Below are 72,089 nucleotides of genomic sequence, written 5' to 3'. Positions count from 1 at the left end.
GCCCCGGGCCCCCAAAATCTCAGAACCGTCCCTGGTTTCGGTCTTGTATACTTGTACTCCTAGATTTTAGGATCTCTAGCAACACCCAAGTCATGCGTGCTTGACTTCTCGGGTCGTTCGCATCCATCCTCTCTCGAGTACATATGTGTATCTGTTGTAACAATTCAGTTAAGAAAGGAATTGACATCTCCAACTTAAGTAGCCAGTCATGAAGACTATTGTACAAGCAATTTTAGTAGGGTCACCGCATTAGTGGTCTTCATATGTAGTAGCACGCAGAAGACACGCCACACCCATGTAGAAGCTCATGTCTATATCTATGTTGTTTTCTATTCTGAGAAGATAAGAGATGGTGATGGGTTTGAGGGCGAGCTAGTCGTGTGTTTGAGGGTTTTCGGGCTGGGTTGGTGTGGCTGAGTGTGTGGATATGGCCGTCGGCGAGGTTTTAGACATTTCAATATGGACTATTGTACAAGCAATATATATATATATATATATATATATATATATATATATATATATATATAGGTGACTATTCGTCACCCTGGGTGAGGAATAGTTATTCTTCATTCCCTTTATTTTCCCACCAATGCACTATAATTTTACGTTCCGTAAGTTTTATCTTATTTCTAACATAAAAAGAAACCGCAAGAAACAAATAATCGCCGTAAAAAAATTTTATGTTATGTAAAATTACAAACGTAAAAACATAGTGTAAAATATACATAAACTTCAAATTTTCTTGTCTTATGACCTATATTTTTATTTTCTTATACGAAATTTTATGTAGTGAATCAATAGAAATGTAACTATTTGAATTCCAAATATAATTTAATTATGAAGTGATCATAAGATTACCTCGGGTGAAGAATAACTTATTCTGCACCCTGGGTGATGAATAGCATATATATATATATATATATATATATATATATATATATATATATATATATATATATATATATATATATATATATATATATATATAAGGATAGAGCTATTCGCCTCTATAAAGGCCCGATCACAACTCCGAATCGGTACGCCAGATTAAGCCCACCGAACTATGATAGCCCGAAACAAAAAGACCCCCGCCCCACCCTACAGCCATCTTCCCAAAAAAATACTCCACACACTCCACCCCTGCCTTCTTCTGCCCCCAGACGCGCCACCGCCCTACCCCTGATGCGCCGCCGCCCCTTCCCCCGACGCGCCGCCCCTTGCCCCCCGACGCGCCGCCGCCCCTGCCCCCGGAGGCGCAGCCGCCCCTGCCCCCAGAGGCGCCGCCGCCCCTACCTCCCGGCGTGCCGCACCCTTCCGCCGCCGCCCCTGCCAATCCAGCGTGCTGCACGCTCCCCCCCGACGCTCCCCCTTCCCCTCTGCTTTCAAGCGCCGTTAGGCCCCTTCACCGGAGTAGAAAGGCCACCACCTCCTGCCTTCGCCTTGCGGGCCAAGACGACCACGTCCACGAGCAGGGCTCCTCCCGGCGCCTTCTGCTCGTCTGCGAGCGGGGATCGCCCGGAGCTCATCATCGGCGCCCATGAGCGGGGCTCCCGTGGATGGCTGGATCCCATCGTCGGCGTCGATAGCGTCCACGAGCGCCAACACCTCACATCCGGGGTGAGCAGCTCCTGAAACTATTTCTTAGCATTGCTACAATTCTACACTTATGGTTCAGTCCTACTAGTACTGATGAAATATAGACTTAAGTGGAAAATTTAGTTGATTCATTTTGTGAACACGTATCCGTTTCAGTGTTAAAAACAGGAACACAATAAGTTAACTTTGCAAGTGCATCAGTTCGCCTTGAATGAAATACATAAGTGCACCATCAAGTTTTCCATCAGTTCGCTTATTAAAAAAACAGAAGTTTGGTTGTGTAAAGAAAGCTGGAGAACCAATGTCAGCCTAGAAGTTTAGGTCGTGGAGCAAGCCTGCGCAAACAAAGGACTCCTGTAGCGCTTCTCCAGCTTATCCGTTGCGTCAATGGCACTCTCTCGCAGCAATCTCTCTCCTTCTCTGCTTCTGCTATTAAAATGCATACAAGTGTTGTTATGCTAATTGATTAGCTTTTCTTGCTCTTTAGGTGTTTGCCACTATTCTTGTGAGCACCATTTTAATATGCTTATTTTGTGCTCCCATGAATGTTTTTGGAGCAGTACAAATACATCATCATAGTGAGTAAAGATGTGGCACCTTGGGAAGTACTACCATTAATGTTTAGATCAAGTTCAGAACAGAAAACCTAGAAAAAATGTGTGCAAAAAGAAACATCTTCTCGGATGCTCTATAAGTACATGATAATTGGCTTTTGGTTGGTACTTTCCTTGAAATGCAGTTGCTTGGTAGCTCACTGGACATCCCCCCTCATTATTAGCTGATGATGTGGATGATTCTGATTGTTTACTTAACAGGACGGGGACATTTTCCTCTTTGATTCTTGATGTGCCGCTGCCGCTGTTTGTCTACCATGCCTCAAGAAACTAAAATGCTTTTCAGTTCATCTACTCTGCGATTGTTTTTGTGCTGCTACAAATGTGTGTGTGCTGCTACTCATCAGATAGCTTAACTAATTTTTGTTCAGTTCAATTTCCAATTTTAGTTCAGTTCAATTCTTATTTTTAGTTTAGTTAAGTCAACTCTTATTTTTTACTTCAGCTATCTGATGTATTCCCCTTGTTATTTGAGTAACCGAATAGTGCTTCATTTTCATGCTTCTAAGATACTACTCCTCCGTATCTAACTGAGCTTCAGCGTGCTTCTTTATGTCTTAGTACTAATTTTCTTTGCCATCATATATCATAAAGATAGTACTGTTTGTATCTTGCTAATAGTTTCTAGGAACTTGATGAGTTAATAAATGAATAATTTCTTGTTGCAAGTCTGGTCTCATTGTCCATGCTATCTTGTTATGCTTATTAAGATTGTCCATGCCATCTTACTATAGTTGGTAAATGAGTGAGGAACTTTTTGTTATTCTGAGTAAGAAAATTTTGATCACATAGCTAGTAGTAACTAAAGAGAGTTCAGTTTGTTATCTTAGTTAAGTTCAATTTCTAAATTTTAGTTAACTTAAATTAAGCTCAATTTTTATTTTTGGTTCAGTTCAATAAAACAGAAATTGGAGGTTCAGATATGGCACCGAGATAGGTTCAAAAAAATGGGGGCAACAACAACGGCAGTAACAACATCGAAGAGCTGGAGATGAGCAAGTTAGGTACTCACAATGATACGCCGTCCCACGCTGGCGTGTGGGTAGAGCGTCGGTGTGGTGGGGTGAGGAGAGAAGTTGGTGGTGGCAGAGGTGAGGGGAACCAGCGGCGTAGTGGTAGCAGCGGGAAGGGGGCGGTGGTGGAGGGACGGAGTGTCGCTCTGCATGTTGGAGAGTAAACTGTAGTAGGACACCTCTGCCCCGCCGCCAACGCGCATCCCCACCACTGTCGCCAACCTCACGCGCCGGCCTGCATCCCCTCCCCACTCATGGACGTCAAGTTCAGGTATGTAGTGTACGATAAGTTCAGGTACTTTGCCGTGGACGGCCAAGTTCAGGGACGCCTCTGTGCCTGAGGCAAGTAGTGGAGCTATATCCAGTTATTTAGACCTTTCAATCATACTGCTCTGCTTTTCTTTACTCAAATTATTCTGAAAAAGTTCAATTTATAAAAGCAGATAAGTCCAGGGTTCACCGGTGGAAGTTTGAGGAAAAAATATAAAAGAAAAGGAGAGTTATTAGTGGAACAAAAGTAAAAGGAGACGCTTTATTTTGCTGGCAGATAATACTTGTTCCATAATTTCCGTCTGCCCTAACCGGCAGTACTCCTAGTACCGCACCTCCAGTCGGCGACCTCGCTCTGAAAACTGACATTGTTTAGCACGTACTGATCCATTCAACTTTTGGTGTGTTCAAAAACAATTGTTCATTATTTGCTAAAAACAGGGAGTTCATAGTCGAGAAGGCAGGGAGTTCAGAAAAGAATGTGAACATGAAAAACCATAAAAAATAACCTAAAACTTGTGTTAGGGGAGTTCTTCAAGAAGTTCGTAGCTAGTCGACCGTGTTGTGTATCCTTATTAGTTCATAGTTGAGAAGACATGTATTCTTAGCAGTTTGTGCATCTAGCCGTTCGTGTTGTGTATTCTGGTCAGTTCGTGTGTGTATGTGTTTCCCTCGTGGTGTATGAGAGGTGCCCCGCAGAGCCGAGGAAGTCATCGATCTGGTCGAGGCATCCTCCGATTCTCTATTTTTGGTAGCACAAACATTTAAAAGTTCAAACACTAGACCCCGGTAAGTTCACCTTGAGAAAACCCCATCTCTCATCTGTTTCCATTTTTACAGGTTGCAGCAAAAACAAGATGCACAAGTTCATCTTTTGTATGCTTTTCAGTTCATCTACTTCCGATGGTGAGTCCGATTTCCTTTGTGTTTCCATGTTCATATAACAGAAGCAAGTGCTTGTGGTTATGCTTCAGAATGAGCACCGTACTTTCACTTGGATAACATGAAAATAGGATGCACCGTGGATGTGCTCAGCATAAAACCGGATGAAGTTCATGTTGCATACGCCTTTCCCTCTCCGTTGTTTCACTCTTAAAAACACGTGTATGTGTGGCTTCTTATTGCTTCTTGCTGCCACTATTTTTTGTAAATGATTTTGCGTGTGCACTCCAGGAGTGTTTTTGTTTCTGTAGGTCAGCTGCTCAACATTCTTGTACCGCTCAGTACATGTATTACTACTAGGAAGGTTCAAAAATCAGAACTAAACAAGTTCAACATGGTGTATGCCCCCACATGAGACCATCGAGAGGGTGCACCGCGGCGTCATGGACTACATCAAGAACGCGCTCACCCTCTTCACCGACTTTTCCGCCGTCCTCATCATCATGGTAAACACCCTAGCCACCTTGCTCGTCTACTCATCCTCCACCCACTATGGTTGCTAAAATTCGATTCGTTTTTATATGATGTGATCCATTGTGATTGCTGATGGTGTTGTGTTCCATTGCAACTCAAGAACGCAGGAGACAATTCCGAGGACAAGAAGAAGAGGAGGAGGAGGTCCTGAGAGTGTCATATGTGCATCTATTTTTTTGTTTCAAAAGTAGAAGCGGAAGATGTAGAGGGTGGACTACTCAGGGCGATTGCTGCTGATGTTGTGTTGTGTTAGGTCAGCAAGTAGTGCTAAAATTATTTTGCAGGAAGAGAAGGCAGCGAGAAGATGTTCCAGGTGACACGCCCTTCCATCAAAACAAAACGTTCAAACATAGCAAGAAGTAGGCAGAAAAAGATGTGAACATAGTATGATGTCTTGTTTTTGTTATTGTTACTCGATGTCTCCATTTCCTTTTTTCTCTTAAGTTTTCTTATAGGGAAGGTTCTTGTAATTACTAGTTGTTTGATTGTGTGATGCAGCCGCTTACTTGATGTCATTGTCATTGTTCTTGTAGTTGCATATACGAAAGTGTGTGCTTGGTTTGGTTCCATTTATCTCTCTCTCTCATGCCTTCCCTTTTGATCTTATAGGAACTGAGGCTATTCCAAGGAACAAGACCGGTAACAGCTAGCACAAAGGAGACTATGTCGAGAGGTGGCGCTGCTAGACTTGTTGATGTGTAGTAATTATGACATAAAAAGCTGAAAATTATTGTATATTGTATAATTCCATAAGCTGTACGTAGCAAATCTGTCCATGTGGATCAGTACAACTTATGTACATCCTTAAATTCACAAATCTTATAGTCATCTTTGTAGTACTCTTCGTGACACTTTGTAAAGCAAGAGTGGCCCATTTTCTGTAAGCAACAATTCAAACGTATCTATTGTATCAGTTCTTAAGATTATAGAAGAAAGTTCACTAGCGAAAAGGCCTAGAGAATTCCACCTTATAATTTGCAAACCTTAAAAATAATGGTCAGTTTGAATTAAAAATCAGTTTGCATTAAAAAGAGTGATCAGATCAAATTAAAAACAATGATCAGTTTGAATTAAAAATGACTAAATTAAAAAAATGAACATTTTGAATGTAAAATAAACGATCTGTTCGAACTAGAAACAACGATTAGTTTGAATTAAAAAAAAGAAAGAAAAAAACCATTTCCAACAAATAGAAATGTGGAAGTGTGAAGTGCAAACAATGACGTGTCCGAGGTTCCAAAAGGGATTGAATGCAAAAAATCGAGGAAGTTCAATAAACCCATGAAAATCCAAATGTTAAAAGTTCTAGTCGTAGAATGAAAGAAGTCCAAAACATCATTGCAAAAATATCAATTCAATTTAGAAAATATCATTCAGTTCAACGATATAAACCATGCAATTCGGGGACTATGGTACCATAAAATTACAAGAACCATATAAAAAAATAAACTTTAGTACAAATACACACATATATCAGTACGAGTATTCTGTTTTTCAGACGGGAAAACACACTCAGTACAAAACCATATGGACATCAGTTCAAGTATTCTTTTCTTGGAATCTTTCAAAATTACTCTCCGAAGAATACATCAGTACAAACGCACACGTAGATCAGTACAAGTACCCTGTTTTTATGATGGAAAAACAGCACGATGGGTCTCACCGTAATCCAAATTACTCTTCAACGGTTGCGAATTTGAGAAAATGTTCAATATGACTAAGTTTCGTATTTTTGATATCTTTCTAATAGTATATTATTTGCCTCATTTCGACCAACTTATTTAAAAAAAATCGTGTTCGAAATCAAATTTGACCGTATTCGAATTCTTTTTTAAACCGTAAGGAATTGGAAAAACATTTCAATACGAAAAAGTTGCGATTTTTCGGTAGCTTTCCAACGCCGTATTATTTGTGTCAATCCGACAAACCGTTTGCAAAAAATCGCGAAAATACGTTTCACCCAGAATTTTACCTTTTTCAAATTACTTTTAAATCGTATAGTATTAGAAAAAATAATAGATATATGGAAGATGCGGATTTTCACAAGCTTTCCAACGCCATCTCATTTGCTCAATTCCGACAAACCGTTTGAAAATTAAGTCCAAAATACGATTCGCGTTTTCGGTTTTGAAAAAAACGGTTTTTTCAAAACTGCTCTTAAATTATAATTTTTTTGCAAAAACAAATTATAAGATTGTAATGTGGATGTCAAGAGCTTTCCGACAATATATTACACGCCCCATTTCGACAAAAAAAATTGCAAAAGAATTTGAACTAAAAAAACGATTTTTAACAGCAACACAAAGTATCAGTTCAACCGCTCGAATTTCATCAGTTCAACCGCTTAAATTCATCAGTTCAAGTAGGGTAACAGAATAACAGAATAGCGCAGATGTATGTATGTATATATATATAGTCTAGATTCACTCATTTTGGTCCGTATGTAGTACATATTGAAATCTTTAAAAGGGCTTATATTTTTAGAAACGAAGAGAGTACTACTAGATTTTGATCACATAGTCCACACAACACTACTGGACAAAACTGATCAATCAATAATATTACCATATGTTTTTTTGCCTTTCTTAAATTATAGTATAGTGAGAAGAGGTATTGAATTGTAAAAAAGAAAGTAAAGAAGTGAGGGTTACCTACCTCTTTTGTGCACAACAGGAAGAAATCAGTTTAAGAAATTCTGCTTGCGAATGCAAACATATGTCAAACGCGTCTAGAACTATTGTTGGTCTGACAAATTAAATAGCACATGAATGTCATTGTTCACCCTATTATGAATTTTAGAATGACTAATGCATAATTTGTTGTTTTCGCTGTTTCTTAGGAACATGAAAATTGAATCCTCAAAACAATGGATTTTCCATGTTCTTTCTCCTGCGTAGTAATGTCTACTATGCAACTTTATTCTTGTAGACACGTATTGGGTCTCCAAGCGTAGAGTTTTATAGGACAGTAGCAATTTTCCCTCAAGTGGGTGACATAAGGTTTATCAATCCGTGAGAGGTGTAGGATGAAGATGGTCTCTCTCAAACAACCCTGCAACCAAATACAAGAAATCTCTTGTGTCCCCAACACACCCAATACAATGGCAAATTGTAAAGGTGCACTTGTTCGGCGAAGAGATGGTGATAAAAGTGTAATATGGATGGTAGAAATGTATTTTTATAATCTGAATAAATAAAAACAGCAAGGTAGCAAATAGTAAACGGGCACAAAAATGGTATTGCAATGCTTGAAAATGAGGCCTAGGGTCCGTACTTTCACCAGTGCAACCTCTCAACAATGCTAATATAATTGGATCATATGACCATCTCTCAACGTGCAATGAAGAATCACTACAAAGTTCATATCTAGCGGAGAACATAAGACGGAATTATTTGTAGGGTACGAAACCACCTCAAAGCTATTCTTTTCGATCAATCTATCCTAGAGATCGTACTAAAATAACACGAAGCTATTCTTTCCGATCGATCTAACCAAGAGTTCGTACTAAAATAACACCAAAGTAGATTTAGATTCATAATATTCAATCCAACACAAAGAACTTCAAAGAGTACTCCAAGATTTCTACCAGAGAAACAAAGACAAGAACATGCATCAACCCCTATGCATAAATTACCCCAATGTCACGTCGGGAATCCGCGAGTTGAGTGCCAAAACATATATCAAGTGAATCAATACGATACCCCATTGTCACCACGAGTATTCAATTGTAAGACATATATCAAGTGTTCTCAAATCCATAAAAATATTCAGTCCGCTAACAACGAAATCTCAAAGGGAAAAATTCAATTCATCACAACAACATAGAGAGGGGAAAACACCATATGATCCGACTATATTAACAAAGCCAGCGATACATCAAGACCGTGACATCTCAAGAACACGAGAGAGAGAGAGAGAGAGAGAGAGAGAGAGATTAAACACATAGCTACTGGTACAAACTCTCAGCCCCGAGGGTGGACTACTCCCTCCTCATCGTGGTGGCCGCCGAGATGATGAAGATGGCCACCGGAGATGATTCCCCCCTCCGACAGGGTGCCGGAAAGGGTCTAGATTGGTTTTAGGTAGCTACAGAGCCTTGCGGCGGCGGAACTTCTGATCTAGGTTAACCCCGAGGGTTTTCATAATATTTGTGAATTTATAGGGTAAAGAGGGGGTGCGAGAGGCCACCGAGGTGGGCACAACCCACCTGGGCGCGCCTAGGGGCCCAGGCGCGCCCTGGTGGGTTGTGCCCCCTCGGGGCACCCCCTAGGTGCTGCTCTGGCCCATCCTGGGTGTTCTAGTCCAAAAAAAATTCTCTAAAAAGTTTCGTGGTGTTTGGACACCGTTTGATATTGATTTTCTGCGATGTAAAAACAAGCAAAAAACAGCAACTGGCACTCGGCACTGGGTCAATAGGTTAGCCCCAAAAAATGATATAAAGTTGCTATAAAATGATTGTAAAGCATCCAAAAATGATAATATATGGACGCCGATAACACCCACATGTGTGGGCGTTAAGGGGTCTGCCCACACGTTTTGTGTGGTGTCTAAGAGAATCAGCCCACATGCCTGCGCGTGGGCAAAACAAGTAATGCCCGCACGCCTCTTTTTTTCCTCCCGATCCCTCTCACACGCCTACATGTGAGAAAAATAGATAACGCCCACACGCCCGTACGTCAGTCCTCCTACCTCATGGTCCCGCACGCCCCGCGTGATGATACGTCTCCAACGTATCTATAATTTTTGATTGTTCCATGCTATATTATATCTTGTTTTGGACATTATTGGGCTTTATTATAAACTTTTATATTATTTTTAGGACTAACCTATTAACCGGAGGCCCAGCCCAGAATTGCTATTTTTTTGCCTATTTCAGAATTTCGCAGAAAAAGAATATCAAACGGAGTCCAAACGGAATGAAACCTTCGGGAACGTGATTTTCGAAACGAACATGATCCAGAGGACTTGGACCCTACGTCAAGAAAGCAACTAGGAGGGCATGAGGTAGGGGGCGCGCCTACCCCCCCAGGCGCGCCCTCCACACTCATGGGGCCCACGTTGCTCCACCGACATACTTCTTCCTCCTATATATACCTACGTACCCCCAAACTACCAGATACGGAGCCAAAACCCTCTTGTCATCTTGCTTAAAGCATTACTCTATTCTTTTGAACTTAATACGCTAGATGCATGCTGGATAGCGGTCGATGTGTGGAGTAATGGTAGTAGATGCAGGCAGGAGTCGGTCTACTTGTCTCGGACGTGATACCTATATACATGATCATACCTAGATATTCTCATAACTATGCTTAATTCTGTCAATTGCTCAACAGTAATTTGTTTACCCACTGTAATACTTATGCTCTCGAGAGAAGCCACTAGTGAAACCTATGGCCCCCGGGTCTATTTTCCATCATATTAATCTTCCGTCAACAAGTTATTTCCTTTTCCGTTTATTTTGCTTTATTTACTTTGCATCTTTATCATAAAAATACCCAAAATATTATCTTATCATATCTATCAGATCTCACTTTCGTAAGTGACCGTGAAGGGATTGACAACCCCTTTATCTCGTTGGTTGCGAGGATTTTATTTGTTTGTGTAGGTGCGAGGGACTCGTGCATGGCCTCCTATTGGATTGATACCTTGGTTCTCAAAAACTGAGGGAAATACTTACGTTACTTTTCTGCATCACCCTTTCCTCTTCAAGGGAAAACCAACACAGTGCTCAAGAGGTAGCAAGAAGGATTTCTGGCGCTGTTGCCGGGGAGTCTACGCAAAAGTCAACATACCAAGTACCCATCACAAACCCTTATCTCCCGCATTACATTATTTGCCATTTGCCTCTCGTTTTCCTCTCCCCCACTTCACCCTTGACGTTTTATTCGCCCCCTCTCTCCGTCCTCCTTCTCTTTCTCTATTTGCCTCTTTTTGCACATCTCTTGTTTGCTTGTGTGTTGGATTGCTTGCTTGTCACGATGGCTCAAGATAATTCCAAATTGTGTGACTTTACTAATACCAACAACAATGATTTTATTAGCACTCCGATTGCTCCTCTTACCGATGCTGAATCTTGTGAAATTAATGCTGCTTTGTTGAATCTTGTCATGAAAGATCCGTTTTCCGGCCTTCCTAGTGAAGATGCCGCTACCCATCTGAACAACTTTGTTGATTTGTGTGATATGAAAAATAAGAAAGATGTGGACATTGATATTGTTAAATTGAAGCTATTTCCTTCTTCGCTTAGAGAACGTGCTAAAGCTTGGTTTTCGTCTTTGCCTAAAAATAGTATTGATTCGTGGAATAAGTGCAAAGATGATTTTATCTCTAAGTATTTTCCTCCTGCTAAGATCATCTCCCTTAGAAACGATATCATGAATTTTAAGAAACTTGATCATGAACATGTTGCACAAGCTTGGGAGAGGATGAAATTAATGACACGTAATTGCCCTACACATGGTTTGAATTTATGGATGATTATACAAAAATTTTATGCCGGATTGAATTTTGCTTCTAGAAATCTTTTAGATTCGGCCGCGGGAGGCACTTTTATGGAAATCACTTTAGGAGAAGCTACTAAACTCCTAGATAATATTATGGTTAATTATTCTCAATGGCGCACTGAAAGATCTACTAATAAGAAAGTGCATGCGATAGAAGAAATTAATCTTTTGAGTGGAAAGATGGATGAACTTATGAAATTATTTGCTAATAAAAGTGTTTCTTCTGATCCTAATGATATGCCTTTGTCTACTTTAATTGAGAATAATAATGAATCTATGGATGTGAATTTTGTTGGTAGGAATAATTTTGGTAACAACGCGTATAGAGGAAACTTTAATCCTAGGTCGTATCCTAGTAATTCCTCTAATAATTATGGTAATTCCTACAACAATTCTTATGGAAATTTTAATGAGATACCCTCTGATTTTGAATCTAATATTAAATAATTTATTACTTCGCAAAAGAATTTCAATGCTTTGATTGAAGAAAATTTGCTTAAGATTGATGAGTTGGCTAGGAACATTGATATAATTTCCCTTGATATTGATTCTTTGAAACTTAGATCTATTCCACCTAAGCATGATATCAATGAGTCTCTCAAAGCCATGAGAATTTCCATTGATGAGTGCAAAGAAAGAACCACTAGGATGCGTGCTAAGAAAGATTGCTTTATAAAAGCGTGTTCTTCTAGTTTCCATGATAATAAAGATGAAGATCTAAAAGTTATTGATGTGTCCCCTATTAAATCTTTTGTTTTGCAATATGAATCTTGGTAATGATGGGACTAAATATGATCCACCTTTACCTAGAAGACGTTCCAAAAATTCGGTGTCTTTAGATCTGGATGCTAAAATTGTTAAAAGTGGGATTGAAGAAGTCAAAACTTTAAATATCAATGAACCCACTATTTTGGATCTCAAGGAATTTAATTATGATAATTGCTCTTTGATAGATTATATTTCCTTGTTGCAATCCGTGCTAAATTCTCCTCATGCTTATAGTCAAAATAAAGTCATTACCAAACATATCGTTGATGCTTTGATGCAATCTTATGAAGAAAAATTTGAGTTGGAAGTTTCTATCCCTAGAAAACTTTATGATGAGTGGGAACATACTATTAAAATTAAAATTAAAGATCATGAATGCTATGCTTTGTGTGATTTGGGTGCTAGTGTTTCCCCGATTCCAAAGACTTCGTGTGATTTGCTAGGTTTCCGTGATTTTGATGATTGCTCTTTAAACTTGCACCTTGCGGATTCCACTATTAAGAAACCTATGGGAAGAATTAACGATGTTCTTATTGTTGCAAATAGGAATTATGTGCCCATAGATTTTATTGTTCTTGACATAGATTGCAATACTTCATGTCCTATTATTCTTGGTAGACCTTTCCTTAGAACGATTGGTGCAATTATTGATATGAAGGAAGGGAATATTAGATTCCAATTTCCGTGAAGGAAAGGCATGGAACACTTCCCTAGAAAGAAAATTAAATTACCATATGAATCTATTATGAGAGCCACTTATGGATTGCCTACCAAAGATGGCAATACCTAGATCTATCCTTCCTTTTATGCCTAGCTAGGGGCGTTAAACGATAGCGCTTGTTGGGAGCCAACCCAATTTTATTTTTGTTCCTTGCTTTTTGCTCCTGTTTAGTAATAAACTAGTAGACTGCCCGTGCGTTGCCACGGGCATGTCAACTTTAACATGGATTTAAAAAATAGCTAATAACAAAAAATAATTATTAAAATCCACTTCGCTTGCAATATATTTTGATAAAAAAATTGAAACATTGAACTCTTTATTGTGGACTTCATTACAAATGATAATAACACTTGAATGCCTTTATTATTTATGCTTAAGATTCGATCATCTCATGAAAGCATGTGTATTGTTATTAGCCATTAATTAAAGACAAACACATGGAGTACTGTGTTCCCTTTAAACAAATCTACAAACCCCCAAACCTAGAACATAAGTGGGGACGTGTCCTGACAGCACATCATGCCAGACCAGAACTTTCAACTCTCATTGTGTGGCAATATAAAATGTCCGGAAAAAATACAGCTCTCTGAAATACTGCAAAGCAGCCCCAAGATATCGAGGTTCTAAATTGCTAGGAGCTTAAATGCTTAATAATACAATCATATTTCTCCACTTTGAGCCAGTCCAACGTGGACCTACTCCCTCTGTAAACTAATATAAGAGCGTTTAGATCACTACTTTAGTATTCTAAACGCTCTTATATTAGTTTACGGAGGGAGTACCTACCACCATTCCAGATAACCTGCAAAACCAGAGGTAAAAGACTATACAAATAAAAATTTCAGTTGAGTTGAAAGGCTGAAACTAAAAGCCAACAAATATATGCAGGGTCATTTCATACTCCTATTTTATTCAGCACCAATAACCTCCTTGTCAGCATCATAATATATCATCCAAAATCATATTACCAGTTTTGGGGCAACTTTATACTACTTACAAATATAAAGAATAATATTAACTAAAAAAACCTTGGATTGTAATAGATGTGAAAAATACTTCTATGTTTCAAGGAATCATATGGTGTGAGTATTGTCTGAAAGCTTTTAGGAGAAATAAGGATAGAGAGCTGGTTTGTTCAACGAAACAGATTGGCTCTCCTTACACAAGTCTAAGTTCATCATCATTCATCATTGTTACATGTATAAATCGGGATAACACGCAATGAATAAGAGGAATAAGGATAGAAAGTTGTTAACTTCATCACAATGTTCATTTGCTTATACTTGAAGAAATAACACAACATCTCCTGTGAAAAATTTATTTTTATTGACAAACGAATTCCCTCCATTTGTTAAAAAGATGCCTATTTGGTTCACCTGGAAGGCAAAGGAGAATTTCATAACATGTCTATGGTACCTTGCTAGAAGGAAAAAGATAACGGGTATACTTGGCTCAAAATCAGAATGGATGATAGAATTACATAGAGTTGTTTGTCCTTTTCGAAGATACAACCTTTGTAAGGAACTGTGTCAACTAATTCGCACAGAAAATATATCATCAGAGCACACTAAATCGTATTTATGAACGCGTAGGAATCTGGACCCTTTAGAAGAAATAGACAGAGCAAATGAGCATGGTCCAATGCAGGTTGTACAGCTTCTATTGTACACATGTTTTTATACAAAATTTATTAGAAACACAGGAACAAAATATGTTTGAGTAGGTAACAAAATTTGTTTTAGAAGATGACGACTTCCTAATATTGAAGCAAGTAACTGAACTCTACTGGTTTGTGGGAGTTGAAACGGAGGTACAAGACAAGAATGAAGAAATAGGTTTTATTTCTGTTACTCACAAACTACATGTACAACATTGAGAAGCTCCTTGTGAATCAAGCTTACAACAGTGAGCATTGAAAAATCATACTCTCTTCTTGCTAGCCAGTGGTGAGAACACCTTTGCAGCAATTAGTATTGAAATGTTCTCGTTGATAGGTTCATGAAGAATGCCAGCAATGAAAATCTCATCCAGTATATAGACCTGAATATTTCACCATTGGTACCCATGGGGTTAGTCAGTACTAAAAAGAATGGTAGCTCTTGCAAGAAATTTCATATAACTCGATTGCTGGTTCTTCGGTGTCAAAATTTCAGCATATATGTGTATATTAAATCGACCTCACATACCACGGTTATTAGGAAAAACACTCATCATGCATTTTATAATCAATAGAGGCTATCTTTACCAAAGCTGTATTATCATCGTTGTAATATCCCATATTTTCATTTGAATGTTCAAACTATTACTACAATAAAGATGACACAGAAAACCAATAGCCAAATACTTTTTAAAATATGTTTTATGACACAAAATAAACAATAAAAAAACACAATTTTAACAGTAGCATAAACATATTGCGCCATGAAGCAAATGTAATCAGTGCATGCACATCACTTTGTTTTCTCTAGCCAAAAACTACGGGTTTTTTTCTGGCAAAAACAACCATACCTCAATTTATTTTGTGGCGCTTTTCCTTCTTATTTTTATGCCTTCTTTACAGTTTCCCCTCAACTTTAATGAATTGGCAGAGCTCTTGCCTTACCCGTAAAAAAATGGGCACCATATGGAGAGCTAAACTGCACAACACTAATATATGTGAGTCCCTCGAAGATATCAAGTACAAGCAAAAGTATCAAAAGCTTTCAAGTTTGCTAGAAAACTGATAGCATTATCTGGAAGTTCACCTAGATGGCTAGATCCATGTTAACTTTTGAATTGTTAATATTGAATGTAAAAGGTCCAAGAATATACACAGTTGGGCACTGTCACACATTGTCATTAGCTAAAAGACCAAAAAGATAAACATCGTAGGAAGAAACATTGATGCAATCCTCGAAAAATTGGTTAACACCAAATTTCAGCGAATGCATGCTTGACAAGGAGACACCTCCATTTGAATATGTTGGCAATTATAAAACAAAACTGCATAGTGGGAAGAATTGATCAGGCTAAGGCAGAAGGATGCAGATGCTGCTCAGGGATAAGTGATTCGGAAAAAACAATCCTCATCGAGGATCTTGCATAATCTTGCATACATAACTGGAACACCTCTACTATTAAAGGCGATAATTTTTTTTGTATGACAACAAATTCAAATCTAGCCTGAGAGGACAGAGCACACACGAGTGAAAACAAAGATTAAGAACACAAATACTCAAATAAAATAAACCAAAGCACGAATAGGTTGGTGATGGCCTGCTCGTCTTGGCCCATCTATTCACGCAAGAAACTATTAACATAGTTAGACCCAGAAAGTAAATTTGTTATAGTTCCGCAGATCTTAAGCACCTAATTTTACGACAACCACCTCCTATAAAATTCTGTGCTGTACGTTCACAATGGCATGGCCCAACTAAAGCTCCTTGTTGTTCTTGTTCTATTTCTTATATAGCAAACTACCTCATGTCTCCCAAATACTGACTAACATCTACAAACATATGCATAACAAATTATCACCACATCACACGGGCAGAAGAAAACACATACCTTAGTCCTAGTCGGTGAAGATGTTAGATCTTTGCACGAGTGCCCACGTACCTTGGTGTAGAGCGGACATTGTCATACTTGGAAGTGTTGCTTGGACGGTGTGCTCCCATCAGCCCACATAGCAGGGGCCACTGCTTGCGCCGCGCTCTCAGACACTGCTCTGCCACTGCCGCAACCACCAGCCACAAGCCCCGCCGCGAGCAGCCAACCAAGATGCTGAATCTTTCCATTAGTGCTGCATTCAGGTGTGCAGTTCATCTAGTAAATTAAAGACATGGTATAAATTATCATTGAGAAATGCGTGGGCAAAAAACATCAGTTCGTGTACTTGCAATGAAGATACGGAATTTACAAACTATCTTGCTACTTCACACTCACGACTGGCTTATCTTATTCTTATCACTCATTACTCCTGAATAATATATTGGCAGAAAACAATGAAATAGAAAGTCATTTGATCAGTAGATAGAAGCAGGTGCACATATGTAAAAACACCTCTAAAGCATGTTCGTTTGAAATAAGGAACAACCTTAATACAAACGATGCAAACCTTAAGGCACGTTTTCTTACAATATTGTCTCGATCTGAGGACCCCAAATTATACAAAGTGCACCAATGCAATTTTCCTAGCTATTTCACGACATAAAGGGTTCCAGAACAACAACAGCAAAGCTACTGAACTCTTGCCCCAGTTTTGATCCATAGGTTCCAGTCTGCCCGAGATCTCTTATACGTAAAAATTGTCCTAATGGCCCCTCCTCGCGTTTCTGTCAAACAAATTCTCATTAAAATTTCTCAAACTCTAGAAGGAATCCATAAATCTGCAAATAAGTGTTCAGACCACACCCCAAGGCATAAACATGGAAGAAAACAATGAACATTCTAGTAATTCAGTTAATGGGCAGTGTGCATAGGGCATCATATTGACTATATGATGTTGTGTCAGATGATGTACAAAAAAGCTTGGCAATACGATCAATGGCAGCATACTGATGCCGATGCCGCATTTTCATAAAGTTGTCTAGTCTAAACGAACAAGCATACCATGTGAAATTTCTAGTGACACGATGATGTGAAACTGAATTGAAAACATAATTCTAGTACTAAACATAAATTTTAAAATATGTCTACTGAAAGATGAGCAACATCAGATCAATTATCTAAATTGTGATCAAACACTGAAGAGATATATGATATATGATATGATAACAACACTAAGAATGTGAATGTTGTGATGAACTTCAATGTGATTATGCAGTACCTACTGAAGAGCACCTTTGTGACATGGAAGTAACTACCATATATATGTGGCCATCCTTTTTCTTTGAGCAGATCCAAATCAAGCAAAGATATCTGAAAACCACTTGTGTATCTGTAGACATATTTGTAATCGACATATTTATTGTAACTTGATTCTTCACTTTTGATTCTCTTGAATCCATCAGAATGGTCTTCTTGGTGCGGACTTCGTCCTTCATCAACTAAAAACCTGACCAAAAAGATGAATCAGCTTGTACACAAATGTTACATCACTGACAAATTTCCAAGATGAATATATACTCCCGTTGTGAAGAGTTAGAACATATCTAGTTAATCCTAACTGAGAAGAGTTAGAACATATCCAAACTTCCTAGAGAGACATGTATTTCTAGGAAGCTTAGCCCGGGTTACAATTATGTACATATGTAATGTCTCAGGAAAATCGAATGAAAATTAACCGCAAGGGAGCTAGCAACCCCACCCTTTGGCTCAACTGTTGCACATTGTTGATGCCCGGGGAGGAACATGCTGCCCAGAAATGAAACCTATGTTTTCATAGAAAAAAAACTTGTTCGTAAGCGTGACTGAAAGTATTACCATGGGTGCGGAATGTGCCAACGCGCTCGGCTCTAGCAACAGCTGGCGAGGTGGTTGCGTGGCTTGGGGGCTATAGCGAGGACGTTGGCCAGGATGGCAGGCAAGCGTGTCGAGATCGAGGATGTGGGGCTTCTGCAGTGGCAAGAGGATGGACGTGTGGATTCTCTCTTAGCAGGCGTCACTGTCGACCTGCTAATCAACTTTTTTCTCTTGCTCTAGTTCTACTATTATTCCAACATGTCGTGCTTAGTTTAATTTCCATATCATTATTTGACTATGAATGATCAATTGACACCAGTCCTTTCTATGATCTACTACTTCGTAGTTATTTGTCTTGTTTCTCTGCATCGCTTGCTGCAAAAATTAAAACTTTCAGGTGTAGGTTCACGAGAATGTTAGTAAAATATTCAAAAAATAATTCTCTTGAGCAGTGGTCATACAAAATGTGACATTGTAGGCTGGATTGCTACCTCAAGGTGCTCCAGAGATCTAAAAAAATAAAAATGTCCAAGGATCTTTTACCCATGTGCACACAATTGGGCACACAATCAAAACTTATGACCTTTTATAGTCTGCTGGATAATGGACACGCTCAGATGCTGCAATTCTAACCTTTAGCTACTTCTCCCAATCATGAATCTGTTGGTAAAGTAATTATGAGCTGCATAAGCTACTGGATACACAGAAGTATAATGCACTTGTTCTTGGAGTAACCTGCAACCAAAACAGCCATTCATGCCCATCTTCTTTGAAGTTTGAGGCAGCGGTTGCTCTACTTCAAGTACTGCGACAGTAGAAGGATTGAGATTCTCTATTCTTTTTGTCTAAAACCAGAAAGGAATAAGAAAAATAATATTTGTTCAAGGTTGTTGCAATTCCTCTAACAAATTTCTTGAAGTCCTGCTAGCTGATATAAAATGCAAACTTACTATATTATCACAGCCAACCTCTAATACAAATTCTTAACCATGATTCCCTTGAAAAGAATACTTTTCCACATGAAGTTATTGATAAAAAAGGGACAACTTCAATGTTTATAAAGTTAAAAGTACACAATAATAAATAGCTAATTCTCATGCACACCTTTAGCTAAATAACTACACTGACGCAAAGTGGAACCATGTAGCACTGGTCTTACAAACAACTCAATTATAAACTTACCTGGGTCTGGAACTCTTGCTCTATTAATCTACCAACTTCAGCCTCCTCCTCTGCTACCATATTCAATATTTTAATCTCTCTCCAGCAGTTGTGTTAAGTCCATTATCAGACCCTCAACCTGAAGAATGCATCAAACACAGTTATGTCTTCCTCGTTTACCCTAACCTTCTTAAGAGAAGCAGTATACTGAATTAATCAAGCACATGTTATGTTTAGTGTTTTCACAGCAAGCCATACACAAAGAGGAAGCATGGGATCATAGTAGGCATGCTTGAACACTTAATAATTTAGCAAGAACATGATTTATTAATCGTAAATAATTTTCTTTAGCCATGTAATCTACAGTTTGTCTTGAACTGCAGTGCAAAAAGCCTCTCCACATATCCTGAAACAAAGCATCATCAATAAACATTAGTAAAATCCTACCCATCCAAATTTATCCGTTGACAATATCTAGCGCTTAGTTGTTAAATAGGTAAAAAAACAACTTGGCTAAGCCCCCAGTGGTGCTGGTCTGCATACCAAGAAGATGGTGTAGCACTTGAGGCCGCCGTCCATGTCGGCGTTCAAAGTCGGACATTGGTTCGCGCATTGTAGCCACATCAAGGATAAGCAGGCCGGCCACAAAGTCCGTGGCAGTGGTCGTGGGCATAATAAGTTCTGAAAAAATTAAATGGATAGATCAAAAAATATACATGCCAACAGAGCTCTTTGCATGTTTCATGAGAACAACAATACTGAATTTGTTTCTTTTAGCAAGCCCAGCAGTAGTAGCAAGAAGTTCCACATATATATAATCCACATCTAATTCCTAGTGAAGTCACTTCTACCTAATCACTTAAAATGTAAGATAGTAAGAAAAGATGAAGCAAAAGAAAAGCACAGAAAAATTAAACATGCAGATTGATTACCTAAAGGATGCAATGTATCTAAAAGTTTGTTGCCTATGCAACTTCTCCATTCTAATTTAGAGGCTTGCTTGAGTTTGGGGAGAAATAGCTTAAAACATGGACTTTTTGGGTTGGATAAAGACCTAAAGTATTGACTTCTCATGATTTAGCCGTGTCAGTAAGTTATTCTTGCTCAACCCCTAGTAGGTGTTTCTCTTTCTTATTTGCTTATGATTTGATAAATCGTGTCTCTTCTGAAGGTTGTAGGAACTCCCAGTTACATGTGCCCTGAACTTATTGCTGATATTCCGTATGGCTCCGAGTCTGACATATGTTTGCTAGGCAAGCATTCCTATCTAACATTCAGTTGCATGTCTTGCTCGCTTGCTCTCTTGGCTAAAAATCTGCAATTTTCAGGCTGCTTCATCTATGAGATGACTTCGCTGAAGCATGCATTCAAAGTATTTGGAAGTAGCTATGTTGACATGCTCTTTAAGTTAGAGCTCCTTCTTTCCAGCAAAAATATAAAAGAAAAAAAAAATATAGCTCCTTTCATCAAAAGTTGCATCTTAGATGATGTTTTTTCCTAACAGAATATATAGACACTGGTAAACAAGATAAACGAGTCTGTTGCCGCTCCTCACGCCACCCACCGGCCACCACCTCATCATGATGCCAGGTGAGGACATCGACAAAGTGCAGGGGCGGAGCCAGACAAGATAGCTCAATGTGTTGGGGTTTAGCAAGGTGCGGACATTAACTAATTAAAAAAAGATTGTAATAAACTCTGATCCTACTGTCAAAACTACTTTCACTGAAAGAGATATACCGTGGGGCAAAACATTAAACTGGAATTAATTACCTTCGGATGGTTGCATAATTTCTTAAGAGCAGTAATATATGCCAAAACTTTAGTACTCTTTGCTTCTTCAGATATCAAGCGCTTAACCTGACAGGGTCAACCACAGACTCCTGTAAATATAACTCCGACTACCTTACATGTGCCTACTAAATATTGCTTGAAACTCAGAACGGTACAGAATTTCCTTACATTTTTGGAGTGTGTGAAGTGGTTGTACAGTGTCATCTGTAAGGGAGTCAGCTTGCAGCACACTACTTCAACAATCTATACATAAGCAGGGTTAAGTAATGTAGATGAGGCACAATTATATAATGTAAAAAGAAGGAGGTATCACTATAAAAGACAAAATGGATAGCAGGTACACAATTCTTTTTGTGTTTTCTGAATGTGCGATGAACATATCTGGCCAAATATACACCAGATAGGACATACCTTTGGTGGCAAGTGATTGGACAGCAGGGCATTCGTTCGTCTCAATATAACTGAATATCATTGAGAAGCCATCAGAAGAATTCAGAAGGTAATTAAGCCATCAGAAGAATTCAGAAGGTAAACAAAAACATCTTGGTCGCCATATAGAAAAACATCTTGGTTGCCTCCTCTCTATCTCGTCCCATCTTGTTGCCAGGCATGGAAGAGAGGAGGGAGAGCCGAGGAGCGTGGTGGCCTCTGGCTGTTGCCCGGGAAAAGGTAAAGGTCGCGGCACGATCGCCCGTCGCAATGCCGCTGCTGCTTGTGTGCTTGTTTCCCTCCCTACACCCCCACGTCCAACTTGATCTTCGGCTGCCGCAACCCCGTAGTTGACCAAGTCTAGCGCCCGCACCCACCGCCCTCTTGTGAATGGCCAACTGATGGCCGAAGGTGGGGAAGGCTTCGATAGTATGATAGTATGATGTGTGTTAGCTGATTGTCAAGAAAAAGATGTGAGTTAGTTGAGACGGCATTATTCTTGGTTATTTTAGCTCCGTGAGTAGCATCTTAATTTTTTTCCAAAAGCCCGTGGCAATGCACGGGCATTTCTCTATCTACCTTTCATGCTGAGCGACCTGCATCTGTGGTCACGACCAGCGCAGCCCCATGCGCGACCACCGCCGTGTGTGCCCGCTGCCGCGACCACTGCACCCACACGGGACGCCGCGACCCCCAGCCACCGCACCGCTATACCGCGGCCACGAAATCGCTGCCGGCCCACAAGAACATGACAGACTGAATGATATGACATCAATTTGTAATTATTTCGAGCCCCATAATTCAACAGTTCATGAGCAAAGCACAATTTCATGAATAAATTGGAACAAATCCATGGCAGTGGATGGATTATAAATCGAAAAGGAGGTGGATGGGATCCATCTATCAAACTCACACAATGCTATTTGCTTGCAGGCCTATTTTCCAAATCAAATCACGCAACAAGAGGAGTTCGCACTGGCGGATGGATTCATTTTTATGTATAGACGAAAACACAGAAATTCAAGACTCGGTCGTGTAGTCAAGCGTATGAGATTTTTGTTCAATCAGGAGGTATGACGCCGTCGGCCACGCTGCTCTGCTCCGCTCACATCAGGCGTGGCCAAATCCAACTCGCTACCTCCGCTCGTTGTGGTTGACAAGCAGCTGGCCGCCATGGATCCCCCGGACATCGCGACGGCAGCAACGCAGGAGCACGAAGCACATGGGAGCGGCGCCGCCGGCGAGCCTGATTTTGACGATTAGGACAGAGGCGGGGCACAACGGGTTGCTGCGTGGAGGCATCCAACTGCCATTCACCGGCAAGGAGTCACAAAAACTCAGCGAGGAAGGGGTTTGCGTGGTATGTCACCTTAGTGAGGCTGCTGCTGCAGACGAGAAAAATACGCACCCATGCTATTCCTCCTCCAGCGCGGGTCCTCGCCCTCCTCCGCCGCGGTGGAGACCATCGTTCCCCTTGTCTCTCGTTCGCCGCGTCGCCAGCGGAGGAGGCGCCGGCGGTGGCGGTGTGGGATCTGGGATCTCGAGGGGATGGAGAGACAATGGCGGCGCAGCGATCTCGAGGGCATCGAGAGACGACGGCGGCGGCGTTTAATCGAGGAGAACGGGAGCCAACGGCGGTGCCGCTTACTCGAGGGGCCGAGAGGACGGTGGCGGCGATGGGAGGGGATCGAGAGGACGACGGCGGCGACGAGAGGGGATCGAGAGAAACGGCGTTCCTCCTGCGGGGTGGTTTTCTTGGGGTGCGTGCGTGGGGTGGGGTGAAGTGGGGTGGGGAGGTGACGAAAAAAAATCTACCAAGGTTAACCTACGAAAAAACCCGCACGAAAGTGGTGGGACGAAAATTGATCGGCGGAGACTACCAACTGCTCCATTAGGAGTAGAGATAATTTATCTAGCCTCTGTTTTGGTTGTGTTTCCATTTTTATTGGAGAAGTGCTATTTAGTTAATTCTTTTTGCAGATGATTAATACATAAATTCCTCACGTCCAGCAATTTATTTTAGAATTTTTGGGATTCAAGAACTTGCATTAGCTACAGATTACTACAAACTGTTCTGTTTTTGACAGATTCTATTTTTCGTGTGTTGTTTGCTTATTTGATGAATCTATGGCTAGTAAAATAGTTTATAAACCATAGAGAAGTTGGAATACAGTAGGTTTAACACCAATATAAATAAAGAATTAGTTCATTACAGTACCTTGAAGTGGTGTTTTGTTTTCTTTCGCTAACGGAGCTCACGAGATTTTCTACTTTAAGTTTTGTGTTGTGAAGTTTTCAAGTTTTGGGTGAAAGATTTGATGGATTATGGAACAAGGAGTGGCAAGAGCCTAAGCTTGGGGATGCCCATGGCACCTGATACGTCTCCAACGTATATATAATTTTTGATTGCTTCATGCTATATTATCTACTGTTTTGGACATTATTGGGCTTTATTATCCACTTTTATATTATTTTTAGGACTAACCTATTAATCGGAGGCCCAGCCCAGAATTGCTGTTTTTTGCCTATTTTAGGGTTTCGAAGAAAAGGAATATCAAACGGAGTCCAAACGGAATGAAACCTTCGGGAACGTGATTTTCTCATCGAATACAACTCAGGAGACTTGGACCCTACGTCAAGAAACGTAACAGGAGCCCATGAGGTAGGGGGGCGCCTACCCCCCCCCCCCCCAGGCGCGCCCTCCACCCTTGTGGGCCTCTTGTTGCTCCATCGACGTAATTCTTCCTCCTATATATACCCACGTACCCCCAAACGATCAGATACGGAGACAAAACCTTAATTCCACAGCCGTAACTTTCTGTATCCACGAGATCCCACCTTGGGGCCTATTCCGGAGCTCCGCCGGAGGGGGCATTGATCACGGAGGGCTTCTTCATCAACACCATAGCCCCTTCGATGAAGTGTGAGTAGTTTACCTCAGACCTACGGGTCCATAGTTAGTAGCTAGATGGCTTCTTCTCTCTTTTTGGATCTCAATACAATGTTCTCCCCCTCTCTTGTCGAGATCTATTTGATGTAATCTTATTTTTGTGATGTGTTTGTTGAGGCCGATGAATTGTGGGTTTATGATCAAGTATATTTATGAATAATATTTGAATCTTCTCTGAATTCTTTTATGTATGATTGGTTATCTTTGCAAGTCTCTTCGAATTATCAGTTTGGTTTGGCCTACTAGATTGATCTTTCTTGTAATGGGAGAAGTGCTTAGCTTTGGGTTCAATCTTGCGGTGTCCTTTCCCGGTGACAGTAAGGGCAGCAAGGCACGTATTGTATTGTTGCCATCGAGGATAACAAGATGGGGTTTTCTTCATATTGCATGAGTCTATCCCTCTACATCATGTCATCTTGCTTAAGGCGTTACTCTGTTTTTAACTTAATACTCTAGATGCATGCTGGATAGCGGTCGATGAGTGGAGTAATAGTAGTAGATGCAGGCAGGAGTCAGTCTACTTGTCTCGGACGTGATGCCTATATACATGATCATACCTAGATATTCTCATAACTATGCTCAATTCTGTCAATTGCTCAACAGTAATTTGTTCACCCACCGTAGAATACTTATGCTCTCGAGAGAAGCCACTAGTGAAACCTATGGCCCCTGGGTCTATCTTCATCATATTAATCTCCTACTACTTAGTCATTTACTTTGCCATTTGCTTTGCCTTTATTTTACTTTGCATCTTTATCAAAAAATACCAAAAATATTATCTTATCATATATATCTGATCTCACTCTCATAAGTGGCCCTATAGGGATTGACAACCCCTATTTGCGTTGCGAGGATTTATTTGTTTTGTGCAGGTGCGAGGGACTCGCGCGTAACCTCCTACTGGATTGATAACTTGGTTCTCAAAAACTGAGGGAAATACTTACGCTACTTTGCTGCATCATCCCTTCCTCTTCGGGGAAAACCAACGTAGTGCTAAAATAGGTAGCAAGAAGGATTTCTAGCGCCGTTGCCGGGGAGGTCTACGCAAAAGTCAACATACCAAGTACCCATCACATACTCTTATCTCCCGCATTACATTATTTGCCATTTGCCTCTCGTTTTCCTCTCCCCCCACTTCACCCTTGCCGTTTTATTTGCCCTCTCTCTCTATCCTCCCTCTCCTTCTCTATTTGCCTCTTTTTGCCCGCTTGCTTTTTGTTTGCTTGTGTGTTAGTTTGCTTGCTTGTCACGATGGCTCAAGATAATACTAAATTGTGTGACTTCACCAATACCAACAACAATAATTTTATTAGCACTCCGATTGCTCCTCTTACCGATGCTGAATCTTGTGAAATTAATGCTTCTTTGCTGAATCTTGTTATAAAAGATCCGTTCTCCGGCCTTCCTAGTGAAGATGCCGCTACCCATCTAAATAGCTTCGTTGATTTGTGTGATTTGTTAGGTTTCCGTGATTTTGATGATTGCTCTCTAAACTTGCACCTTGCAGATTCCACTATTAAGAAACCTATGTGAAGAATGAATGATGTTCTTATTGTTGCAAATAGGAATTATGTGCCCATAGATTTTATTGTTTTTGACATATATTGCAATCCTTCATTTCCTATTATTCTTGGTAGACCATTCCTTAGAACGATTGGTGCAATTATTGATATGAAGGAAGGAAATATTAGATTCCAATTTCCATTAAGGAAAGGCATGGAACACTTTCCTAGAAAGAAAATTAAATTACCTTATAAATCTATTATGAGAGCCACTTATGTATTGCCTACCAAAGATGGCAATACCTAGATCTATTCTTGCTTGTTATGCCTAGCTAGGGGCGTTAAATGATAGAGCTTGTTGGGAGGCAACCCAATTTTATGTTTATTCCTTGCTTTTTGCTCCTGTTTAGTAATAAATAAATTATCTAGCCTCTGTTTTGGTTGTGTTTTTTGCGTTTAATTAGTGTTTGTGCCAAGTAGAACCGTTGGGAAGACTTGGGGGAAGTCTTGTTGAACTTGCTGTAAAAAACAGAAACTTTAGCGCTCACGAGAACTGCTGTCATTTTTATTTGGAAAGTGCTATTTAGTTAATTCTTTTTTCAGATGATAAATAGATTAATTCCTCACGTCCAGCAATTTATTTTGGAACTTTTGGGGTTCCAGATCTTTCGCGAGCTACAGATTACTACATACTGTTCTGTTTTTTGACAGATTCTGTTTTTCGTGTGTTGTTTGCTTATTTTGATGAATCTATGACTAGTAAAATAGTTTATAAACCATAAAGAAGTTGGAATAAAGTAGGTATAACACCCATATAAATAAATAATGAGTTCATTATAGTACCTTGAAGTGGTCTTTTGTTTTCTTTCGCTAACAGAGCTCACGAGATTTTCTATTTAAGTTTTGTGTTGTGAAGTTTTCAAGTTTTGGGTAAAGATTTGATGGATTATGGAACAAGGAGTGGCAAGAGCCTAAGCTTGGGGATGTCCATGGCACCCCCAAGATAATCTAAGGACACCTAAAAGCCAAAGCTTGTGGATGCCCCGGAAGGCATCCCCTCTTTCGTCTACTTCTATCGGTAACTTGGAGCTATATTTTTATTTACCACATGATATGTGTTTTGCTTGGAGCGTCTTGTATGATTTGAGTCTTTCCTTGTTAGTTTACCACAATCATCCTTACTATACACATGTTTTGAGAGAGCCATACATGATTTGGAATTTGTTAGAATACTCTATGTGCTTCGCTTATATCTTTTGAGTTATATAATTTTGCTCTAGTGCTTCACTTATAGAGCACGGTGGTGGATTTGTTTTATAGAAACTATTGATATCTCATGCTTAACTTAGATTATTTTGAGAGTCTTAATAGCATGGTAATTTGCTTAAAATCCTAATATGCTTGGTATGCAAGATTAATAATAATACTCTCTTATGAGTGTGTTGAATACTATGAGAAGTTTCATACTTGATAATTGTTTTGAGATATGGAGATGGTGATATTAAAGTCATGCTAGTTGAGTAGTTGTGCATTTGAGAAATACTTGTGTTGAAGCTTGTAATTCCCGTAGCATGCACGTATGGTTAACCGTTATGTGATGAAGTCGGAGCATGATTTATTTATTGAATGTCTTCCTTATGAGCGGCGGTCGGGGACGAGCGATGGTCTTTTCCTACCAATCTATCCCCCTAGGAGCATGCGCGTAATACTTTGCTTCGATAACTTGTAGATTTTTGCAATAAGTATATGAGTTCTTTACGACTAATGTTGAGTCCATGGATTATACGCACTCTCACCCTTCCACCTTTGCTAGCCTCTCTAATACCGCGCACCTTTTGCCGGTATCATACACCCACCATATACCTTTCGCAAAACAGCCACCATACCTACCTATTATGGCATTTACATAGCCATTCCGAGATATATTGCCATGCAACTTTCCACCGTTCCGTTTATGACACACTCCATCATTGTCATATTGCTTAGCATGATCATGTAGTTGAAATCGTATTTGTGGCAAAGCCACCATTCATAATTCTTTCATACTTGTCACTCATGCATCATTGCATATCCCGGTACACCGCTGGAGGCATTCATATAGAGTCATATTTTGTTCTAAGTATCGAGTTGTAATTGTTGAGTTGTAAGAAAAATAAAAGTGTGATGATCATCATTATTAGAGCATTGTCCCAGTGAGGAAAGGATGATGGAGACTATGATTCCCCCACAAGTCGGGATGAGACTCCGGACGAAAAATAAATAAAAGAGGCCAAAGAAGCCCAAATAAAAAAAGAGAAAGAAAAGAGGCCATAAAAAAGAAAAAGGCCCAAATAAAAAATAAAAAAATAAGAGAAAAAGAGAGAAGGGACAATGTTACTATCCTTTTACCACACTTGTGCTTCAAAGTAGCACCATGATCTTCATAGTAGAGAGTCTCTCATGTTATCACTTTCATATACTAGTGGGAATCTTTCATTATAGAACTTGGCTTGTATATTCCAATGATGGGCTTCCTCAAATTGCCCTAGGTCTTCATGAGCAAGCAAGTTGGATGCACACCCACTTAGTTTCTTTTTGAGCTTTCATATACTTATAGCTCTAGTGCATCCGTTGCATGGCAATCCCTACTCACTCACATTGATATCTATTGATGGGCATCTCCATAGCCCGTAGATATGCCTAGTTGATGTGAGACTATCTTCTCCTTTTTGTCTTCTCCACAACACCACTCTATTCCACCTATAGTGCTATATCCATGGCTCACGCTCATGTATTGCGTGAAGATTGAAAAAGTTTTGAGAATGTCAAAAGTATGAAACAATTGCTTGGCTTGTCATCGGGGTTGTGCATGATTTAAATATTTTGTGTGGTGAAGATAGAGCATAGCCAGACTACATGATTTTGTAGGGATAACTTTATTTAGCCATGTTATTTTGAGAAGACATAATTGCTTTGTTAGTATGCTTGAAGTATTATCATTTTTATGTCAATATGAACTTTTGTCTTGAATCTTTCGGATCTGAATATTCATACCACAATTAAGAAGAATTACATTAAAATTATGCCAAGTAGCACTCCGCATCAAAAATTCTGTTTTTATCATTTACCTACTCGAGGATGAGCACGAATTAAGCTTGGGGATGCTTGATATGTCTCCAACGTATCTATAATTTTTGATTGCTCCATGCTATATTATCTACTGTTTTGGACATTATTGGGCTTTATTATCCACTTTTATATTATTTTTGGGACTAACCTATTAACCGGAGGCCCAGCCCGGAATTGCTGTTTTTTGCCTGTTTTAGGGTTTCGAAGAAAAGGAATATCAAACGGAGTCCAAACGGAATGAAACCTTCGGGAACGTGATTTTCTCATCGAATACAACTCAGGAGACTTGGACCCTATGTCAAGAAACGTAACATGAGGCCACGAGGTAGGGGGCGCGCCTACCCCCCTAGGCGCGCCCTCCACCCTCGTGGGCCCCCTGTTGCTCCACCGACGTACTTCTTCCTCCTATATATACCCACGTACCCCCAAACGATCAGATACGGAGCCAAAACCCTAATTCCACCGCCGTAAATTTCTGTATCCACGAGATCCCATCTTGGGGCCTCTTCCGGAGCTCCGCCGGAGGGGGCATCGATCACCGAGGGCTTCTTCATCAATACCATAGCCCCTCCAATGAAGTGTGAGTAGTTTACCTCAGACCTACGGGTCCATAGTTAGTAGCTAGATGGATTTTTCTCTCTTTTTGGATCTCAATACAATGTTCTCCCCCTCTCTTGTGGAGATCTATTCGATATAATCTTCTTTTTGCGGTGTGTTTATTGAGACCGATGAATTGTGGGTTTATGATCAAGTCTATCTATGAATAATATTTGAATCTTCTCTGAATTCTTTTATGTATGATTGGTTATCTTTGCAAGTCTCTTCGAATTATCAGTTTGGTTTGGCCTACTAGATTGATCTTTCTTGCAATGGGAGAAGTGCTTAGCTTTGGGTTCAAACTTGCGGTGTCCTTTCCCGGTGACAGTAAGGGCAGCAAGGCACGTATTGTATTGTTGCCATCGAGGATAACAAGATGGGGTTTTCTTCATATTGGATGAGTCTATCCCTCTACATCATGTCATCTTGCTTAAGGCGTTACTCTATTTTTAACTTAATACTCTAGATGCATGCTAGATAGCGGTCGATGAGTGGAGTAATAGTAGTAGATGCAGGCAGGAGTCGGTCTACTTGTCTCGGACGTGATGCCTATATACATGATCATACCTAGATATTCTCATAACTATGCTCAATTCTGTCAATTGCTCAACAGTAATTTGTTCACCCATCGTAGAATACTTATGCTCTCGAGAGAAGCCACTAGTGAAACCTATGGCCCCCGGGTCTATCTTCATCATATTAATCTCCTACTACTTTGCCATTTACTTTGCCTTTATTTTACTTTGCATCATTATCATAAAAATACCAAAAATATTATCTTATCATATCTATCAGATCTCACTCTCGTAAGTGGCCCTATAGGGATTGACAACCCCTATTTGCGTTGGTTGCGAGGATTTATTTGTTTTGTGCAGGTGCGAGGGACTCACGCGTAGCCTCCTACTGGATTGATACCTTGGTTCTCAAAAACTGAGGGAAATATTTACGCTACTTTGCTGCATCATCCCTTCTTCTTCGGAGAAAACCAACGCAGTGCTAAAAGAGGTAGCAGCACCCCAAGATAATCTAAGGACACCTAAAAGCCCAAGCTTGGGGATGCCCCGGAAGGCATCCCCTCTTTCGTCTACTTCCATCGATAACTTTACTTGGAGCTATATTTTTATTTACCACATGATAAGTGTTTTGCTTGGAGCGTCTTGTATTATTTGAGTCTTCATTTGTTACTTTTCCAGAATCATCCTTGCTGTACACAGTTTTTGAGAGAGACACACATGATTTGGAAATTGTTAGAACACTCTATGTGCTTCACTTATATCTTTTGAGTTATATAGTTTTTTGCTCTAGTGCTTCACTTATATCTTTTAGGACACGGTGGTGGATTTGTTTTATAGAAACTATTGTTCTCTCATGCTTCACTTAGATTATTTTGAGAGTCCTACAAAACAGCGTGGTAATTTGCTTTAATTATGTTAGGCATTCAAGATTAATAAAAAAATCTTATGAGTGTGTTGAATACTATTAGAAGTTTGATACTTGATAATTGTTTTGAGATATGGAGATGGTGATATTAGAGTCGTGCTAGTTGAGTGTGAATTTGAGAAATGTTTGTGTTGAAGTTTGTGATTCCCGTAGCATGCACGTATGGTGAAACGTTATGTGATGAAGTCGGAGCATGATTTATTTATTGAATGTCTTCCTTATGAGCGGCGGTCGGGGACGAGCGATGGTCTTTTCCTACCAATCTATCCCCCTAGGAGCATGCGTGTAATACTTTGCTTTGATAACCTGTAGATTTTTGCAATAAGTATATGAGTTCTTTACGACTAATGTTGAGTCCATGGATTATACGCACTCTCACCCTTCCACCTTTGCTAGCCTCTCTAATACCGCGCACCTTTCGCCGGTATCATACACCCACCATATACCTTCCTCCAAACAGCCACCATACCTACCTATCATGGCATTTCCATAGCCATTCCGAGATATATTGCCATGCAACTTTCCACTGTTCCGTTTACTATGACACGCTCCATCATGTTCATATTGCTTTGCATGATCATGTAGTTGACATTTTAGTTGTGGCAAAGCCACCGTTCATAATTCTTTCGTACAAGTCACTCATGCATCATTGCTATCCCGGTATACCGTCGGAGGCATTCATATAGAGTCATACTTTGTTCTAGTATCGAGTTGTAATCAGTGAGTTGTAAATAAATAGAAGTGTGATGATCATCATTCTAGAGTATTGTCCCCAAAAAAGAGAAAGGCCAAATAAAAAAAGGAAGGCCCAAAAAATATAAAAAGGGACAATACTACTATTCTTTTTCCACACCTGTGCTTCAAAGTAGCACCATGATCTTCATGATAGAGAGTCTCCTATGTTATCACTTTCATATACTAGTGGGAATTTTTCTCTATTTTTATCATTTACCTACTCGAGGACGAGCAGGAATTAAGCTTGGGGATTCTTGATACGTCTCCAACATATCTATAATTTTTTATTGTTCCATGCTATATTATATCCTGTTTTGGACATTATTGGGCTTTATTAAACACTTTTATATTATTATTGGGACTAACCCATTAACCGGAGGCCCAGCCTAGAATTGATGTTTTTTTGCCTATTTTAGAGTTTCGCAGAAAAAGAATATCAAACGGAGTACAAACGGAATGAAACCTTCGGGAACGTGATTTTCGGAACGAACATGATCCAGAGGACTTGAACCCTACGTCAAGAAAGCAACCAGGAGGGCACGAGGTAGGGGGCACGCCTACCCCCCCCCCCCCCGGCGCGCCCTCCACCCTCGTGGGGCCCACGTTGCTCCACCGATGTACTTCTTCCTCCTATATATACCTACGTATCCCCAAACTACCAGATACGGAGCCAAAACCCTAATTCAACTGCCGTAACTTTCTGTATCCGTGAGATCCCATCTTGGGGCCTTTTCCGGAGCTCCGCCGGAGCGGGCATTGATGTCTACTACACAACCTTCTTCTTGTAGATGTTGTTGGGCCTCCAAGTGCAGAGGTTTGTAGGACAGTAGCAAATTTCCCTCAAGTGGATGACCTAAGGTTTATCAATCCGTAGGAGGCGTAGGATGAAGATGGTCTCTCTCAAGCAACCCTGCAACCAAATAACAAAGAGTCTCTTGTGTCCCCAACACACCCAATACAATGGTAATTGTATAGGTGCACTAGTTCGGCGAAGAGATGGTGATACAAGTGGTATATGGATAGTAGATAAAGGTATTTGTAATCTGAAATTATAAAAACAGCAAGGTAACTAATGGTAAAAGTGAGCGTAAACGGTATTGCAATGTGTGGAAACAAGGCCTAGAGTTCATACTTTCGCTAGTGTAAGTTCCCTCAACAATGATAACATAATTGGATCACATAACTATCCCTCAACTTGCAACAAAGAGTCACTCCAAAGTCACTAATACCGGAGAACGAACGAAGAGATTATGGTAGGGTACGAAACCACCTCAAAGTTATTCTTTCCAATCAATCCGTTGGGCTATTCCTATAGGTGTCACAAACAGCCCTAGAGTTCATTCTAGAATAACACCTTAAGACACAAATCAACCAAAACCCTAATGTCACCTAGATACTCCAATGTCACCTCAAGTATCTGTGGGTATGATTATACGATATGCATCACACAATCTCAGATTCATCTATTCAACCAACAAAAAGGACCTCAAAGAGTGCCCCAAAGTTTCTACCGGAGAATAACGAAGAAAACGTGTGCCAACCCCTATGCATAGGTTCATGGGCGGAACCCGCAAGTTGATCACCAAAACATACATCAAGTTAATCACGTGATATCCCATTGTCACCACAGATATCCACGGCAAGACATACATCAAGTGTTCTCAAATCTATAAAGACTCAATCCGATAAGATAACTTCAAAGGGGAAACTCAATTCATTACAAGAGAGTAGAAGGGGAGGAGAAACATAAGATCCAACTATAATAGCAAAGCTCGCGATACATCAAGATCGTATCACCTCAAGAACACGAGAGAGAGAGATCAAACACATAGCTACTGGTACATACCCTCAGCCCCAAGGGAGAACTACTCCCTCCTCATCATGAAGAGCACCGGGATGATGAAGATGGCCGCCGGAGAAGGATTCCCCCTCCGGCAGGGTGCCGGAACGGGTCTAGATTGGTTTTCGGTGGCTACGGAGGCTTCTGGCGGCGGAACTCCCGATCTATTGTGCTCATGGATGTTTTTAGGGTATATGGAGATATATAGGCGGAAGAAGTACGTCAGGGGGGGCCACGAGGGACTCACGAGGGTGGAGGGCGCGCCCCCTGCCTCGTGACCTCCTCGCAGATCCCCCGACGTGCACTCCAAGTATTCTGGGATTCTTTCCTTCGAAAATTGAGTTCCGTGAAGTTTCAGGTCAATTGGACTCCGTTTGATTTTCCTTTTCTTCGAAACCCTAAAACAGGGTAAAAACAGAAACTGGCACCGAGCTCTGGGTTAATAGGTTAGTCCCAAAAATGATATAGAAGTGTATAATAAAGCCCATAAACATTCAAAACAGTAGATAATATAGCATGGGGCAATCAAAAATTATAGATACATTGGAGACGTATCAGGCATCGATCACGGAGGGCTTCTACATCAACACCATAGCCTTTCCGATGAAGTGTGAGTAGTTTACTTCAGACCTTCGGGTCCATAATTATTAGCTAGATGGCTTCTTCTCTCTTTTTGGATCTCAATACAAAGTTCTCCCCCTCTCTTGTGGAGATCTATTCAATGTAATCTTCTTTTGCGGTGTGTTTGTTGAGACCGATGAATTGTGGGTTTATGATCAAGTTTATCTATGAACAATATTTGAATCTTCTCTGAATTCTTTTATGTATGATTGGTTATCTTTGCAAGTCTCTTCGAATTATCAGTTTGGTTTGGCCTACTAGATTGATCTTTCTTGCAATGGGAGAAGTGCTTAGCATTGGGTTCAATCTTGCGGTGTCCTTTCCCAGTGACAGTAGGGGCAGCAAGGCACGTATTGTATTGTTGCCATCGAGGATAACAAGATGGTGTTTATTTCATATTGCATGAGTTTATTCCTCTACATCATGTCATCTTGCTTAAAGCATTACTCTGTTCTTTTGAACTTAATACGCTAGATGCATGCTGGATAGCGCTCGATGTGTGGAGTAATGGTAGTAGATGCAGGCAGGAGTCGGTCTACTTGTCTTGGACGTGATGCCTATATACATGATCATACCTAGATATTCTCATAACTATGCTCAATTCAGTCAATTACTAAACAGTAATTTGTTTACCCACCGTAATACTTATGCTCTCGAGAGAAGCCACTAGTGAAACCTATGGCCCCCGGGTCTATTTTCCATCATATTAATCTTCCGTCAACAAGCTATTTCCTTTTCCGTTTATTTTGCTTTCTTTACTTTGCATCTTTATCATAAAAATACCAAAAATATTATCTTATCATATCTATCAGATCTCACTTTCGTAAGTGACCGTGAAGGAATTGACAACCCCTTTATTGCGTTGGTTGCGAGGATTTTATTTGTTTGTGTAGGTGCGAGGGACTCGTGCGTGGCCTCCTACTGGATTGATACCTTGGTTCTCAAAAACTGAGGGAAATACTTACGCTACTTTGCTGCATCACCCTTTCCTCTTCAAGGGAAAACCAACATAGTGCTCAAGAGGTAGCACGTGACAGTCACCATGCGCCCCACAATTACCATGGTCCGGACCCTCTTTCATGTTCGTTTAACTGCGATTGCCATGTCACTGAACTACAGTTGCCATGGTTGCTCAACTGCAATTGCCATCTCAGGTCAAGTGCCAGATGCCATTTTTGGACAACTGCAGTTGTTGCCATGTATGGCCTGGTTTACTATAGTTGCCATGGTTTGAAAACTTTAGTGGTTGCCACCTACTAACACTAGGCAGTTGCCATGTATGGTCTGGTTTACTACAGTTTCCATGATTTGAAAACTTTAGGAGTTGCCACCTACTAACACTAGACAGTTGCTGTGTAGTGCTAAAAAGAGACATGGTAAAATAACATGTTCGGGTAAAAAAAGAGTTGCCATATGCTTACAAGCACACTAGGGCAGTTGCCATGTATCCTACAAAACACATGGCAACCGACATGTTCGGGTAAAAGAGAGAGTTGCCATTTGCTTACAAGCACACTAGGGCAGTTGCCATGTACCCATGCAAAACACATGGCAACTGGCAGCTTCGAGTGTGGGAGAGAGAGACGGGCGTGTGGACGAACTGATAAATGCCCACACACCAGCCCCTGTGCATGAGTGAAAACTGATGTGTGGGCGAACTGCTAAACGCCCACACACCGGAACCTCCGTGTGGTGAAAACAGACGTGTGGGCGGCCGGATGAATGCTCACACACCAGCCCAGTCCTACGTGGCACCACAAACATGCCAAGATTCGTGCAACCACAAACGGACGTGGATCCACGTGTGTGGGCGAGATGCAAACGTCCACACATGTGGGCGTTAGTGTTTCCGTAATATATTAGCATGAATACTTCATAAATTATAGATACGTTGGAGACGTATCACACAGCTTCGAAAAGTCGACGTTTTCAAAAACATGTCATATAATTGTAATTGAGATAATTAATTTCGTGTCTTCTTTTAAGATATCCACATGACATAAAAGGAGAAAGGTAAACGTGCCATTTGACATGCCTTAATATAGCAAAAATGCAAACATTGGGAGAAGGGATTGTTATTGTTCTAATATACATGGTGACCCTGAAATTTGTGATAGTACAAATTGTTTATGATGACTTCTTTTGATTTTGTGTCACAACTTAGAGAATAATTGAGGGCTAGCTTCTTTATGCGTGCTTGTTTATAATGAAACATTTTCTTTGGTCTACATCCTCACATCAAACATAGATGGGCCTACCTGATTTCACAGTGAAATTATCTTGAGTTACTATGATATTTTACCAAGAGTAACATGATAGGAAAACTGTTGTACCAACCTCATGTACGCAACTGTAAATTAATTATGGGTTTTCTAGCGCTATTTTTTTATAAGGAAAACTAAAAGAGAACTTACTGCGTAAATTACCTAGCTCATATTTAAGAAGTCCCCACCTACGATAATAAATAAACAACACAAAAAGAAATCTAACCTTGTACTATCACATGAACCCATGGTGCTGCTTCTTTGCCTTTTTTATCCAATATATATCACACAATGCACTTTCCCAAGCATCCTACACACTAATTAAAAATATAATATAATATAATATAATATAATATAAGATCAACAGAACACACCATAGAAATTGCAAGTTCTTGATTCAGTGTCTCCTGCTTGGCTGCTTCATGTACATTGTCTATACTTGCCGCTCCTTAATGTCTGAATCAAGTCAGGAAATCAAATTCATAGATAAGTATAACCCAAGTCATGGATGATAAGAGCGTCATGAATGTTCTTCCAAAAGGGGCGCCAGGGAGTAGACCAAATGCAAGGGTTGCTTCTGGAGATTTGAACTGAAATAGCATCGATAAGTGGCTCAAGGTACCTTGAGAATAGAAGTCCAAAAAAGTCAATTTCAAAACATTAGTAGCATGCCTTCAAAAAGAAGTGTTATGTTAGATTTTGTGATTCTAGAGATGGCACTGTCTTGAGTGGTCACAATTTACCAGGCTGCATTAAACAAGAGAGTTTTATGTACTGCTTCTAGATTTCGAATGACTAAGCCTCCCTCTTTTCTGGCTTTTCAGATCTCATACAAAGCTTTGAGGTAAATAGGCTTGATTTGATTTTCATCTTGAACCCCAGTCCACCATAAATCATGAATCACTACATTCATTTTAGCCAAAAATTTCTTGGAGAATAAAATATTTGACATGTAACACACCGGCAAGGAAGTAAACATGTATTTAATAAGAACTAGCGTGGCAGCATGGGAAAGTTTATTAGCTTTGTACTCACTAAATTTGCTTATGAACTTGTCCAAAACAAAATTGTAAGCATGAGATCTATTTTTGGTAGGCATAATAAGAGGTGTGGCCTAAGTGTGTGGTAGAAGCAGTCATATTAACCACTCTAAAAATACCTTTAACAATGTCTGTCTGATCACTAGTTACATTTTTTGCTGGAAAAACAGAAGATTCAGGCTAGTTGGGGGTTTGTACTGCAAGGGCACAGAAATATTGCATAGTATTCGATATAGTTATGGATTCATGGTGAGTTGCTTGACCATAGACTAATAAATCTTCTGCAAACATTAGGATTAAGCTGGAGAGAAATTTGGCCTTAGAGCTATACCTTGCAAATTTCTTTGGTGAAGATCCTCATGCATGCCTGAAGCTAACTCATAGATGGCTATAACAAAGAGGTAAGGAGACAAAGGACAACCTTGTCTAACACCTCTAGTGGCTTTGAAATCACAATGCAAATTGTCTAATAACTTGATTTATAAGAGCATTAATCAGGAAATTCCATTCCTATTTATCAAAGGCATTAGAAAGGTCTATCTGCAACATAAAAGCTTGTTCTTTCCAGGAGGAGAGACTAAAAGAATGAGTGATTTCCTGAGCAATAATAACATTATTGCTAATTCTCATGCCATCAACGAAAGCTTGCTGGGCATCCAAAATTCATAATAATAGAACTGGCATTATACATTCACACATGTTGTTAATCTGCATGTATCATTAAACATAATACAACGTAGTTTCTAAGAATTGTGAAATTTAGAACTCAGACGTTATATATTTACACGTTGCAAATCTTCATGTATCATGAAGCATAGTAAAGCAAAATTTCTAAGCAGTGTGAAATCGAACATAATAATGATTAGTCGAGGGTAATCTTGCACTTCTTTATTTCCTTTTATCAAGCCCGTGAGTCTTTAAACTATAAAACTTGTTGTCCGGTAAGTTTTCTCTTTTGGTGGGATGGTTTTAAATAATTTGTTGGGCTTCAAGTCGCACTTGGTAGGGGCCAATTATTCTTAATTCTAATTAACACATACTTCCGATACCTAAAGAAAATTAACACGGGCTTACACAGTTAGGTTCGATAGAAATGTTGGGGAAGGAGGGGGGAGGGAGTGGCCCCGGCTCGACCGCCCTTGATTGCGCCCCTATTGGGATGGCACCAAATCTGGCCATATAGGTCATGCTTTTAAAGCCGGCCTGTGGGCACCAATTTATGGCCCGGCATGGCACGCGAATACAAGGCCGTGGTGGGCCACCGGTCCACCAGGACCAAGGTCGATCCATGAAGCCCAGCCTTAAGGCTAGCATGAAATGGTCCTTTTATTCATGGACCAGCCTGCCACAGCATGGCATGCGACCCATGCAGCCCCTGTAGCACTGTTTGGCGCCCTTTTGGCCTTTTCAGAGTTGTTTTTTAGCATTTTTAACACTGTTTTCGCCCCCTTTTTTTTACCTTTTCAATGTAAAAAAACAAAAGGTCCGAGAGGGCCAAAATGAGCCAACGGGCAAAAAAAATTAGTGTGAGTCGGCCCGCAGCTGTGCCGTATGGGGCCGGCCCTTTTATCTGGCGTGACAGGCCGATCTGCGCCTCGAAGCCATCGGACCGGCACAACACTTCCATTTATAAATAGGCCATTGCAGACCGTGTTTTGCCAGGCCTTTATAATGTTGGGCCGTGCCGGGTCAGGTCGTGACCTTAGAGCATCTCCAGCCGTTGCGCCCCCAAGACGCGCCGAAAATCGCCGTTTGGGGGTGAGCCGTCGTTTTTTTCGGCGTGGGGGCGAGCACGTCCCCAGCCGTCGCCCCAGGTCAGGCTCCAGACGTCCCCACAGTTCAGCCAAATTTCAGGAAACACGGCCAAATTTCAACAAACACGACATATTTTGGCAAAATTTAGACGTTTTTTACAAGAATAAAATGGACGGAAAAAAACCCTAAACTACGGGCCGAAGTAGGCACTGAGTAGGGCGTAGTCGTTGCTGGCGTCGTCCTCCTGCTTCTCCTCCTTGACACGGCCGGCGCCGCTGCTCGACCCCTCGCCCCGGCGCACTGCTTCACGACGGCGGCGTTCGGCGATCTCCTCCAGGGCGCGGCGCTGGCGGTCCAGCTCCATGCGCGCGTAGTGCTCACGCGCCCACTTCAAGGCGGCCTCTTCTTCGTCGTCCTCCTCGGCGAGAGCAGGCTCTGGCTTCACGGCGGCGAGCCCCGGCTCCGGCTTCACCGTCGCCAGCCCTGGCTCCCTCTTCGGCTTGACCAGGCGAGGAGGGGCCGAGGAGGAGGAGCCACGGCCGCCGTCGTTGATGACGAGGCCGGCGCCGCGGGTGCGCCTACCGAGCGGCGTCTTGGACGGCTCTGGCTTGACGCTGACCAACGCCGGCGCGCCGGAGGGGTGAGAGGAGGATCGGGAGGAGGAGGAGGAAGAGGAGGATCACTAGTAGAAAAAGGGTCAAATGTTCAGCTCATTAGTCACGGTTTGTATTTGAGCCGGCACTAATGTGACCAATAATGCCGGTTCCAACAGCTAGGCGGCCGGCGCTCATTAGTACCGGTTCGTGGCGAACCTTTAGTACCGGTTCGTGCCACGAACCGGTACTAAAGAGGTGGTGGCCTTTAGTACGGGTTGGTGGCTCCAACCGGTACTAAAGACCCCCCCCCCTTTAGTACCGGTTGGAGCCACCAACCGGTACTAAAGGTGGTGCGCTGCCACCCGTAGTGCACAATGTTTAGTCCCACCTCGCTAGTTGAGAGGAGCTCGCACCGGTTTATAAGCCCCGCCGCGGCTACCGTGTCGAGCTCCTCTCTAAGCAGGCCTTTGTGGGCCTTGACGAGGACATGTATTGGGGGTAGGGTAACAGGTCTGACCTAAAGGCCCTACCCATGGACACCGTATACTTTGTACTAGACCCCTGGGCCAGATCGCCGTCCAGATGTACCGCAACTTGAAAGTCACTCGGACGGCGACAAACACTCGGAGCATGACACTTCACTCGACGAGCTCATTCCACTCGACCGTGTAACTCATTCGGATATGCAAAGACCAATAGTCAGCATGACAGTTTTGTAGTGGGCAGGCATTATGGCATTGATGCTCCACCGTGTAACATAAGGGGTGAGGGGTTGCGCACTCTATATAAGCCACCCCCACCACTCTAAGGGGCCTTTTTTGCTTCCACCTCTCTTTCTTTCTAACCATTAGTCTCAGGACATAGCTCAGGCATGGAGATCCGTTCTCCCCTCTCTCTCAAACACACATTGTAATCTTCGGATACATACTCAGATAAAACAAAGCCTCTCCGGAGCACGAGACGTAGGGTTGTTATCTCCATCGTGAGAGGCCCGAACTCGCTAAAACCACCTGTCACCCATATGCATCTCGATAGATCATGCTCCTTTATCCTACCCCTCTTTTATTGTCGGAATCGTTACCACTACAGGCCTATTGCAAGTCTTCTGCCCTGTGGGGCCTACTGGGCCGTACGGGCATGCATCCTGGCCCAACTAGAGGTTGGGTTTCTAGTCGTATGTAGGCCGTGCCGGCCCAGTAGGCGGGCTGTTTTTGCTTTATTTCAAAAAAAATATAAAAAATCCACGTGGTTGCCCTTTAGCACCAGTTCGTGCTGAACCGGTACTAAAGGGGGGGCCTTTAGTGCCCACACTTTAGTGCCGGTTACCGAACCGGCACTAAAGGGCCTTACGAACCGGTGCTATTGCCCGGTTCTGCACTAGTGGATGGCCATCCCATCATCCTCCTCGGCAGCCACGCGCCGCCGCCCCGAGCGGTCGGGTACTCGAACAGCGGGTTGTTCCCGCCCTCGAGGTGCGCGAGGACGCCGCTGAGCGTGCGGCCCAGGACGCCCCACCACAGGCGGCGGCCCTCGCTGTTGTTGCGGTCGTGCGGCGTCGGCGCGTTGTTGGTGGAGGCGAGCCGCTCCTCCTGCCGGCGTCTAAAGTACGCGGCCCACGCCGCGTGGTTGCCGGTGGCGTACTCCGGGAGCGCCCGCTCCTCGGCCGTCAGGGACGCCCGCGCACGCTCGATCTCGGCGTGGAAATAGGCGGGCGTCTCGGGGACGGGCAGAGGGGGGACAGGGACCCCGCCGGCGCTGAGCCTCCACCGCGACGGAGCACGGACGTCGGGCGGCGCGGGGTAGTTGGCCTCGTGGAGGAGGTAGGCCTCCCACTCATGCAGCGAGCGGCGGTCGAAACCGTTGGCCGCCGCCGCGTCGCCGGGGTACCTCGCGCTCAAGGTTGCCGGGGGGAGAGAGAGAGGGGCTCGAACGGCGGAGAGAGAGAGGGGAGGAAGTGCGGAGGCGAGGAGGGGGAGATGGGTGCCTCACCGGCGCGGCCAGGTTCGCCTTTTATAGCGGCTCGGGGGTGGCCGCGTGCGAACGCATGGCGGAAGGCGGGGCGGCGTTGCCGCACTTCGCCCCCCGTGAATCAATGGCAGGCTGACCGGCGGCAGCCTTGGCATTGATTCCCCGCGGGAAAACCGAGACGATGAGGACGATCAGCCTTCGTCTCGCTGACACGCCGGTCCCGCCACTCTTTGGCGCCAAAACATTCGCGCCGGCGCCCCCGGGCGCCCCCCAGCGCGCCGGGTTCGGATTGGGTGCGCCGGCACCAATTTCGGCTCAATCCGACGAAAAACAGGCTCGTGGGGGCGCGACTAGGCCGATTTTTTAGCGCCGGCGCTAAAAAACGGACTTGGAGGGGCCTGTTGGGGGCGTGGCTGGAGATGCTCTTATATGGCCTGGATGACACTCAGATCCTATAGCTAGAAAAAAGCTACTAGAATTTGTTTATTTTTTAACAGAGGAAGGATCACGAAGGACCCAGACTCATATGATGGGAACTATGCATGGTCTGGACTATGGGGTCCAATCTCAAACAGGGCGAGGACCAATTTGAAAAGGAGCTGACAGCCAGCAGGGTTATCGAGAAATTAATGACTACAACTAACAAATTCAAGAGAGATCAGGATAAGGACTCGGACCACTCAATCCTGTAGCCTCATCAGGATCGTCCTAGCAACACCCCCTCTGCCTCCCATTAAAACATGGATGACAGCAAAATTATGTAATTTAGGGTAAACTGAAGGAAAACCTTTTCTTCAAGTAATCCAATTTTATGGTCTGTAATAAAACCTCTATTTACGTACTAATATCTATTACATATCTTGACGACATGATTTTTTAGACCTGAGATATAATATACTCCCTCCGTCTCAAAAATAAGTGTCTAAACTTTGTATTAACTTTAGTACAAAGTTATACTAAAGTTGAGACCATTATTTTGAGATGGAGAGAGTAGTATATATATAGCAAACGAATCCAATTTTATGGTCACAAGAAATATAGATTCTAGGACGTGAATACAATTTCAAAACATTTAGGAGGTACATACAACTGTATTTAGAAGTCTAGATAATGCTTTGACCATGAAGTTCGATATATCGATCATAGATGCATATGTCACTAAAGTGAATTTCACTTTTACACCATACTTAAATATTTCACATTGTTTTTACAGTCCTAAAAAAATCCATTAAGCTGGCTATGGTTTATGATTTCATTCGAAAGCATGGTATGTTTTTTCTTTGCGGGCTATTAAATTCCTGTTACACCCATCTTAATTTATTTTCTGGTATTATTATTCCCTTTTGCTTCGAGTCAATGAACTACAATCCAGTTGTTCCACAAATTAAATCGTTGTCAATGTCTACACTTACAAGGAAAGATTACATGCTATGATTGTGGCAATGCGAACAAAGCGTGTTTCCGGCCTTATTCCTTTATGCAACAAGAATGGCAAATACACATGCCATATTCATGTATAGTAAGCAATAAAAACGAAACAAATGAACGTAAAAGAACATGTTGCAACGTCGTTAACTTCAACAATATAAATTAGCATCCACATTTTTACAACATAATAGTAAACAACTACACCAATACAAATCAAGCCGCCTACGGGAGTACAACAATCAACAAAAAAAATACAAACATAATACCAGCGACAATGAATTGACTCATATTCCAGAGCCCATGTAAATGTTGGTTGCTGGTGATGACGGCGAATCTCGGCTACTGTGAAGAAACCAATGGTATCAAGGTAGCGAGGAGAGTATGATGCATGGTAACGGGAAGGGCCGTAGAATCGCACGATGCGCCGAAATAGGCAAGCGAGACGTGTAGTAATCCACAATGTCTAAGGCGGATAGAGAGAAGGACCGAAAGGAGAATGTTGGCTGGGGTAGAGTGGTGACAGAAAGTAGATTGATTGCTATGCAGCAAAAGCCGGATCGGGAGTATGGCACGACATATGCTAGATTTATCATTGCACTGAGATCCATTGACAAATATAGTCATGCACATATTTGACCGAGTTACAAAGATCTACCTGTTGTGTTAATTAGTTCACCTAATTGATAGTCAGATTGTTTTTTATGATTTACTAGTACATCTCTTTATATATTTTGATCCATATATCGTGCTCATAGTAGATACTACATCGTTCAAGGATAGTTGAAGTTCTGGGTTTGTTCCAAGTCAAAAAAATTTATGTTTGACCGAGTCTATAGAAGACTCTTTACCGACAAAAAAGAAGAAGATTTGGGAGTATTTCTTCTAGTATAGATTGATATCACGAAGAAGGTGTTTCCAAGAGATTGCATTTTAATTCTTAGTCATAGGAGTTACTTTGTATTTTTGTTTGGATCTTGTATCCAAAGCAGTGTACCTGTAATAGTGATGAGTAAGAATAAAACTATAAGTGTTTCTAAAAAAATTGAAACAGAAGAACCATAGAGAGCGTGCTTCTCGTGCCTGCATGGCCTTACTGGACATTATGTCGATCTACCTACCATGGTGGAGATCTGCCACGCGGACGTGTCCTAATCTTCTGATTGGCTAGCAATTAATGGTGACGGGCCATGCGTTGGGTGATCGATCGGTGTCACACTCACACGGCTATATATACGGGCGGGCTGCTAGCCAGCTTCAAACTCACAGCAAGACTTGGTAAAGGCGGCCGAAGAAGCAAAGCTGACTAATCTGCAACCATGAAGATGAAGAGATGCATCCTGCTGATGCTCGCACTTGAGGCCGCCGTCCTCGTCGCCGGCCGCCCCTCCGCTGTTGCCGTCTCCAACGACGTGGGCACCATTCTCATGCCGACCGAAGGCAAAGGTACGGCGATGCATGCGTGCGTGAACTCTTTTCTCTAGTCCTTATAGAACCTCATCATCACATGCTCACAGCCGTCAGCTCGTTGAGGGCTTGCAGGGCAAGTGGGAACGGCGGCGGCTTCCAGGCCATGGGATTGCTGCGACAACACCATATGCACCAGGTCCTTGCCGCCAATCTGCATCTGTCTGGACGAGGTCGACGAGTGCGCCTCCACCTGCATGGCCTGCGTGCCGTCCGTCTCAAACCCATTCCGCCGCGTCTGCGGAGACCGGTACTACGGCGACCCCGGGCCCAAGTGCACCTACAACACCGTCGCCGGCGACAACAACGACGACGCCCTCGTAGCGGCGGCGGCAGAGGAGGAGAAGCCGTGGGAGTGCTGTGACATGGCTCTGTGCACCAGGTCATACCCGCCGATGTGCCGCTGCGTGGACGAGGTCGAGCAGTGCGCTGCAACCTGCAAGAGCTGCGGGGTGTCCATCTTGAACCCGTTCCGCCACGTCTGCAACGACTGGTACAACGGCTTCCCAGGTCGCAAGTGCACCGAGGCCGCCCACGCCGGCGGTAATAACTAGCACCTGCGTTGATCAACGCCATCAAGAGTGCACTTGAATTTCCCGTGCATGCAATGTGTTACAAATTACAATAAAATAAAATAAAAAATGGATGGCCGGCTGGCTGGCCTGCTACCGCTACTGCTTGCCTGAATGGTGATCAGACAAGCATGCATGCATGAATAATGACGAGTCGAGCGTCTGCATGTTGAAATATTTCAATTATGAATGGTGTGGTTTTCTTCCCGACAAGTTGAAGTTGCTTACCACATGTCCCACCTGGTGAATAGTGTGATCGTTTGATCTCACATGGTCTCGCTAAAACTCTCAGGGAAAATATATATCTCTACTCCTATAAAAGACCCACTTCGTAAGGATTGTGTGTCTGCCATCCGTCATTTCTAATCATCCTGTCTACATCTAACACATGCGAGGCAAGCTATCATATTTTTGCAAAATGACCCATGTCACCAGTGGCGTAACCATCGTTGGCCGACGCCCCGGGCCAACAGCCTAAGTTACACTAGCTACAGTGTCCTTATTACTAGAAGTTGCTACAGTCAATGAATGGGTGGATAGCCACGCCGCATGCATGGCCCTAGTTACCTCGGGCCTGGCTACTCCCCTGCCTGCCATTTTGATCTATATTTGCAAAGAACCCCTTAGTCTCTTTAGAAATCTCCGTTCCTCCCCATCTCATCCAAACATATATGAGAAATAAATTTTGGGCAAAACCTAACATACTTTTAGTGATATATATACCAAAAATAGGGTGATTTTCTCTAGAGTATGTGAAAATTCATTATCCTATCTTGCATCCGTTGCAACGCAAGGGCATTTTGCTAGTTTCTAAAATAAATACCAAGAATAACTATGTTATCTCTAAATCAAGCGGCAAATTTATTTTCTTTTTTTATCAGGATCACACCCCCACCTTCATTTTCGTTAGGCTTTTGCTAATGATCGAGCACCTGATTTTTAATTAATGCCAGTCAAATCCATGGCTGTTGATTTCTTTTTCAAAATTTGTGTGGCTTGGCGGCCATGGGCAGGAATCAACTGGACGGTTTTTCATATTTTTTTTTGTCGACTTCGTTCGCTCTATTGGAAAGCCTGTCGAGGGCTGTGGGCCCTTGGCTGAAAGCTATATCACTTTCTCCCTTCAGCTTCTCTTAGTCTCCTTGTTTTTTGCGGCAATCAAGAGAGCTTTATTAAATCACAGCAGACCTAGGACAATCAGCCATCAAGCTGGTCACTAGGAAGCTAGGTATCACATCGAGCCAGCATTCGGTCACATTCAATGTGCAAGTATGTTTAGCACAGAGATGAGCCGGAACATTAGCCGAACGATTTATATGAAGTACATTAAATAAAGAGAAATTGCTAACTAGCTCTCCAATTTCAAGTAAGATTGGAGTCACAATTGAACGAGAATTGTGGCGAGTATTCCAGAGTTGCACCAACTCCTGGCAGTCCAGCTCCATGATCACATGTGTGAGTCCTCGCAGGCTTGCGAAACAAGCCCCCTCAAGCATTGCCAATGCCTCCGCGATTAGTGGATCCGAGATCCCCAGGTGCGGCTTACACCATGCTCCCAGGTATGCAGAAGTGGATCGAGTGATGCCACCCGCACCGCTACAATATCTTCAAAGTTGATAGCCCCTTCTGTTGTAATCTTGACAATGCCCGAGTCCGGTGGCTTCCAACCATAACCTGGTAGAATTTTTACTGCACTACGTGGCAATTCCAACAGAGCTAGTGACTCCTTGATGGATCGCAAGGAAATCATAGGATCAAGACCCTCCTGATCATGCTTAATTCTGTTCCGTGAATGCCATATAGACCACATAATGGTAATGATTTTTGGCCGGTCCTTATCATCTACCATTGGGTGACATAGAATGTCCCTTGCCCACGAGCTAGGATGTAACCTGGGCAGCCGAATATCTAACCAAGCACGGGCTACCGCCCAGAAACGTTTGGCATGAGAGCATAGCATTAATGCATGTTGTAGATCTTCCTCCATAGCTAAACAAATGTTGCATCTATTTATTTGTGCAATGTGCCTCAGATTGAGAGTGTGTTCATCAGGAAAAATTCCTCGTAGAACTCGCCACCAGAACACCCGTACCTTTGGCACCACGTTGAGCTTCCAAAGAGCCTTCCACATCTGTTGATTATTCCCTGAAGTACCGGTAACCGACCCTTCCTCTAGAGCAAGATGCTCTTTCTGAGTCACGAGAGTGCGATATGCTGTCTTAACAGTGTAGTTGCCCGAAGCATCAAAAGCCCACGCATAGAAATCCTCACCACCGCCCTCCAATCCACATCAATATTTTATGAAAAATTATAATATGTTTCAAAGAAAGTTCATAAAAATTAAAAAACATATATACATCATAAAGATAAAAGTTTGACTGGTTCTAAAAAATGTTTCGTCGCACAACAAAATGTCAACATTTATCTGGAAAATCTTTTACATATACTTGAAAAAATGTTGAAAACATGTATTTGAAAACATATCGTATATTTGACAAATGTTCAACATTTGTCAAAAATAGGTTCCACATGTATACTAAAATAATGTGTATTCAAAAAACTAGACATGTGTTGAAAAATAGGAAGGAAAATAAAAAAATCAGTGAAGAAACAAAAAAACCAAAGAAAACCAGGGAAGAAACCGAGAAACGCAAAAAACCGATAACCAAAAATACCAAGAAGAAAAAGAAAAATAATTGAGCCAGAGGAACTACAGTACTGGGCAGGCCCACTACCTCGAGACTAGGGACTGAGTTATGTCTTGCATCGGGCACGAAATGGTCCTGGCATACCATAGCATGTACTCCATGCGCCCTATAAGATAAGACGTTTTTTGATACTACACTAGTTAGTGTCAAAAAAACGTTTTACATTATGAGACGGGGCTTTCCCATGTTTACCTCACGTTGGTATTTCAATCTAACAGGCCGACCCTGTCTTGTCCTTAGCTGGTCCATCACATCTTATCCCTACAACCCCTAAAATAAAACATCTTATCCCTACAGATCCGTCAAGAAAAAAAAAACATCTTATCCCTACAGACCTGTCAAAAGAAAAAACATCTATCCCTACAACAGCTCTTTTATGTCTCCGTCCCACCGCCCTCTCTCTCTCTCTCTCTCTCTCTCCAATTAGAGTATTATGTATCTTCTCATTTCCGTGTACGAATAATAGATAAATAAGTTTTTCTTGGTGTTTCCAAAGAAAGGCAAACTTTCGATTCAAATATTAAAATCATGTAAATTGGTTTTAAAAACAATTTCAATATGTTCAAAATTCACAATTATTATTTTCTGACTATTTAAAAATATTTTTTTGATGACTACTTTGATAAACTATTTAATTTGAAAATTTGTGATTTCAGATATTGGAGAACATAGTTTCAAACATTGAAATAACCAGTTTCATACATTGAAAAAAAAGGAGTTTCAAATATTGAGCCAAACAGTTCCGCACAGATATTTCGATAATATGCAATTATTTCAACTATTTCACTTGTCAAAAGTTATATTTCAATTGTTTCACCAATTTCACATATCACAAATATCAAGTTTGCAAATCATTATTTCAATAGGATGCAACCATTACAAACTAAACTAGTAAAACAGAAATGGTTCAAATCAGGTTAAGCAAAAAAATGCTTAACTAAATCATAAACAAAATCAGTCCTAGGAAAGATGTGCTTCAAGAAACCCAGGCTCTATTTGGTGTTTTCCCGCGTACTGTACTACATCTTTTTTGTGGTTCAGCCCCTGCAGTAAATTGGTCTGCGTGGCACCGTTTATTTTACCCAGCTTGACCCTCCATCGAGAAAGGCCGGCCCTTCGAACGATCGATTAGCCAGCCCACAAGTGAGGTCCGGTGTGGGCCCAAAAGTTAGTGCATTGGATCCAGTCGATTTCGTTGTCACCTGCAATTCATTCATTATCAGGGTACGTACCCATGCTGCAATCAAGGGAAGGGAGAACGTGGTTCACGTGACTGCATGTACTGATGTACGGCTGTCTGTGATCTGTCTAGTCATCATCCACATCCACGAGGACGGGGCGTCGACCCGTTGGCTGGGCAGCTGAGGTTGCTGCCAGCCCATCCGAGTTTGAGTCCCGGAATGGGCGCGCGGTGCTTACGGAGTTTCTCCTATAAAGAAAAAACAATGAGGGTTAGCCCTTGAGTTGGTTTTATTTTTTTTTTTATCATTCACATCCATACATATGTGCACGTGTCCTTATCTGCTCGCAGGCAGCGATGTCCACGCGTTAGGTGATCCATCGGTGTCACGAGGCTACATATACGCCTGGCTGCCATAGCCAGCTTCACACGCACAAGCAAGCTCACTACACACGCTATGGGGATGAAGCGATGCATCGTTCCTAGCATCCTGCTGATGCTTGCACTGCAGGCAGCCCTGCTCGTCGCCGGCGACGTGGGCGACATTCTCCTGCCGAGCCAAGGCCAAGGTGCGCGTGCGTCAACTCCTTTCTTCTCCGGTTCCTGGCTTCTTTCATGCGTCCATGAAGATCAGAAACTGATTAACTGAGGGCTTGCAGTTGCAGACGAAGCAGCCATGGCGGCCAAGAAGAGGCCGTGGAAGTGCTGCGACCAGGCGGTGTGCACCCGCTCCGAACCGCCGATCTGCCGCTGCATGGACCAGGTTTTCGAGTGCCCCTCCACCTGCAAGTCCTGCGGGCCGTCCATGGCCGACCCGTCCCGCCTCGTCTGCCAAGACCAGTACGTCGGCCTCCCCGGGCCCATCTGCAGGCCGTGGGAGTGCTGCGACTCGCCTACCTGCACCAAGTCCAACCCGCCGACGTGCCGCTGCGGGGACGAGGTCGACGAGTGTGCTCCGACCTGCAAGACCTGCCTGCCGGCCAGGTCGCACCCTTCCCGCCGCGTCTGCATCGACAGCTACTTTGGAGCCTTCCCTCCTGCGTGCACGCCGTCAGAGGCTGTTGCCGCCGGTGGTAACTAGCACGCCATTGATCACGCGATCAACTTCGTCGAGTGTTGTGTAAGAATAAAATAAAAATGGATGGCCGGCTACTGCTAGTAGTCTATATGTGTGGTGGACACATTATACTATGAATAAGACAACATGGCAATGTCTAATTTTAAATGAACGGTGTAGTTTTCTTCAGTTTTACAGGATCTCTTTTTCCTAAGGCATCTTCAAGACGGACCCTTAAACCCGCACATGTTTTCGAACTGTGCTATTCGGATATTGTTTGTCATTCAACGCTGTCTTGTATCGATCCGTCAAGCAATTCGGACGTATTATTTCGGCAAATCCGAGACAAATGTAGAAAAGGTTTGCGGGAGTCCGGACATCCATATAACAAATCCAACACAAACATGAAGGAAGGTGTGGCTGGCTGGCTTGATATTTGGCGGAAGCACACAAAATAGTCATTAATAAACTATCGGCGGAAGGCACATATTATATCATGGATGTTTCAAGTATATTTGGCGGAAGGCACACCAAACAGAGTGATTAAATCATTGATGTTTAGATGTTTGGCCGGAAACATGGTTTGCCTTCCGCCAAATAAAAAGCTAGGTGTTTTTTAGGAATCATGACATGTTTGATGGAAGACTATTTAGCTTAGTACTTTTTTTGATGAATTAAATTTAATAGACTGACGTTTATGGCTATGGTTGGATGGCTGGCTCCCGTATCTGTGTCCGAACATCAGTTTTTGCGGGTCGGCGTTGGAGATGCCCTAAAAGGCTACGTGAACATATTTTAAGTGTCACAAAAATTTTGAACACACCAATAGAAATTTAAAAATACATGAAAAATATTTGCGCCGAAGACTTCTTCCTCTTACAACCATCGGCAGCCTGCCGTGAACAAAATTCGTTGGCGTCTCTTGGCCACCATTTTAGCGGAGCAAACTTGTTTAGAATTAGGAGTTTTTTGTAAAATAAAAATTAGGACCTCATAGTAGCAGTGGTTGATAAGTTGTTAATGTAAACCAGAAGTGGCCTGCGACCGCGATCTTCGTCAAATCACCGTCTCGGAGAGTAGCATCCAAGAGCATGTCCGGAGGAGCCTGGTTTGGTCAGGAAGAGTCTCTCAGGCTCCCTGACGGGGTTGACACTGGCTAACCACTTTATCCACTCCGCAAGACAACATGGCCAAGAAAAACTTAGAAAAGGAAATACAAGACTCAAAGAATTTGATCTGTGAACACACCATTTTTCACACGCCTCCCGACAATGCAAAGAGGCATCACTAAGATGAGGGTGAAGAGTAAGTGCTTATTTAACATTGATGATGACACCATTTCCACGTCGGTTCCGAACGGAGACAAACTTTAAATGTATTCCTAACCCTATTACCATCACACACGAAAGGCTGGCTGCCCCCTCCTTGTGAAGCTTTGATGGGGACTCCGGGACTATCCCTGGTGGCCCGACCAGGGACTCGTCAAGTGCGTGAATGAAAAAATGCTCTTCCCAGTCCTAGTTGACAAAACGGAAGTGCTCATCCAGCACGTACTTTTGGCGGAAATGCTACATGGTGGTCTCTAGCTGAACTCGCGCGTCAGCCATCCATGGTGGGGCAGGGGGTGGGTGAGGTTGGCACAGTGAGGACTTCAGTTGTGTGACCGGAACGAAGGGGCACTAGTAGAAAATAGGACTTTAGTTCTAGCCGGATGGGAGCAATAGTCCTGGTCGTGTTACGAACCGGGACTCATGTGAGTATCAGTCCCAGTTCGAGTGGCTAAGACGCCGGTCGAGCTCGGCAGGCATCAGTCCCGGTTCGACTGGGACCTTTAGTCCCGGTTGGTGTCTCCAACCGGGACTAAAGAGCTGTCTTCAGTCCCGGTTCTTGACACCAACCGGGATTAACAAATGCATATATATATATAGGGAAAATCCATCCTACCACCCGGTGGTAGTTACCCCACATATCCTCGCCCCTACCCGCCCCCTCCTCTGTTTCTGGCTCATAGAAGGTAGGAGGTGTGTGCTACTTTGCTCTCCCTTCCTATGCACATGAGGTGTTCGATGAAATGCCTGTGAGCATGATGTCACTTGAGTTCACACAAAACAAACATGATATGAGGTGTCCGAGCTACACTTAAGCTTTCTCCTTTGTTCTTCCTCCAAGCCCGTCCCCGTCCCCGTCCTCACCGCCGTCGATCGCCTGCGCTGATCCCGTCGCCGGCACCACCGTGGTGAGCCTCTTGTTTTTATCTTTTTTTTAAAAAAAAATTTTACTTGTATGATTTAGATATCTAGTTGTATAATTTTCTTACTTATATTATTGTTTGTTATTATGTAGTGCCATAGTTTTGATATCCGCCCCCATCGGCTCTCGTCCGGTCTATGATTCGGATGTGGTATATTATCATTTATAACTGTTTTTTTTTCATTTAGTGTTTATGACAATTATGCCGATCAACTTGACATAGATGATTTTATCTAAGAGGTATGTGAACTGGAAATTCCAACCGACCCTCTGGTTGAGAGGTTAAATTTAGTTGAAAAATAAAACAATTGTTTGAAATAAAAATTGAAAAGAGTTGAAGAAGAGAAGATAAAATTGAAGTTGCATGTTGCCGATGTCGTCGATCTACACAATTCAGATGGATGCAATGCGCTTCAAGATTAGAAAGATTAGAAAATGTGCCATTGATAAAGAGGCTTGGTATCATTATGATGTTGGATCAATTGTTACCTTAGTTGCGATTCTGATCACATTTGTTGTTGCATTTAAATGTTTTACATAGTTGCGTGTTGTTTATGAGAACTATGTATGAACTTTATGTATTTAATTTTGCAGTGATTGTCAGAAATTTAGGGTTTGTGGTCTACTCCTATTCCTCTGTGCTTATCCGTGGTGGCGCTCACAATTCGCATATCTAAGGCTAGGGGATAGGGGCCTTCTTGTATTGTCTTTCCAAAGAGTCCACATCTTATACAGATAATATTCCTAGTCTTCTCAACTAGTTTTCCGAGATAGAGTCTAGATCAAATTGCCAACCGCGATCATATTTGTCTGTTAACGGATTCTACCCGTTATGTCTCAGGAGCACACGCTTGTGAGCAACGCACCATAATATAGTGTAAATTCTTCTAATTACATAGATCAACACTAGGGTTGTAATCTAACTATACGATCTAGCTTCTTCCAATCATCAGTGTACCCGGGTAGTCTTTTTAATATAAATAGTATATTGTATTCCATTGATAATCGACCAGCTCACTTAAGCATGTAAAACTTAAGTACTTCCAACAAGTAATAATTCCATGATAATCATGTAAAGTAATTCCATGCATAAGTACATGTATATAAATTCCATAATGAGGTATTTTGAATATTGGTAATTCCTAGTAATTTGAATATAGTGGCAGGACACATAATTCCAACATCTCCCACTTGTCCAAAACAATCATTCAGATATTCGTAAACCCATAGCCTTTACATGCTTACCAAATACCTCATAACTAATAGGCTTAGTAAAGGGGTCAGCAACCAGATTAACACTATGTCGAAATCCAAAGAAATATATAGTGATACCTTACTTCAGTATGTTTCCTTGTTGTGGAACTTAAGATCACTAGATACCTTAGTTTCCACCCAATAATTCCAGGATAGCTGTCCTTGGTGCCTCGAGAATTTTTTTCCCCTATTGTAATTCTACCTTTATAGGCACCTTGAGTATTTTGTTTCCTCAAATGAAATACCGCATCAATTATTTTCCATCACATATATAATAATATGATTTATTCCATATCGAGTCAAGTATAAGATAACCATGTTGAATAAATTTTCAAAACCACATAAATATCAAATCCAATCAGTAAATGAAGTTCCTTAACAATGTGTTGAAAGAAATTTACACACATACACATAACATCCTTGTTTACTTGCACAATTTTTTCAGATTTTTCCAAACCAGAAAGTTTGAATGTTGATTTTTTTCCAAAATTTCTAGCTCCAGTGAGGTCGGTCACGAAACGTCCATTCTCGAGATCATACATCATGTTTGTATTTCTTCAAAACTCCCATAGACTGTACGTTGTGTTCCAATGAAAATTTACATAGGTATAAAATGGCGATTCCTCTATTCCAAAGGACACTCAAGAATTTTACTGATAGGAATCTTCTCTTCTGAACCTTACATTTGTATGTTCAAAAAGGGATAATTAACAACGGAAATGATAAATTGGTGTATGTGGCTCGATGTACAAACCATTGACTTTTTCATAGTTTTCTCCCACTTTACTTCTATTTGTCCTCAGTCCTCATCCATCATTTTGTTCTATCTTCATATAACTAGTCCTCGTGTTGTTTTAGAATGGTGTTTTGTTACTAATAATGTGTATTCACCTCATACACTCATCTTACTATGATTGCCAATGCCATTAGAGTATCCAACCGATCCAATGCAACTATAAATTTCCAAAGATTATTTTTCACCTACAACCATCAAATATCATAGTTAATTCTTTTTTGAATTGGTTTTTTATTACTTAAATTATTTTTTGTTCATATGCATGTTGTCGCCTCTAACTTGCTCTTCTATGGGAGTGAAATTAGCGGACGAAGTTGTCAGGGTCACATGGGTTGGACAGTGGTTGTACAGAATTATCACTTCTGGAGCATGAACTGAGTTTTCTGTTCATATTTTTTTATAATGACATGGTCTTTTTGTCGCTTTGTTTCAACAATTATATTTATCCTGTATATTCATTAGAGCCGGACCTCTCTAACCTACTAGCTTGACGATCTTGTTCCAGACAGTGCAATTGATTCAGTCACATATTGTCAAGGTGCCCATGTGGCTATCGTGCCCACATCAGCATATTGGCCCCTCGTGGAGCATGGTAACGTTCCACGCTTAGCCGATCCACTGGTGTCACCGCGAGGCTATATATACGGGCCGAATGCACAAGCAAAGTCAGTGAGCGACCAGCCATGAAGATGAACATACGCGTCATTCCTAGCATCATGCTGATGCTTACTGGGGGCAGCCCTCCTCGTCGCCGGCCATGCCTCCGTCGCCGACAACGTGGGCACCATTCTCCTGCCGAGCCAAGCCAAAGGTACGCACGGACGCATGCATGCCGAACTTCTGCTAGCTAGTTCATGAAAAGACTGATCGCTGCTTGGCTCGTTGAGGACTTGCAGACCAGGTGGTAATGGGGGCGCCCAAGCTGTGGAAGTGTGTAGTAAAAATGAGCTGCGCTGGATTAAGATAGTTAGGATTGTTTCTCAGATGGGTGGTCCTCATAATCTACATCATTTCCTTTTTGTGGATATGACCATCAATACAAACTGGTCATAGCGGGAGTAACTTTGCTAGTAACATAATGCATGCAATGACACTTCAGAAAAAAAACATAATGCATCCAATGCAATTTGATCATGTGGCAAGTAGTTAATAGAGAGAGAGGCGTATGCGGTAACATAACACAACCTAAGATAAAATGAGTCTACATGTAAATAAATGAGGGCTTGCATGATATCACAAATGCTACTACACACTAAGAAGGTAGTAATATAGAGGGAAATACACTTTGGTTCCTGGTTGTATATGCACCCTATATATAGGGATTTTTTTAATATTTTAATAAAAAGTCAAAATAGGTAAGAACTATTTTGACAAAACAATTGACTTACTTTTGCATTGATATATAAATCTCGACGAAAAAAACCGAAAGTTGACCTCACAACAAAAAAGACAAAAATTATTTGCTATTATAGGTCCTATTCACACTATTATAGCCAAAATTTTGTCTTTTTTGAAAAGAAGTCAAAAGGATATTTTTTTTGTGGATTTTATTTCTCACGAGTACAATAGAAGGTCAAGTTTATTTCAAAAATATTTTCAGGAATTTTTGACTTTTTGTTGAATTACTAAATTTTTTTCCCATATAGGGTGCATATGTCCCCATAGACCAAAAATTCCCCTCCGTAATATAGACTAGTAACATATGCAAATTACTAGCACTACTAGGAAAAGGCTTACTAGTGGCGCACCAGTTTTGCCTACTAATGGCGCACTACAGGTGCGCCACTAGTACCACGCCACTAGTATTATATGCTAATGGCGCACCACTGGTGCGCCATTAGTATATCATATACTAATGGCGCACACGCCGTGCGCCATTAGTATAGACCACCATGCGCCATTAGTATGCCTCCCAGGGGGCCATATTTACCCACGTGCTTTGGCACACTAATGGCGCACTGTGGATTGATGCGCCATTAGTATCCTTTGGCATACTAATGGCGCACTGGGTAGTGATGCGCCATTACTATCCTTTGGCATACTAATGGCGCACTTTAAGGTGATGCGCCATTAGTATGAATATTAGGTTTTATTTTATTTTTACTTTTCTGATTTTTGCACAGGTTACAGAATATATTATTGGACAAAATATAGACAGCAGCACACAGCAACAGCAGATTCATCGAATACAATAGAAGATTAGTCTCCGAATACAATTCATCATATTAGTCTCCAAATTCAAAAGACCGAACAAAGATAGAACATTACAAGTCTCGAGACCGCGAGTAGCGAGTTTGTCTTCACGTTACAAGTCGATATCGATCATATAAACTACCATCACATAGAAGAGAGCTGCGGTCATCACGATGAGCATCATCGCGATGAAACTGGTTTTCATCCGGTTCCTCCAACGCTCCCTCCTCTCTCCCGCTAGATAGCGGGCGAATCTAGATTCCGCCTCCGCCCTAGTGGTGTACCCTTTGTAACTGTTATCGCTGAAACGGTGAACCTGTCTCCGACACTCCTCCCAGTCGTCGTAGACTTTGGGAACCTTACCCTTGTACACGACATACGACGACATCTCTATGCACAAGCCAAACAACAGACAATACATAAGCAATATATAAGTATGCAACAAAAGGATCGGAAGAGAAAAGCAAGACATTAATAGCATGATTCATGGTCCTACTAATAAATAGCATCGGTTACATCTAAGTTGAACGACTGTCCAAACCAAAGAGACATACAATTCATTAAAGTTTAATTACAACATGAGCCAATCAATGTTTCAGAACTACACATAGCATCACTACTTTCGACTCGACTCATGGGACCGGAGCGTGGATGAAGCCGCCGTCTGTCGTGATGGTCATGAAATCGTGGGCGTTGTCAGCCTGCATTTGTAGCGCTGTGTCTATCTCACTGTTGGACAGTTGATATCTGATGTAGAACTGCCCCGAGGTATGAAGGACATCTTATGGATGATTTCCGCAAACTCCGACTGGATGCGAAAGAATTCTTGTCTGATGTCCGCGTCCTAGATTGCCGACAAGCTCGCGGCCCAATCTTTGAGATTATCTGTTAGCAGAAGGTGATGATGGTCCTGTACGATCGCCCGCATGTGATGGAGGGCGTAGTAGGCATCCTTCTGACCGCCAGGCGGCTACTTGACGCAGGAGAACGTCGTATTGTGGCTGAACACGTGCTTGTCGTACCTACGAACTGGCCTGGTGAAGGTGCCTCCAGATTTGGCGTAGCCGGGGAGAACATCATTAAGAACTTTCTTGATATTTGTGTAGTCTATCTTGGAGTCACGGTTCGGGTCGAAATACGTGGCCATGGAATATTTCGAGCTTAAGAGGATGAGTGTGCAATGTGTGTCACTGCACATAACACGGAATGTTAGAAGAAGAAAAAACGATCGAAATCTAAGAAATCATATGTTACGGGGCGGTTGAGGGGACGACTTACTCGGGAAAGTAAGGCACGAGGAAGTTATCCTTATCTGGGTTTGCCAGAATGACGCTTTCGAGGTAAGAACTCGCGACTTGCCGGTCCCCAGCGCTGCCCAAGAGCTTGGCACGCATGTAGAAGGGGTCGACTATCACGATGTCTGGGGTCTTGTCTCTAATGATCCGCATCTCCATACTCAGGGAAAACAGCCGAACGAAGGTGTAGTGCAGCGGATGAAGGTTAAACATAGCAAAGATGTCATCAAACCGCAGGACGATCGTACCCCCGATGGCGCCATCCACAAAGCCCTTGCCCTCTGGCACCTTGGCCACGAAAACCGGGTATGCCACATCATTCTCTCTGAGATGCCGCTTCTCCAAAGAAAGAACACTGTCATGCAGACTCCGCATAGCACCGGTTGCAGCATTGAGCATATTTTTCGGTAGCATCGCCCTACCCGCCACATGCACCCTCCTCGAGATATCCTTAGGTGAAGGTGGCCCGTCCTGAGCACGGATCGTACTCGATGCTGGCTGGCTCGCACCGGCGCCCTTTTTAGTCTTTCGTTTCCGGCCCTTCTTCTTGATCTGCTATAATGGGACCGAGTTCTGCTCACAGACCACCTTCTTGAGCGTGTTGGGGCTGATAATATTTCGCACCTCAGCTATCTGAGGCTCGGTGAAGGCGGCAGCTGGAGGAGTCTCCTGAGAACTGAACACGAGACGACGCTTGTTGCAACTGGGTTTCTCCGCCGTACCAGCTAGATCGCGGTCGTCTTGGTTGGGTTCTTGAGAAGGAGGCCCGCAGAACTCGTCACCGTACCCATGTTCGGCAAAGTACTTATCGACGTTGGTAAATGTACCGTCGTCGTTGTCGTCGTCGTCTGGATCCTGTGCCATATGCATGTCCGGATCCTGTGCCATGGGGATGTCCGGCAGGTCCGATAGCGTTGCGGCGTTCTTGCCATGGCTTGGCGCCGGCACGACTGGCGGTCTTGTCTGTGGGGTAGTGTCCCCCGTCCCCAAACGAATCTGGCTCTTCGGCCAAAGCAGGGGCCAGCTTACGCAGGCGCTGAGGGTCATCTCATCTTCTTCGTCGGCCCCAGCGGGTCGAATCGAAGGTAACAGCTCGTCGCAGCCTGGCAGCACCCGAACCACTTCAACCCTATACACTGTGGGTGGCATCGGATTACCGTGGAACATGGGGTTGCCCGGTTGAACGATTCTACCCTTGGTGACATCGACCAACTCGCCGCCCACGAAATGCAGGAGAGTGCAAGGAACATCGGCGGCGCCCTACGAAAACATGTAGGGCGTCAGGGATGCCCAGTCAAAGGCAAGGAGATGAAGTCATCGGCCGAGAGGCTTAGTTACCGTGATGCCTTCGAGCTCGGCTAATGTCGAGGCACCGCCAACGGCGGGCGTGCAACTGACAGAGGGGCCGCTTGCTGGCGAGGTGCCGGCCGGCGTACACCCGGGTGCATTAAGCTCCAATGCCCGTGCCGGCGCCGGAGACACGAATACCGCCTCCGCCGGAGACACCAATGGTGCCGCCAGAGACACCAATGGCGCCGCCTGCGCGTTGTGCGAGTTGCTGGCCGTGAAGCTGGGAACCGGGGGAGGCCCCTGTTGGCCGCCCGCAATCCACGTCGTCAGCCCACGAATCAACGTAGGCACCATGGCGTTGAGCTTCGTTCCTAGTTGTTGTTCCACTTGCTCTTGGACAATCTCCGGAATCCGCGCCACTTGTGCCTTGAGTGAGAGGCTTAGTTACCGTGATGCCGTCGAGCTCGGCTAATGTCGAGGCACCGCCAACGGCGGGCGTGCAACTGACAGAGGGGCCGCTTGCTGGCGAGGTGCCGGCCGGCGTACACCCGGGTGCATTAAGCTCCAATGCCCGTGCCGGCGCCGGAGACACGAATACCGCCTCCGCCGGAGACACCAATGGTGCCGCCGGAGACACCAATGGCGCCGCCTGCGCGTTGTGCGAGTTGCTGGCCGTGAAGCTGGGAACCGGGGGAGGCCCCTGTTGGCCGCCTGCAATCCACGTCGTCAGCCCATGAATCAACGTAGGCACCATGGCGTTGAGCTTCGTTCCCAGTTGTTGTTCCACTTGCTCTTGGACAATCTCCGAAATCCGCGCCACTTGTGCCTTGAGTGCTTCAACCTCGCGCGACTGGCTTTCCGAGCTGGTCTTTTTCTCCTTTCGCCCACCAGCAGTATAGTATGATGACCATTTTGTGGACAAGCCTTTGCCGACCACACGACCAGCTGACGTCGGCTTACTAAGCTTATCCTTGTTTTTCATTACGTTGAACGCCCTATTTAAAGGGGTGTCGAAAGGGGAGCTCTGAGACGACCCCGCGCTACTGCTTTCATTGTCCTGCGGAAGGAACGTGAACCATTTAGAAATATTTGGGATTAATTAGAATGCAACCATATAGAGCTAATTACGCGGGGGTGTATTCCTTACTAGAACAAGCTCAAGCGCTCTGGTCTTCGGATCCGTGGTAAGCTCCTTTGTTACCGGGTCCTCCTTGTACCGGGCCTTGAGAAAGTTCCTGGTCTGCTTGTCACGGTATTTGTCGAAGCGGGGCGGTAGGCCTTGCTCGGCACGCTCCGCGTCCTCCTTGTCCCATATAGGCTCCGCCACTCTGTAACCGCCGGGACCGAGTTGGTGGACCGCTAAGTTCAACTTCCGCATTTCTTTCCCCCACTAACTTGATTCGGAGGTTGTGCTGCTCTCGCACTTGATCTTGAACTCCTTGTAGTCATCTTCGCTCATCAAAGGATATTTCGCCTTGATCTTCTCATAACTATCACCTTTTTCAATCATTGCCTTCACCGTGCTTCTCCAAGTAGACAGGGCCGTGCTCATCCTCGTGAGGGCGGCACTGTTCACTTTATTCCCTGAGAGGCGTATGTTTGCAAACTCAACGGGGAACTTGTATCGTTCGTGCAGCTTCGTGAAGAGGAGGCTGCGCAAATTCCCTCGGTCCTTATGCCTTAGGTTCTCGGGGTTGATCGAGACGGTGCTCCGGAGAATGCACTCGAGCTGAACCAAGTACCCCTTGACTATTTCTTTGGGTGCCGTCGGATGTCCGTCGGAGTTCACTTCAGTAAATTCCTCCTTGACGGTGCCGAGCACGCTCGGGCGCCGGTCCTTCCGTTGCCTCTTCGGTTGGCGGCCATCTGTGCGTGCGCCGCCATCATCAGTGGTGGCATCCTCGGCGGCACCATCAGTGGTGTCATCCCCGACGCTACTAGGGGTTGTGTAGTCAGGATCGGTGTCTTCCGCAGCGTCCTCATAGCGGTGAGGTTCTTCCTCCAACTCCTGGGACAGCTCCCAGAATTGCTTGCCGCCCGAACCACCGGCCTCATTGTTGTGGGTCATGTTTCGCTCTAAATAGGAAAAAAGTTTAGTCAAAAAGTTGGTTATTATCAAGGAACAAGATCATGGTCTCATCATTTAGGGTTTGTCGACACCGAGGCATCCTAAAAGCTAAGCTTTTATCATTTAGTGTTTGTCGACGCCGAGGCACCCTAAAAGCCTAAGCGTACATCATTTAGGTTCCCATCGACGCCGAGGCACCCTATAGAAGCCAAGTTAAGTTTTCATCATTTAGGGTTTATCGATGCCGAGGCACCCTAGGTTGGGCCTAATCACTTGGCACTAATCACTTGGCTCTATTGCCACCTATGTTGGGTTTATCATCTAGGGTTTATCGATGCTAAGGAGAATTCTAAGTTGGGCCTAATCACTTGGCTCTATTGCCACCTATGGTTTAATGCAGCAAGAATGGTAGGGCAGTTGATCCTACTTAACTAAGTACTAAGATACCCCGGCCCATGCATTAGTCGCAAGTACCCCATATGTCCTATTTTTAGCAAAGTCATGCTAAAATTCACGGAAAATTTCAGCATGACCTTTGCTGAAAATGGACATATGGAGTACCCGAATTTGCCGGAACGGAAGTTAATCGACATTCCGGCAAACTCAAGGGCCTCTCGGGGTACCTGCAAATTCATCACGACACAATGGTCGGAGACAAAACCCAGCAACTTTACAAGTCTTTCACAGATTTGTTTGCAAGTTCTGATATGTAATAAAGATGATCCTCAAAGATGAGCCTCCAATGCTGATTTGTTTGCCTCAAGACAAGATGAACCTCCAACGCAACAAGTAATAAAATGTTTACAAGTTCTGATATGTTTGCAAGATGAACCTCCAATGCAACAGTCTTAGACATTAGGACACTACAATGATCTACAACCTTTTGTAAAGTGCCAACTCCACAGATTTCTTTTTCACAGCTTTTATATAATTTCTAGACGTGTGACGAGAAGTCAAAAAAGTTGTGCCCTGGAGACAGATATAATCCGTAACCCTACAATGCCTCCTGGTAGGGTTACTCGGTCCAATTTTCACAAGAAGCGTTCCAAATGAGAGGCCTCATTTGGAACTGTCGAGGGGTGGGCAAGAAAGGGATGGCCACCTGCCTCTCCGACATGATTAGTGACCATTCCCTTGATTTCCTGGGTCTCCAAGAAACTATGAAGAAAAATTTCTCCCCCAAGTGCTTGAGGGGAATTGACCCCTTTGGATCCTTCCATTGGAACTGAATCCCTTCTGCTGGAAAATCTGGCGGCATCCTTTGTGGTGTGAGATGTGACAAGCTTGATATCATCTCCTGTATTAAGGGGTGTCGGTGTCAAAACCGGCGGATCTCGGGTAGGGGGTCCCGAACTGTGTGTCAAGGAGGATGGTAACAGGAGACAAGGCACACGATGTTTTTACCCAGGTTCGGGCCCTCTCGATGGAGGTAAAACCCTACTCCTGCTTGATTAATATTGATGATGTGGGTAGTACAAGAGTAGATCTACCACGAGATCAAGGAGGCTAAAACCCTCGAAGCTAGCCTATGGTATGATTGTATGTATATGTTGTATATCTATCGACTAGCCTGGCCTCGGTTTATATAATGCACCGAAGGCCTAGGATAACAAGAGTCCTAGCCGAATACGCCGGTGGGGAGAAGTCCTTGTCTTGATCGCCAAGTCTTGTGGAATCTTCCTTGTATGCGGTAGCCGTCCGAACTGGCCCATGAGTATACGGCCACGGGGGTCCTCGGCCCAATCTAATAGATCGGGAGATGACGTGGTGAGTACCCCCTAGTCCAGGACACCGTCAGTAGCCCCCTGAATCGGTCTTCAAGTTAGGGACGCTCCTTGATTCTTCCGAACTGTTCTTCATCTTCGGTTGCTGGTCTTGAAAACTTGTTCAACAAATCTTCTTTATCTTCGATCTTGAGGATCGCTGAAATGCATTCGACAAGTTTACACGTCGTGTATCCGAGGAGCCCCTTTAAGTTTCCGGCCTTTATCAATGCCTTGTTTATTTTTACGCCACACCTCGGGTTTGAAGTTGTTCCCAGGAGGCAGGGTCCTCTTGCGTCCGAGCTCCAACGCCGGACTGCACTCGAGGTATCTTTTGCAGCCGAGCACCAACGCCGGACCGCTTCCCAGTTCTAACGCCGGAATGTATCCGAGCTCCAACGCCGGACTATGTATCCGAGATCCAACGCCGGACTATATCCGAGGTGTCATATCACCTTGGTTCAAAAAAGTTGAAGGAGTTTAGCCGAGCTTAATGCCGGAAATGCCCTCTATGGAGCCAGCCACTAGCGCCCGATCTTTATGCCGGACTGCTTCCGAGGTGGTGCACCACCCCGAATGTGGGCCGATTTTTGTGAATATTTTTTGTTGGTGCAATTTATTCTCTACTGAGATATATAGCCAGTAGCCCTCAAGGTGTGTATCGGTCTAAAACCCGAGATGCACCTGAAGGATGACGTAAGACCGCTGATCCTAGTAGCCGCTGAGACTCAGGTTGATTTGCAAAATCGGCCTGAGGATCAAGTCCAAGCTCGGCAGAATACTTCGGGACACTAAAAGCGGCATTCTCAGTTCTCGAGACTCAGGTTGGGTGCGGCCGACCAACCTGAGGATCAAAATCTCCTCGAAAACTATATTGCACATAAAATTCTCTGCATTGGACAAGCAATGCAGTAGCCCCCGAGACACTGGTCGGGTGGAAACACCAGATCAGGGGATCGATGTGCCCCTTTAATATTTGTAAATAATAATCCCGAAGCCCAGTAGCCCCCGAGCCTTAATACGGGCACGGGTGGCCGAATTAAGGATCAATATCCATAGTAAAATCACAAATTATGTATAATGACTCTATGTATCCAAGTACTTTACGTCATTAATGCTCGGATCCGCATTGTACAAAACTTTGTTGACCGACCATCGGCTTCCACCTCCTCGGCCAGTAGCCGAGGAGTGTTTGTCCTACTTTATAAAGCCTTTATGAGGGCAAAGATTTACAACAAACAAGGCAATCTGGCCATACGGTTTTATAAACAAAGGTACGCAGAGAGATATGTTATATTACTGTTTAACAGAAGAAATGTCTTCCAAAGAAAATAGTCCCGCTATCGGTTCCTTTCTTTGGGTTGTCATGCTAAGCATGATCATTAAACCTCAGCTCTAATGTAAGAGCAAAATATCGAGGATTTAGTTTGGGAGGCCAGTTAATAGCCCCCGGTAGTGTTCGGCGACAGTCGGGGTCAAGCCGTAAACACTTCGGCCAATGTTATGAACGGCCCGTCATTTAACATAGTCATCGGATCGCTGACCAGTTTACGCTTATTGTGACAGTCAGTTTTCGGCTTTCTCCACTAAGGTGCTTAACCATGTGAGCTGGAAGCACAATCACAGTGGTTCTCCCTTTGCATGCCTAGCCGAACAAAACGGAACGTAGGAAGCAAGTGCAGGAGCCGGGCAACCCAACTATTGACCGAAGACACAATTCGAAACCGATGCATATATAGCAATATCTGAGAATGTTTTTGCCGAATCCCTAAAGGTGTCCGGCGTTGCACTGCGAGACTAATGCTGGAAAAGCACAAATAGTTTAAAAGTGCCAAAAAGCTTGGAAAGCCAAGAAACGTTAGTAAAAACATGACGTCCGAACAATATCAAGTGTTCGGTGCCAATCCGAAAGTTGGTCTTAGAAAAAAGAAGTGTTTCTGTCGTGCTTTAACATGATACATCCTATCTCAAGACTTCGAGCGGGTCAGCCTACGGCTTCAACCTCCTATCCCGAGGGCGAAGTACTTCTCATCAGGCCAGTTTAGCAAACTAAACTCTAGCGGCTTTGAGAGAGAAATTAGGCTTCCCGGCTAGTGACCGCACACTCGTATCGAAAAAAGGAGTGATAAATAATAATAATAATAAAACTTTGCAACGACTAAGAAGAAGAACACTTAGTATAAAATGGCTCGAATAAACTTAAGAGCCCCCAAGTGACTTGGGTAGAAGAATGATTGCATGTACCGAAGTACTTATATCATATCTATGTTCAACCGAACTTTAAACGCGTCTTAACCGACCGTCAGCTTCTCCCTCTTTGATCAAGGACCAAAAAGTGTTATGTACTCCATCGGTCGAGAATATCAACGGTGTTTCCAATAACCAGGCAATCAGGCCATAAGGCCATAACAGACAAAGCGCGCTCAGGAAACTTATGCTATATTACCGTGAGGTGTAAGAAGCATCTTCGAAGAAAATAGTACCCCCACCGATACCTTTCTTCGGTGCTCATTGTTATTATGAGACTTGTGCAATAGATTTTTTGTACTCATGAGTTCCGTTGTGTGCCGACCATCATTGAAAACTATAAGAGCACTAGCTTTCGGCTTCACCCAGTCTGAGGTCCGGCTCGGGCGACCCGATCGTGACAATCGCAGAGGTGCTCCCTTTACTCCCTAGCCGAACAATCGGGAACGTAGGGGTAAACACAGGAGCGAGGCAACCCAGCTTGCAAATCGCTTAAGTCAATATGGTGCATATTATGGCGTAATACAAGAACAAGGAACGAAGCCGTACAAGTATAATCATATGCAAGAAAAAAATCTTCATAAAGGAAGCCCCCAAGTAAACGGGGTATTTGAATTTATGCGTCACAAACAAAGATTGGACAAGGAAAAAATTTTACAAGCAACTTTTTTCCCAAAAAAGTATAATTCTTGGTCGAACCGAACACAAGTTAGAAATTAAAGCTTTGAGCATGAAAGCGACTTAGCTGGTTAATGTGTTCGGTATTGATGACGCGGTCCGAGCTTGATGCGGGGCAAGGTTCCATCCCCCAAGCTAGTCCCGAGGTGGCGGAGCGGAGAGCTCGACACGCCGAAGTGATGACATAGCACGGTCAATGCAGACCGGCAGAGTGACACCGAAGTCCCCGGACCATTTTCCTGTGCACAAAAAATAGTGCAAACCGGAGATAATAGTAATAATGATAATTAAAAAATCGTTGCATAATAAATAATTTATGCAAAGTGAGTAATAAAAGAAATATGGCCTGGCGCCGAAGTCAAGTCGATGCAGGGCGTCGGCATGATGCGCATCATGCGTGGCAAAGCCTGAATTCGCAGGTCGGTCCGAGCTCCGAGTGCGGCGTTCGCCGGACTATGTACGGAAACTGACCGAAACACCATGCGACTGTCGTTAATGCAGCCACCATTTGATAGACCTGTGTACATATGACGGACAAACCAGAGTGATAATTCCTTGGGAAAAATGAACCCAAACAAGCAAAAAATACTGGGATTAATAGCACCTGGTTTATTTGTTGTAGCAATCCGAAGGAAGGTGATTCCTAAAATTGGGACCCACTCCGCACACCCATTGCCTGATGGGCGATAAAACGACGGCATGGCAATGCTGGTAAAGGTTGACTCGCCGAGGCAAAGCCCTCGGCCCAGCTAACGTGACGGAGCTGGTCGGCTAGTGACGCCGAAGTGTCCGGAGTAGGTTGATGAAGAGATGGCGAAGCCCCCGGTCCAGCCGAGATGTCGATGCCTCGATGTCAGCCGATGAGTCGAAGTAGGTCGGCGTGATGGACACCAGCTTGAAGAAGCAATAGTGTGGCCCTGTCGATGCAGGTCGTGACGTGGTCGATGCTGGCTTGATGAAGCAACCGGGCGGCGATGCCGGTATGCCCGCTCCGTGTAATCCGTGGGGCGGTGATGTTGATGATGATTTATCCTTCACGATGCCGGACTCTTGTTCGGCTTGCCGAGATGATGATCCGAAGAAGTTGAGCTCGGCTAAAGTGACGACGTGTCTAGCGCAGGTCAGTAGCCGTGGAGTAATATTGCCGGACTGGTTTGACACCAGCCTGATGTTGAAGATTATGTTCAAAAGATCTTAAAGTTAGTGGGATGTGTTCGGGAACAAAACACAATACCCCATACAAAACTTCCTTCAAAAGGGATGTCCGAAATCCCGTTCATAAAAAGATGAACTCGGGTCGGATTCGTTTTCGCGCAGAAAACAGATCCGAAAAGTAATGCACTAATCGGAAGGTTCCCGGAGTTTGGACGGTCGGATCGAGCTGAAATTTTGAGAGATGATAGATATAGGAATTCCGCAGCCGATCAACGGTTGGATCTTCCAAAGGACATACGAGCTAGAAGCTGGACACCACGCCCTAAACTCATCCAAATTCCCGTCCAGATTTGACAGGGCTCCGGTATATCGTGGATTGCCAGAGATTCCTCCATCGGAACTCGACGAAATTTTCCAGGATTGTTATAGACTCAATTCCGCACAATTCCACCAAAGCAATCGTCAAAGCGATACTCGAGGAGGTGGTGGCGGCAGATACGAGTTCGCTGTTCAAAAAACAGCACGGTCGCCTGAGGGCAATGTTGACGTTGAGCCCCGAGCTCCATATATGATTCCTCCATGATCTTGCTAGAGATCGGAGTTGATGTTTGATGAAGGCCCTCGTCCGAACATGGTGATCTGAACACGGGGCACAATTCTTGGTTGAACCAAGGTGACCAGTCGAGCAGGTGAAGAAGATGCCGAAGTCGCAGTTGATCTGCAGGAGAGCCATCGATCACACAGCGGAACTCTCAATGAAAGCACCAATGTCGGTGTCAAAACCGACGAATCTCGGGTAGGGGGTCCCGAACTGTGCGTCAAGGCGGATGGTAACAGGAGACAAGGGACACGATGTTTTTACCCAGGTTCGGGCCCTCTCGATGGAGGTAAAACTCTACTCCTACTTGATTAATATTGATGATGTGGGTAGTACAAGAGTAGATCTACCACGAGATCAAGGAGGCTAAAACCCTCGAAGCTAACCTATGGTATGATTGTATGTATATGTTGTATATCTATCGACTAGCCTGGCCTTGGTTTATATAATGCACCGGAGGCCTAGGATAACAAGAGTCCTAGCCGAATACGCCGGTGGGGAGAAGTCCTTGTCTTGATCGCCAAGTCTTGTGGAATCTTCCTTGTATGCGGTAGCCGTCCGAACTGGCCCATGAGTATACGGCCACGGGGTCCTCGGCCTAATCTAATAGATCGGGAGACGACGTGGTAAGTACCCCCTAGTCCAGGACACCGAGACATATGTTGCAACTAGTGTTGCTGGACAAACCTAAGAATTTGAAGCGGGGGTTGATAGTAGTTTATGGTCCAGCTCATGAAGAACTGAAAGGGGACTTTCTGGTCGAACTAGCCGCCACTTGCATTGGGATGCAAGTACCCTACATTGTTGGGGGCGACTTTAATATCCTGAGACATTCTGGTGAAAAGAATAAGAAACTTAATAATCATAAATCCTCGGACCCGTTTAATTCTATCATCAATACCTTGGCTCTTCGTGAGATCCACATTAATGGGGGTAAGTATACCTGGACGAACCAACAGGCCCACCCCACTTTGGAAAAACTGAATCGCATCCTTATGTCTGAAGATTGGGAAGACATGTTTCCGCTTGTCTCTATTCGAAAACTAGTTCGTGAGATCTCTGATCACAATCCTTTGCTTATGTCCACGGGTGAGGAGGGGAGAGATGCCCCTAAACCAAGGGAGTTTCATTTTGATCTTTCTTGGATTAAAGACGATAGTTTCCTGCCGCTAGTCAGTCGGATCTGGACTAGAAAAGTTAAATCTTCTGACCCCATTGGCATCCTGAATATCAAACTAAAAAGATTCAAAGCCTTTTTCAAAGGGTGGGGCTCCGATCGATATGGCCATAATAAAAAGAGGAAAGAGGACCTTAGAATGGAGTTATCCATGCTCGAAGAGCTCGAAGAAGATGGACCACTTCCTCCTGAGCTTTACAGTAGGAAGATGGATGCCAACTTCGAGTTGCACGAGCTGCTTGTCAATGAAGAGATCTTCTGGCTGCAACAATCACATGAGCGTTGGCTCCTTAAAGGAGATCTAAACACAGATTACTATCATAAGATCGCTAATGGCCGAAAGCGTAAAAACACCATCCATTCTCTTAAAGTGGGGGATGACATTACCGTAGAGGGCACTGATAATCTGATTACTCATGCCACTACTTTTTACAAAGATCTTTTTGGCCCAGCCCCTGGCAATTTGTTTCATATTAGTCCTGAGACGTGGACTGATAATGAGAAACTTTCTATGGAAGATAATGTGGATCTTTGTCGAGAATTTACAGAACAGGAAGTTAAGGCTGCTCTGTTTGACATGGCCCCAAACAGAGCCCGGACCTGATAATATTCCTGTGGAATTTTATCAGGTCTGTTGGGATATAGTCAAGGACGGTATTATGGCCCTTTTTGACCACTTCCATCAAGGTAAGCTTGATGTGAAACGCCTCAATTATGGGATTATTACCCTTCTGCCTAAAGTGTCTAGTGCTGAGAGAATCCAGCAATTTAGACCTATCTGTCTACTTCGTTGCCCCTATAAGCTCATAACTAAAGTACTCGACCGTGGGGTTGCTGTATACGCTGATAAACTCATCAGCCTCACCCAGAATGCTTTTGTGAAAGGGAGAAACATCATGGATGGTGTGCTATCACTCCATGAGATCCTTAACTATACACATGTCAAGAAAAAAGTGGGGATTGTCCTTAAACTTGACTTCGAAAAAGCCTATGACAAAGTAAACTGGGACTTCCTTCTTGAATGTCATAAAATGCGTGGTTTTAATGAAACCTGGTATGGATGGATTAAACAAATACTATACGAGGGGACAGTTAGCATCAAGTTGAATAACTGTACGGCGCCGTACTTTCAAAGTGCTAAAGGGGTCCGCCAAGGCGACCCCCACTCTCCTTTCCTGTTCAACTTGGTTGTGGAATGCCTCACCAAAATGATTAAAAACGCCTAAAATAATAAGTTGATCACAGGTCTGGCGTCTGACCTTATTCCTGAAGGGGTGGCTGTTCTGCAGTACGAAGATGACACCATCATTTGCTTGGAGGATGATATCGATAAGGCGGTTAACCTGAAGTTGCTGCTATATCTGTTTGAAATGATGTCTGGGTTAAAAGTGAACTTCCAGAAAAGTGAAATCCTCACCGAGGGGGGGGGGATGAAAATACTGTGAAAAAGTATGCGGAGCTGTTTAACTGTGAGATAGGCAGCTTTCCCATTAAATACTTGGGCATGCCTGTGAGTTATGCAAACCTGAAAAATTCTGATTGGGAGTTCATTGTGAGTAAATACCTGAAGAGATTCGAGACCTGGATAGGTAATGCGGCTTCGATGGGTGGGAGACATACCCTGCTAGATTCCGTGGTTACACAAATCTCTCTATATCATATGTCGATGTGGCTTATGAATAAAACTTTTATTGAGAGACTGGATAAACATAGAAGGAGATTCTTCTGGCAAGGGTGTAATAAGAAAAGGAGATACCACCTTGTGAGATGGAGTAGAATTTTCAGATCCAAGGATAAGGGAGGTCTGGGTATCAAAAATCTGCGAAAAAAAAACATTAGCTTAATGGTTAAATGGTGGTGGAAACTTGAAACGCAAAAAGGACTCTGGCAGGATATAGTCCGGGCCAGATACCTTTGCAACAAAACTGTTGCGGATGTTACTGCCAGATTTTCTGACTCACCTTGCTGGAAATCTTTGCTTAAAGTAAAAAATGTATATATGTTGGGCAGAAAAATAGAAACAAAAAAAGGATACATCACTAGGCTGTGGAAAGACTCGATTAATGGGTCTCCTTCTCTTCAGGATCAGTTCCCTCAGTTGTTTGATATCTGTAATTTTCCAGATTGTATTGTGAACAAGTTGGCCGGCAACAATGCCAGCTCTTTCTTTAGACGCAGGCTTACCCCTGATCTGCTTAAGCAATGGGAAGCGTTGCGATCTATCATTAATAACATCCCTCTTGCTGAGAGTGGTGATGGTGACAAAATCTCCTGGGGGCTTAACCAGAACGGCAACTTTTCCACGAAATCTGTGTATAAGATGTTGGAAAAACCCCTCGCTGGGTGTAACTATAAGTGGATATGGAAAGCAAAAATTCCTCTTAAAATCAAAATCTTTTTATGGCAGTTATCCCAAGACGCAGTGCTCACGAGACAAGTGATGAGGGAGAGAAAGTGGCCAGGGAATCCTTGCTGTTCTTTCTGCAGGGAGGTAGAAACCTCTAACCACCTTTTCTTCACCTGCCCCGTTGCTAGGGTGGTTTGGAGATCTATTGGGGTGGTGCTAGGCACTGATATGTGCCCTAACAACTATTGGCAGTATTTCGTCTAGTGCAGTAAATTTCTTCCTGGCAAAGATACCTTCTATATTGTGGGTTTAGCTGCTACTTGTTGGGCCATCTGGCTGGCGTGTAATCGTGCTACCTTTGAGAAAAAAATAGATTAAGACTCCTTTTGAGATTGTTTTCTCCCTTTGTTCGTTTCTTTTGTACTGGACAGGTTTACAGAAAGGAGAGGCGGCTGGAGAACTTCGCACAGGTGCAGAGATGATCAG

The 72,089-nt window shown here is 43.2% G+C and overlaps 3 protein-coding genes across 5 annotated transcripts; 2 read left to right on the top strand and 1 right to left on the bottom strand.

Moving 5' to 3' along the window:
• Positions 1 to 19,535: 19,535 nt before the first annotated feature.
• LOC147978021 (uncharacterized) lies at positions 19,536 to 21,477 on the bottom strand. Its single transcript, XM_087516497.1, has 5 exons — positions 21,407 to 21,477; positions 21,218 to 21,304; positions 19,988 to 20,125; positions 19,809 to 19,850; positions 19,536 to 19,583 (listed from the first exon to the last, which is right to left on the bottom strand). Exons 1-5 carry the CDS (start codon positions 21,440 to 21,442, stop codon positions 19,536 to 19,538), a joined length of 351 nt encoding a protein of 116 aa, XP_087372623.1. The 5' UTR covers positions 21,443 to 21,477.
• A 23,296-nt stretch (positions 21,478 to 44,773) lies between these two features.
• Positions 44,774 to 45,774, top strand: LOC147978020 (Bowman-Birk type trypsin inhibitor-like). Its single transcript, XM_087546077.1, has 2 exons — positions 44,774 to 44,954; positions 45,051 to 45,774. Exons 1-2 carry the CDS (start codon positions 44,828 to 44,830, stop codon positions 45,527 to 45,529), a joined length of 606 nt encoding a protein of 201 aa, XP_087402203.1. The 5' UTR covers positions 44,774 to 44,827; the 3' UTR covers positions 45,530 to 45,774.
• A 4,072-nt stretch (positions 45,775 to 49,846) lies between these two features.
• On the top strand, positions 49,847 to 50,681 carry LOC125546521 (Bowman-Birk type trypsin inhibitor). Of its 3 annotated transcripts, none has more exons than XM_048710753.2 (2): positions 49,847 to 50,004; positions 50,095 to 50,681. In XM_048710753.2, exons 1-2 carry the CDS (start codon positions 49,893 to 49,895, stop codon positions 50,514 to 50,516), a joined length of 534 nt encoding a protein of 177 aa, XP_048566710.2. In that variant the 5' UTR covers positions 49,847 to 49,892; the 3' UTR covers positions 50,517 to 50,681. The 3 variants fall into 3 exon arrangements, with proteins under 3 accessions (XP_048566710.2, XP_087402204.1, XP_087402205.1); XM_087546078.1 differs by having other exon boundaries at positions 49,848 to 50,004; positions 50,101 to 50,681; XM_087546079.1 differs by having other exon boundaries at positions 49,860 to 50,010.
• The last annotated feature ends 21,408 nt before the right edge of the window (positions 50,682 to 72,089 follow it).

This window comes from Triticum urartu, chromosome 3A (assembly GCF_056163025.1).
Source record: "Triticum urartu cultivar PI428250 chromosome 3A, HENAU_Tu73, whole genome shotgun sequence".
Lineage (NCBI taxonomy): Eukaryota > Viridiplantae > Streptophyta > Magnoliopsida > Poales > Poaceae > Triticum > Triticum urartu.
This window is presented reverse-complemented; position numbering and strand designations above follow the sequence as displayed.

Bases quoted from the DNA above. Each gene is read 5' to 3' on its own strand.
- LOC125546521 (XM_087546079.1), top strand. From the start codon at position 49,893: ATGGGGATGAAGCGATGCATCGTTCCTAGCATCCTGCTGATGCTTGCA. The intron at 50,011-50,094 runs GTGCGTCAACTC...GAGGGCTTGCAG, and splicing joins GAGCCAAGGCCAAGGTGCGC to TTGCAGACGAAGCAGCCATG.
- LOC147978020 (XM_087546077.1), top strand. From the start codon at position 44,828: ATGAAGATGAAGAGATGCATCCTGCTGATGCTCGCACTTGAGGCCGCC. The intron at 44,955-45,050 runs GTACGGCGATGC...GAGGGCTTGCAG, and splicing joins CATGCCGACCGAAGGCAAAG to GGCAAGTGGGAACGGCGGCG.
- LOC147978021 (XM_087516497.1), bottom strand. From the start codon at position 21,442: ATGACACTGTACAACCACTTCACACACTCCAAAAAT. The intron at 21,305-21,406 runs GTAAGGAAATTC...TGACCCTGTCAG, and splicing joins ACTTCACACACTCCAAAAAT to GTTAAGCGCTTGATATCTGA. The intron at 19,584-19,808 runs GTAGATTACATG...TGCATTCTTCAG, and splicing joins ACTGCAGTTCAAGACAAACT to GTTGAGGGTCTGATAATGGA.